The sequence below is a fragment of the Melozone crissalis genome, unplaced genomic scaffold (genome assembly GCF_028551555.1).
Source record: "Melozone crissalis strain CALT ecotype California unplaced genomic scaffold, PUWL_Pcris_2 ptg000039l_1, whole genome shotgun sequence".
Classification (NCBI taxonomy): Eukaryota; Metazoa; Chordata; class Aves; order Passeriformes; family Passerellidae; genus Melozone; species Melozone crissalis.
The window spans coordinates 2,443,086-2,515,174 of NW_026535817.1; the positions used below are offsets into that span (position 1 = coordinate 2,443,086).

Consider the following 72,089-nt stretch of genomic DNA (forward strand, 5'->3'; position numbering starts at 1 on the left):
AATCTGATCTGCCATTGAGTTCACATCCTTCCATAATTGTTTTGGAACCTGATGCTGTTGCTGGGGACTGCTAGAAAACAGTAATGGATTTTCTGGGGAAAATTTGGGATTAAGCATTTGAAAGCAAAGATGTTGACTTCTTCTGTTTCCCAATGACAAAATTTGAGTTCCTTTTAAAAAATGAAAAATAGCTTTCAAAACAATTGCAACTTCATTGGCTTCATTGTAACTTCCAAATATAACTATTAACCAAATTGATTTTAGTATAATGTTGATTATATATGTGTGCATGTGTATTCATGTACTCATGTTTACATATTTACAAAAAGGATAAAGAAGGATTATCTTCTTTTTAGCCATTCTTTAAAATTGCAGAAGCAAAAACTTAGTGTAGTTTAGGTGACAAAGAGTGTGCAATGTGTTCAGAAATAACTAATATATAAGCATCTGTATCAGGAGTTTGTATTAGTAAAATTAAAATTATCAGAATTATCAGGCCCCTTGATATAATGGTTTTTATACAATGAAACAATTTATGTGTTGTGGTTATTATTATTATTATTATTATTATTATTATTATTGACATTTGGGTTTGTTTTCCACAATAATAAATATAATGCAACATGAAATTTCACTGAGAAGTTGTGTCATAACACAAAACAAAGAGGTAAGATCCTACTTACTAATATATTGGAGAAAAAAATGCAACAATGTACCAACTGCAAATGCAATCTGTCCTAGCAATGCATTTTAAGTCCTACATTTTGTTTATATCTAGTATATTTTTAAAACTTTCTTATAAATGCTCTTTTTTTCCCCTAGAGTGTAGAAGATCTTCAAATCCAGAAGTTCTCCACTCCCTGTATATTTTTCTCAGAGGGAATGATTGCTTTTTAATCTGCCATTCTTCTCATCCACATAGGAGCAAAGTGGATTTTCAGGTTAGACACTTTTCTTTCGGATCAATAAGGGTCATTGGAAAGGTGAGTTTGAAAATTAGAGTAAAAAATATATGTATGTGACTCCTGTGTAAATGAGTCCTTAAATATGTATGAAATAGAGAGATGTTTGAATCCCTCTTCACCACCACATCCCAAGTGGGCTCTTGGTGCAGCTTTGCAAGTGAAGTCACATTTTGTCAAGGAGATGTGCAGGGTGTTTTTATTTCAGGCAACTTATTCCTTGAGGTTAAATACATGCCTGTATGTAGAAAAACTGGGTCATGTTCTATTAGGTTTTGCAAAAATAAAGGTAGGCAAAAAGTAGACTTTGTAAAAGGCCATGGAAGTGCCACTGTGAGGCTGTGAGTCCCTGGGCAGGCATGAACTGTCGTGGGGGTTAGTTTTGAATTAATAATGATCATGTTTCTTGGAATTGACCTGGAGTTTGAATGATAGATTTTTACAACACTAAAGGTTTATAAATGAAAGACAGGAATCTCTTTTTAAATTTTAGAAGGAATCAATTATTATAATTGAGGTACAAAGACTGAGCTGTATTTAAATAACAGGGTTTTCTCCAGTGGGTCAGTCCAAAGACAAACAGCAGGCTGGCCATGAAGGCTTCGGGCTGTTTGAGTTTTTTTTGTCTCTAAGCAATATAAGCTTTATGAAACAACTGCACATTATCAGTTTTAACCATTATGTGGACTAAAGAAATGGGAACTGGCTTCTGCTGCTAAGTGTGTAATGTCCCTCATTTCTTCTGATCATTTATAATTTTTTGGTTCAGTCAGATTTTGGGTAGTCTTGCCATTAAGGTTATTTCCACATTGTGGTGTTTGTTTCCATTTGGAACTTAACTTGCTCTAATTAAAACTTGTGTCTAGCTTTTCCATTGCTCTTAAATCCAGTGATTCAGGACTATTTTAATGATATATACTTTTTTAAAAAGCTGGCTTATCAAGGCTGGTTTTTTTAATGCCAATATGTTTGTTCTCACATTTTCTGAACAAAATTAACTCCTTACAAAACATTTAAGCCATGGTATTTCTGTCAGTATATTAACCTTATGACTTTACTCATCCTTTCTAAGGACCTGAAATGTCTCCCACTAGAAAGACATATTTTATTCATGTGTACACATATGTATACATATATGCACATACAGACACATCAAATGTAAGATGAATCTTGATGCATTCTACAGATAATTTATATGCCCCAGCAGACCCTGGTACAAGAAATATGACATTGTTCACATGTCCTATTAGATTGCACCTCCAAGTCATGTGGATTCTTTAATCTTCTGAAGAATTTCATACAGTTCTCAAAATACATTTAGACTGGATAAACTTTCTTTCCTCTTCACCTCCCCCTTCCCTTTCCATTTCCTTTTCTCTTGCTTTTCTCAGAAAGGAAAGCTTTCAATCAAAATATTTTCTTGATGTGTGGATTCTTCCTAAGTGTTTCACTGCTCAAATCCTGGTCTTTCCTGCTTAAAACCTTTGTAACTTGGATAGGAGTTAATGAGCCCCACCTGTCCTGGCTCCCAGCATATGGGCCTTGCATCAGCAGAACTGCCCTGCTCCTGTGTGCAAGGCCATGAAATTTGACATCCCTTTCTCAGTGTCTTTGTTATGTCTTGTGTGTTTTGTTTTGTTTTGTTCTGTGGACTATATCTGCCTGTAAACTGGCCCTGAAAAAGGAACTGAATTCATAACACCAAATTCTATGTGTAGCTATATAGACACAACAGCACTGCAGTTGCCCATTCTCTCTTCACTTCCCATGAAATATGGTGCCAAAATCTGAGTTTTAGACTTGATAAAGTCCTACATGGAAATCACTTATTTTTACAAAGGATCTACTCCTTCTACTAAAAAAAAATTTAAAGGGAGAAAGCTCCAAGTGTGGCACACACTTTAAATGAATATAGTTCTGTTGGCACAGTCAAGAATGTGCTTAATTTTAGAAAGACATATGCGCGTGCAAATATATGTATATCCACACATATATAAATTAATTTTCTGGCTCAGAAAACATGTCACAATGAGCAGTAGAGAAACAGCAAAAGCAATTTCTCTGATAAAAAGAAAAATAGCATAAGGCATCTAGATCAAATATATGTATTTTTCCTAGGGATTTTCCATTCAAGGTGGATGTTGATACTTAACTTTGTAGGTATTCTCTCTGTTACTGCTCACAGCACTTGTGTACCATAACAAACCTATAAGTCACATAATAGGTTGTCATTCACTGATGTAATTTAGCAAAAGAGATTGTGTAAAGGAATGGTCTGAATTTTTTTGTACTTAAATGGGTGTGGGAAAATTCACACTGAATGGAAAGAAAAGTCTAATTAATTGTGAAAGATATTCTTCTTAGGGCCTTTTTAGCCACAAACACTAAAACAAACAAATTTAATCCCATTTCTATATCAGTTTGATTAGTAACAGAAACGGATATTTTAAGAATATTCTTCTGTGATTGTTTGATGGTAACTAAGTCCATCAGGCTTCCCAGTATCAAGCTGATGAAGTTGAAAGAACTGACTCAACCATCAGTTCTGGGAGCTATCTCAGATCATACCCGCTTGCATTTATAGCAGACAGCATTCAGAAGCAAGGCCCCATCCAGAACCAGACTTAGGACTGAGGGAAGATTTTAGGGCTGCATGTTTGCAGGCTTCAATTTTTTCATAAATTCCTTACTATTGTAATAAATGGCAAGAATACTGAGAGAGCAATTTTGCATAATAACACATGGTCAACCACATCGTAAGGTAGACGTACCAACTGTGAGCCTGAGAACTGAAAACGGCTATAAAGCAGTAGTTTCTTCAGTTTTCAACAAAAAATAACTGATTGGGGGAATTTTTGTTGGGAAGAATAGGGCAAAGATAACATAATAGGACTCATCCGTTATCAAAGCCAGGCTGGCTTTTATTGGACTCATGTAAATTTATATTTATGTAATGCCTTTAGTTCAAGACTGATTTTTATTTTTTTTTCCTCTTGGGGTAATCATGATTCTTGCTTTAAATGTGCAGTGTGGGCATTTGATTGGAAGTACACCAGGCTTTCATGATAAAATTATTCAATTTTGCAAACTGATTTTACAGTAGGCTAGTTGCCCTACAAAATTCCAACGATGAGATGTCAGAGAAGAGCTCCTTCCCTCTCCATTCTCTCTCTCTCACTATTTGTGTATTCGTACAGTGATAAACCTAACAACCTCCAGGGCTCTCATCTCCATGAGACTCATTTCACAATTCTTCCATTGTGGAATATCTACTAAAAAAGAAGTAGCCCTTTCGCTGTTGTGTTTTTGATGCACCATAAATTAAACTCAGTGACAGAGATCAGGGCTAGCAATTTTTGAAGGGAAATGTCTCTGAACTGTCCTTCTCAGTTCATCAACATGTGAATCAGTAGACTATGGCTCACCCTCAGCTGATAACAGAGGTCAGACTGTTTGGTCTCTTTTCCATGGTAGCTCTTACATAGGTTCAAGGTTTCTTTTCTTTTTTATTTCTGTAAAAAGATATATTCTTTCAGGCATGTTATTGCTGCTACAGTGCCAATATTTCTTCTGTCTTTCAAGGAAATTAATTTATAAAAAATGGATACTTGTTCAGTTAAACTTTTATATGGCAAAAGAGAAATTGAATCTGGCCCACATCAGTAGTTATACAGTGGAAAATATTTTATCTCCTTCTTTTAATCCTGTCAAAAGAAGAGACCTTGCCTGCTCCCTGGTAGAATTTGGCCCAGTAGCAGATATTTGGGGAGGTGGACTTTAGAGACATTCAGGTACTCAGGTATTCAGATATTCTGTTAATATATACAATCCAGAAAAAACAGAAACACAGTACCTCCTTCTGCAGCCTCCAGGTATTTTATTTTACTCCCTGTAACTGAAGAGAGGACGTTTTACATCCAAAGTCAGACTAAAGTCAAAGAATGGGACTCACCTCCAGTGAGGTCCCTAATGTCAAAAGGAAGTCAAATCATCCCAAGCCATCAGGCACTAATAAACTGCAATGATGTTTAAGGAGCTCCTCTGAGAATAATGTCCTCTCAAGTACTAGGTAGGGATCATAACCTTGATGGATAACTACCAGATCAACTGTTCTTGTGCTTGAATGCTGCTTGACCCAGGAGGACATCAGAGCAGAACTTAGTTAAGAGGATATATAAACTAAAACTTCCAAAGCTATACTCTTGAAATGTTATTGGCTGCAGGTATGAGGCATCCATATGATCTAGGAGCCACCTTTAAATTTCATCAGGCTATGAAATGCATATCAGTGCATGCACTTTGGCTGAAATTATAATTCATCAGCACCTGTAAATATCTGAGTCAACAGATTCCACCCTTCTTGTGCTCAGATCAACAAAAACTTTGGAGTTTATCTTCATTAGTTGTAAATGAAAGCTGGCGTTATAACCATCTTAGGAAAAGGTTCTTTGACATTTCTAAATGAGCCAAGGTGATCCCTAATGAAAAATAATAACTGGTTAAGATAAAGGTTTGCACAGCTGAAAAAGAAAGCACCCAGGTTTACTTTTCAAACAGGCCTGAGGAAATACATGCTGATGGCTTATATGGCATGTATGGCAGGTTGCACATTACTTAACTGGTTTAAAATCAGTACAAATGTGTTGTCTAAAGTGTTCATAAACCAAAGTTAACAACAAACCCCCTCAAATGTGTCAAAAACACTGAGGTTTTCTTAATACATGCTTCTACAATTATCACTTGGTTTCGCAGCTTTTAGAATTCAAGTGAAAAATTTTGAGGGATTTTTATTGTTAAGTCGTGAACCATTTCTTTATTAAGGAACTAGAAAAAATAATATTTGAACTATGTTATAGAAGATATAAAAATATATTTTAAAAAATCAGTGCTAAAACAACACAGTTTTGCTGGAAGTTGCTGGATTGCTCTTAGCAACAATACTAATCTTTGTAGTGAAGCTAAACTTGTGTAGCACCTAATCCTGATAGCAATACAGCAAATCCACTTAGACTCTACAATTTATTTTACCAATTTTCCTTTTTTATGTATTTATTGAACTCCTTTAATGGAAATTCTCCATATGTCATACTGGGTGTGTTTAATTTATTTTCTTTGTAGCTTCATTTTGTGATAGAAGTCTACAAAAGGTCTAAATAAAACAGGAGACCAAAATCTTAAAAACATGGATGTCCTAAGGAAAAGTACCCAAGAACAACAACTATAAATACCTGAAAACTGTAAAGGCAGGTTTTCAAGATACATTTCTAGATTTTTTACTGCATTTATTTCTCAAAAAAATTTACATATACATAAATACATAGAAATATAAATAAATAAATAAATAAATAAATAAATCAGATTTATTTATTATATATATAAAAACCACAATTTATTTCAAGGAAAAGTCCACACAGCTATATTTGAAAAGCAAATATTTCAGTTTATGCTTAGTTCCAATAACCACAGTATTACTATTTATTGGTGTAGTGAATTTATGGAAAACAAATGCCAGCTGCCTCATTACATCATACTGAAGTGTTCCAAGATCTGATGTTTTGGACCATAGAATAGAGGGAAAAATTTGGGTGTACCCATATTTTTGCAGCCTGGTGAGAGAATGCATTCCAGTAAGTTAAGGTTATTTTGGAAGAGTCTTACATATTTATTCAATTGATGTTCAATTGAAACAAAAACCATTCTGATAGAGGAAAACTTTATTCAAATGGTTCCAGGAAAGCACATATTTTTGCTATGTTTTCTATACACTTTATATCTTTTTGCTGGCCATAAAGGTGTTAAACTTTATAGTGTGAAAGGAGCAGAGCTCTTTCATTTGAACTAACGGGCTCCTAATGAATTTTGTGAATGCTAGTATGTACACAGTACATTTCATACAGTTGATACATAATGCTCTACTTCTAAAATGGGTCTGTGTAAATTAACTTTGAAGGGTGTACATGCTGGTCTTTCACCCAGTAATTGCATGATGTGAACCCCCAGAGCAGCTGATTTCAGAGTTCACCCTGGCTGATTCTTGCTGGTGGAAATTTGCCACAACGATTACATCATCTTCCAACAAGCCACATGTGCACGACAACAGTCAGCAAACAATTACTTAAAACCCTATAATATAATTTGTAATTTGACATAATAGCCTTTTCTTTCAGGGTTCGTATTTCCATGACAAAGCCTGGGGAATTGGGGCACTTCTGCAAACAGGCAAAGGCTCTGGACATCATCGGTGGGGGAGATGGCCTTGTTCCTCCTCTCCTCAGTGCTCCAAGCTTGCACAATGTCTGTACTGCCTGGAACTTGGGATTAAACCTGTGACAGTCACCATTTTGGAAAACTTTTTAAAATGCTCCCATTTATTTCTTTTTAGCCCTGAGCGAAGCCAATGCCCATCTTATGTTTTCTCTAACAAGACAGCAAGGGGGGAGGAAAATAAACCTCTAGTCATGATTTATGGAAACAATAACACTTCCTTGAGTTTTAAAAACATCTGAAAGCAAATGTCATGCCCCTTCCTCCCCTCCAGCTCTCTGTGATGTTTTCCATTCTCCTGTGTTACAAAGACTAGTAAAGGCTGAGTCTCAGGAAAGATGTGTTGTGGTAAAAGTATTTCTGCTTTAATCTAATATTCTCTAGCAAGGTCACAAGTCACTAGCTATGCAACATTTGAAAACTACAAAATTATTGCAGATTCAGGCCTTGAAGCTCTTCTGTTTTCGTTGTTCATAGACAGAAATCCTTGATGTATATACAGGAGGTAGACTGGTTTAAGTTCTCCCCCTTTTCCTCCCTCCTTGCTGCTTTTAGACATGTGATTTATTTCAAAAATGTGTGACTTTTCTAATCATCCGTTTATGGGGTGAGGGTTTTTTGTAGCAATAAAAGGATTTAAGGCCAGCAAGGAGGAATTATGCAGCTTCTATTGTAAGGAAATGTAAAATAATTGCAGTTTTATGTGGGGTGAGGACTCTTAGAGGAATGTGAAGTCTTTATCTGCAGATGTGAGTTAACATTTTGTTTAGACTGTGGCTGCCAGAGGAAGATGTGAATAAACAGAAGGTCCTACTTTCCATAAGAGGCAAAAAATTTTACTTTTTAGTCTTGTTTCCAAATTAACTCAAAGGTGGGAAACATACTTTTTCTGCATATCTTTAAGGAGAAAAAAAAAGGGAAAAAATAATTTTTCAGAATTTAGCAAGTGGCTGGAAATATAGAAGGGCAATAGTGATGTTGTTACACACAATACTACTGAATCACAGAAAAATATTACAGACTACTTACACATTACCACAGATCCATAGAGTGTGATTTTCAGGAATTAAGCAACAGAAGGGAAAAGAGAAGCTACTATGAATATTGAAAGTGTTTCACCAGTGCTGTCTGCAAGGCTGTTGATTTTAGGCTGTTTGTAGCTATTATCTCAATTTGCTCCTCCTTGCCTGAGTGTTCCCCTGTGTGATTTGTTTTCACAGCCCCCTGCCCAGATTCAGAGGCAGAGGAGCCCATAGGTTCAAATGAATGATAATGAGCATTGTCAGAGAGGCAGGAAAATTGAGTCCTTGCTCTGGCTGCCTGGCCAAGAGCTGCAGGAGCGAATTGTGTCAATGGTAATGAGACCAAGCAGGCAGCAGATGCTCACGTGCCTTTACAATCCAAATCCCACCAACAAATTCCTCCCACAGAAACTTTGAGGGATGTCTTGGCACCCTGGAGATGGTGATAGACCCGGTCTCAGCCACATGCCACCTGCTAGAGCCATTGTTTAAAAAAGAAGGAGGGAAAAAAGTGCCTATTATGATAACAAAGTTGTTTGCCGTCTCTTGCAATGACTTTACGGCACTAGTTTTACCACATTGCAGCAACTGAACAAATAGAAAAAAAAGGAATATCTGATTTTTATAGAAATATTTTTACTGAGCACTGTTAATCACTGACTTGGGAAGCCAGATGTTCAGTATATGTTAAATATTCTGCTGAAAAACCGTGCTTGCCTTTTTCCCATTACAGCTCCCACTGTGTCTGCTTCCTCCAGCAGGTTTAAATTTTCACATATTTTCCCATTACACTGGAGCAAGGAGCATGTTTTCCTCTTTTTTTTCCCAGAAAAAGTCAAGAAGAAAAAAATGCAGATACCCATGTGGAGTACTGTATAAATATTTATTGTAAAATAAAATAAATAACATATTTGTTCCTTATTCACAAAGCAGGCTGGGTGGTGGATTGTGCCTGGGGTTTTGAAGAGAGAAAAGCAATTATGGGTTCGTTAAAGACAATAGTTTTTAATGCAAGCTTGCTAAATTCTGCAGTAGAGAGAGGTTTAGATCCTTCCAGGAAATATTTGCCCAATACTAGCTGTTTCTGGGGAAATCTGATGAAATCTCCTTTCTTGCCACAAAACTTTGTGTCCAGCTTTTCAGTCCTGTGGGACTCACGCTCTTCAAGATATTTTTAACTGACTCTGATGCTGTTCAAAATCTTTCGGGGCATTGGGCTGGTCCCCTGTCAGCCTTGGCATTAAAATCATAAAATCATTAAGGTTGGAAAGGGCCTCTAAGACCATAAAGTCGAACCATCAACCTGAAGCTGGCAGATCCACCAGCACCGTATCTACAAACAGCACAAAAGCATCTTAAAAACTCTGGAGCTGCCTCTGGCTCCAGGATGGCTGAACACGGCTGAACTTTGGCTGTGCTGAACATGATTGACTCCTTTCCTTCTTGAGAGACCTTGATGTCCTTGGAACATTTTAGTCAGTAGCAGCTGCTGGAGGTAGGTACATGAATGGATCTGGATCATTTGGCTTAGGCTGTCAGTGGAAGACTGAACAGATGCTTTTTCTGGTAAAAAGACACTTGAAACACCAGTTACACTCCTTTTTTAAACTCCCAGGGGTATTGGAGGATGTTACAGCTCCATGAAAAGCTTGGATTGAGCCAGTTATTTGACAGACTAGGTATTGCAGCCCTGACTAAATTCACATCTACACCAAACTTCAAATCTTTTCTTTCACAGAAACCCCACTCCTTCAAAGAAAATTATCTCAAATGCAGCTGCTTCTTTCTGCTCTTTATAAAGAGTGGCCTTGAAAGTATCATCACATCCTAGATAGTGTGTTGCAGGGAACAAGAGCAGCACATTTGTCAGAGCAGAGTAGCAGCAGTTTAAGACACAGAAAGCCTTTCAAATTTATTCATAAAAAGTATTTCAAATTCCAGAGCATGTGGTGTATGAGTTTGCTAACATCTGGAATAAAACCAGATGTTGGAAATCCAATGCCAGGACGCCACCTTGTAGAACTGATTACGATACCTCAGGCTGAGAGCACACATGCTGCTGCTGCTCTCCCTGTGGGGAAAAAAGAGGAAAAGCTTTTCCATGGGGAAAAGAGAGGTCTGGCTCTCTGCCTGCAGTGGTGACCACCTCAGCCCCATGGTGGCTGCACGACTGGGGCACAGGAGGTGGTGAAAAAACACCTTTGTTCCTTGCTTTGCATGAACCAAAGGTTTTGGCCAGTGTTCTCTGAAGCATCTGGCTCTCTGCATTTTACGTATTTCAGTTGCAGGGATAATAAGAAATCAAAAACGATGCCTTAGGAAATGGGAAGTTAAATCTGTTATACACAACAGAAGCTACAGCTCGGTTTGGGTGGCTTGGTAAGGAAGTGGAACAGGGCCACACAACATCACTTTTGTTGGCTTGGGTGCAGTGGGAAAGAGATGTGTTACAGTCCTGACTGGTGCCTTTTCTCCCAAAAATACAGAATGCTCAAACCCTCTTTTGGCTCTAGCACATGTATTGCTCTTAATAGGCAGTTCTGGGTAAACAGCTATCAATTAGAAACATTTTACTTCATACTTTACAAGGCAATAACTAAACAAAATGACAAATGCATTAAAATGATCAAACAATGGAATTTCCATTGTATACTCGGCTATATTAACTAATACTAAAAAAAAATTCAAAAGCATCTGCTGATATATTGCAGGCATTTGTTTACAATAGAGATTCAGTAAACTGTAAGATTTATGCATATTTCTCTCTTTTCACTTGGCAAATCTTTGAGAGATAAAAATTTTATTGGTGCAGAAAGAGACTGAATCTCTAGGTGCTTACCATGCATGGAACACAAATGGGTTTAACCCACGATTTATATACACAATGCTGCACTGCAAAACTGCCTTGGAAATTTACTCATGTAGCAGAAAACATGATCCCCTGCCCTTTGCTAGGATGATTGATGATAATGTAAAACCTAATTTTAAACTCACATTTCAAAAACTTTCTCTCCCATCAGCAGGTGTACAGAATTTGGTGGTTTGATGTATTTTAATGACCCATCACATCTTTTTTTAAGCAAGTTGAAAAAGTGAAAATTATAGGTCAGGGCTCTGAACTAAACTTCTCTGGTTACTGCTTCTTCTGAGTCTTGGATTTTGTTCCAGGGCTTTGACTGGCTGTTTGTTGGGTCAGGAAAATACTTTTTCCTGGTACAGCTATTACCTTTACCTAAAATCTTCTGTATGTCTGTGAGGTGACAGAATGGCCTTTGAGACAGCTTGTAGAGGACACTGCACAGTAGGGGCAGCATTCTGGCGGGAACAGATACTGTTAAAACACATTATCTTCAGCAGGAAGTACTGTAAGGCTGAGGTATAATCTATATAGTCAAGATACAGATTTTGTGGAGGTGAGGATTGATAATATTACGTGGACTTTTTGCTTTTCTGATTTTTCTGCCAGAATCCCTTACCCAATTTTTGACTGGCTTTTCATGGGAACTAGGTAACTGACGTCTAAGACATGTTGTTTAATATTCCACAGATCAAAAACATGTGCTCTGCCTGAGATATTTGGTTTTAACTAAGAAGACTGTGATCCAGAGGCCACATTTTTGATAGTTCAATGGTCTTTTCCACCTTTAATACCTCTTAAAGTAAGTCAGCCTCTGATGTTCCTCAGTTCTGAAAAAAAATATCAGGTATAAGAGTGACTGATGAGATAGTAAATTGGACAAATACAGCATTATTTTGTGATGAGTTCTGTTACATGGTTGTCTATGCAAATCAATGGAATGAAATGTCAGCTTCCTTCCACCCAGTCCAAAGAACAGCATCACATCTATCTTTGATCAGCTTTTTGGGCCCAAGAGTGAGTGTAAAATGGCAACACTCATTTGCCTACAAGAATACCCCTCACTCAGTCTGGACTCAGCCCACAACGGATGGAAATAATACTTTTACTTAGGGAAACAGGTTTGTTGAAGAGGGATGGAGGAAGAGAGAGGGAGAAAGGAAGAAAGACGCAGAGGGAGAGAAGCAAGAGGGAGAGATGAAGCTCCTCAGTTTTGCTGTTCATTGTGATGGAAATGTCTTTTAAAATACACTACTGACTTAGGAAGACTTGTCTTTCACATTCATTGCACAGGTGTCAAATCAAATTTTATCTTGCAATGTCTTGTGCACTGGAGCATAGCTCTTGTGACATTTTGTAACATAATGCAACATAAGGTAATAAATCATACAGAAGTGAATAAAATCTCATTTGGTGTATGTGTCTTGAGGATGGGAATGAACCAAATGGCACAGTGCTAATTTTACTGTGCTTCTATCATTGTTAGGAAAATGGATTTTTTCTCTCCTGTCCTTGCTGAGGGACTATTTATCAAAATTCTTCAAAGTAAAGTTATTTTTCACCTAATTTTTGCATATATATTTTGCAGCTAGGGGCTCATAAAATTTTAGGAGAAAGTATAGGTTTAAGAGCTCAGTAAAACTCCTCACAGTAACAAGACAGACTTTAAAGTGTATCGACCCCAGAAATAAACCTCCTTTCAGCTAAGTGAAAAATAATTAATCTGTTGTGCAGCTGTGGTTTCTGAAGCAGTACTGTAGGCAAATGAAAGTGCAATTTAGAGTCAGTTTGTTTTTCTTGAGTACAGCAGTTAAGAAATGGAGTGCAACTTTTGGGAAGAAGCTTGTGGTGAATAGGTCTTTTAGGTGGGGATAACTGAGATTAGTCTCCAGGAGGCCAGCAGCACTCTGGTCATGTGCCTGGGAGCACTCACAATGCCACGCTCACTAAGAGCATCTGCTGCCTGCACGTGGGACTCTCTCTTTTCTTTGTCAGGGAAGTCTGTCATGTCAAAGGTGCACTGGAGTTTAAGACACTTTCAGACAAAACTCTTTCACTGGATGTTGGAGATGGCGACCTTGGGAGTGCTCTGAGCACCCTAGAGAAGCATCACTTCCAGAAGGGCTAGACGCTTCAATATTGCTTCATCTAAGCAAACAATCTGAAGATATGATCTTTCCCACGTGCAGCTTATCAAATGAAAAAAAAAAAAAAAAATTTTTCCTTTGGTTCAGAATTTAGGTAAGGACTATTGTGACAATGACATTTTATCATAAGTGCCAGTGGTCAGCTGCAAGACAGTGTGGACTTAAGTGATAATATGGCATGTAATATGATAAAGTTGTAAAATAAAAAATAATTTCCAAATTCAAAAAGGGGGAAAAAGAAAAGAGGTGCTGTAATTCCTGTTGGGAGGTATCCTGCTCTCTATTATTATACAGAGTGTGTCTCTGAGAAAGACCAATGTGACAAAGTGGAATTACTACTTGGAAAGTGATAAAAATTGCATAAAGCAAGCTCTGCATATCTAAGTCTACTAAACAGCTCCTTGGAAGAACATGTAATCATTTAAAAATACACATAATAGTTTTAAAGCAGTGGAATTATTTTTACTATGAATTATTCATCTCCTGTACTCATCATATAAAGGGGTGGTGACTTCTTTTATCAACAAAATACTTTTTATTGACACTAAGAACAGCATTTAATTGAACCTCTTTCCCCAATTATCGTCAGAAAAGAGTTTACATTTGTACTTTGGAAAAATGTTTTAGGAAGATTTATCAAAGCTGCAAAAAAGCTGTCCATGAACTAATGGAATTATACTATCTTTGAATTCTCTCCACCAGAACTTAGAATGGTCACTAATTCCTTTCTTTGCTCTTTTGGTGTTTGCAAAGGGGTTCACTAAAGCCTGAATTGATATAATTATTGGCTTGGATTGTTAGAGATTTAGGCCAGATGGCTATGGGTTTCTAAAGTCCCAGTTGCTTGTGTTAGCTTTTCTAGTTTGCCTATAGGGTTTTGGGGATCAGCAATTTGAAAGGGCTGCAAACTTGTAAAACAGTATTATTCATGGGGGCAGAATGTTCATCAGCGTGACCCAGTACTAAATACATTCATTATGGGCATTTCTATTCTGCACAATTTGCCACACGGTGCTAGTTTGTGGAAGAAAAAAAAAGAGACAATGGCTTATAAAATGCTTTTGAATGCTTAAAAAGAAGGAGAGTTCACACTGAGCCTCCTCTGCTTTCTTTTTCGGCAAAAACCTTCCTAGTGACTTTGGCTGAGCTCTGCTGAGAGCAAGTAAATTGGGCAAATAAGAGATTTACTCTTTACATTTTTGGGATATGCCAAAAATGGGGGGGACCATAAGAGAGGGAGAAGAGCAATAAAAGAGTGATGGTATCCTTATGGGAAACGCTAAAAATCAAATGGACAAAGTTAGCAGAAAAACAAAGAGAAACATAGCAAGCCTATGGATAAAATGGTAAAAGCCTATGGAAAAAGGAAGTAGAAGTCACATAAATAGATACATTTGAAGTGAGAAGAATGCATCAGCTTCCATGTCCTGAATGCAGCCTGAAGCTCACACATCGATCTGTAACATTCCTGGTTTGCACAAAATGCATGCTCGACTCAGACACAAGATTATATTTTTGTGTGCAAATGTGTGGGAGTGTAAATAGTTTTCTGCGACATCAGAGAGGGGAGGAATTTGTCGTTTTCTAAACAATCTGTCTTGTGGCTCCTTTTCCTTTAAAATACTTGGCATGTAGAAGGTGTTCTTAGCACAGGCTGTCACGGTGGAGCATGAAGTGCTATTTCGAACAGGATGAAAAAGATCATCTGAAGTAGCACTGGAACAGCAAATAAAAAGCTCTGAGACAATCGCACACATGAACACACAGAGGAACGGGGCTCAGGCAGAGGCAGCTGCGCTGAGGGCAGAGACGCTGCGAGAGGCAGCCAGAGAATGCGAAATGTTCCTGACTTGGGGAGAAGGAGAAGGACAGGTTTCGTGGAGCGGAGGAGCTCTCGAAGGGCTCCGAGCAGGAGCACAAATACTGAGGACACGCAGGTTGTAGGCAAACAAGCAGCACGAAGACGCTCTTGCGGCACGGACAGCGAGACGTCAGCCCCGGCTCTTTTACTAAGCAAAGCCACTTAAAAGCTCGCAGCGAGTTAAACAAGGGGTAACCTAAAGTATGTAAATCGGGAGTGCGATCGCATTTCTCCTGGCAGGAAGGGGAGGAATTAAAATCACAAAACCCCGCTTGAAATTGCCATGAAAATTCGGGGGGTGGGGAGCAGAGACGTTGATTTAAAGTTGCCCATTAGTCATTTGCACCCCCCAGCCCCCATCCTTGGCGGGCGCTGACCGAGGGGCCCCCTCCCCAGCGCTTCCCCTCCCTTCCCTCCCCTTCTCTCCCCTCCCCTCCCCGGCTGATTGGCTGCACGGGGCTCAGCACAGGCCGGGCAAAAGCTTTGTCTGGGGACTTGGAGTGAAGTTGCGGAGGAATTTAGGCTGGAGCCAGCGAGGGAGGGCGCTCAGTGCGGCGGCGATCGCGGAGCAGGCGGGAGGACGGGCTGCGCATCCATCCCCATCCCGCCCGCGGTCCCTGGATGCCGAGGGTGGGAGAGGAGCACGCTGCCCCCCGCAGCATCTCAGCCTGGAAGAGGAGCGCCGAGTCAAATGAGAAAGCGTGGATTGCTTACAGACTGTATCTGGATGTCCCGGAACGGTGTGTATAGAAAAAGCCAAAAGTTTTCTGATCTGTAAGTTATTAATACTTGGCTGACTAGAAAAGGCGTTTTCAAGCTGGAAAGGACCAGATGTGCTTTGGATTTAAGGTACCGAAGGAAGGCAAAATAATTGCTTTTTAACTTATTGGGAGAATCTAATTGCAAAAACTTACAAATGTATCGAATCGACGGTAAAATGCACTTTTTATTCCTTTTTGCACTGATCGTAATATCTTGCAATAATGCTGTGCTGGGCAAGAATTTGAAATACAGGATTTATGAGGAGCAGAGGGTTGGATCAGTAATAGCAAGACTATCGGAGGATGTTGCTGATGTTTTATTAAAAATGCCTAACCCTTCCTCAGTTCGGTTTCGAGCCATGCAGAGGGGAAATTCTCCCTTGCTTGTAGTCCGTGAGGATAATGGAGAAATCAGCATAGGAGCTAAAATTGATCGGGAACAACTGTGCCAGAAAAACTTAAACTGCTCCATAGAGTTTGATGTGATCACTCTGCCCACTGAGCATCTGCAGCTTTTCCATGTTGAGGTTGAAGTGCTGGATATTAATGACAACTCTCCACAGTTTTCCAGAGCTCTTATCCCTATTGAGATATCAGAGAGTGCAGCTGTAGGAACTCGGATCCCTTTGGACAGTGCTTTTGATCCAGATGTGGGAGACAACTCCCTTCACACTTATTCCCTTTCTGCAAACGATTTCTTTAGCATTGATGTGAGAACCAGGACTGATGGTGCTAAGTATGCAGAGCTGATTGTGGTCAGAGAGCTGGATCGTGAGCTGAAGTCGACTTACGAACTCCAACTCACTGCCTCTGACAAAGGGGTGCCTCAGAGATCTGGGTCATCCCTCCTGAAAATCAGCATTTCTGATTCCAATGACAACAGCCCTGTGTTTGAGCAGCAGTCATATATTATCCAGCTCTTGGAAAACTCTCCTATTGGGACTTTGCTCATAGACCTCAATGCTACTGATCCAGATGAGGGCGCCAATGGGAAGGTCGTGTATTCCTTTAGCAGTCATGTGTCTGCCAAAATTATAGAAACTTTTAGGATAGACCCAGAAAAAGGTCACCTGACCCTGCTGAAGCAAGTGGACTATGAAGTAACCAAATCCTATGAAATTGACGCTCAGGCTCAGGATATGGGGCCAAATTCTATTCCAGCTCACTGCAAAATTATAATTAAAGTTGTGGATGTGAATGACAACAAGCCAGAAATCAACTTAAATCTGATGTCCACAGAGAGAGAAGAGGTAGCTTGCATTTCTGAGGGGTCACCCCTGGACACCTTTGTTGCCCTGGTCAGAGTGCAAGATAAGGACTCTGGTGTGAATGGAGAGATCGCTTGTAAGCTCCACGGGCACGGCCACTTTAAACTTCAAAAGACTTATGAAAATAACTATTTAATCTTAACTAATGCCACTCTAGATAGGGAAAAGAGATCTGAATACATCTTGACTGTAATAGCAGAGGACAAGGGAACGCCAAGTCTCTCCACAGTGAAACACTTTACTGTCCAAATCAGTGATGAAAATGACAACCCACCCCGCTTCCAGACAAACAGATATGAAGTTGTTATCTTGGAAAATAACTCTCCTGGAGCATACATCACATCAGTCACAGCCACAGACCCAGATCTAGGTGACAATGGGCAGGTGACATACACTATTTTGGAGAACTCTGTTTTGGGAAGTTCTATAACCACCTACGTGACCATTGATCCCTCCAACGGGGCGATCTATGCCCTGCGAACCTTCGATCATGAAGAAGTAAATCAAATTGCCTTCATGGTCCAAGCTAGGGATGGAGGGAGCCAGCAGCTCATTAGCAATGCCACGGTTGTACTCACCATCATTGATGAGAATGACAACGCTCCCATCATCGTGGGGCCGGCGCTACGCAACAGCACAGCAGAAATCTCAATCCCTAAAAATGCTGAAATTGGCTTTCTTGTCACCAGGATAAGGGCTACAGACAGAGACTCTGGTATGAACTCTGAGCTCAGCTGCTCCATAGCAGCTGACAAGGAAAACAACATCTTTGTGATGGATCCCCAGACTTGTGACATCTCTATCAATGTGAGTGTTGAATCAGTTCCAGCAAAACAATGGGAGTTTTTGGTGATAGTCCAGGATAAAGGCAGTCCTCAGCTTAGTACTAAAGCTCTTCTGAAATGTACCATTTTGGAGCATGTTTATTCATTTTCAAGCACTGAAGCAACTTTGATAAGCCAGCCCTCCCTGGACATCTCCATGATAACGATTATATCCTTAGGATCTATATGTGCCGTGCTGTTGGTTATTATGGTTATCTTTGCCACGAGGTGCAATCGAGAGAAAAAGGACACCAGGTCTTACAACTGTCGCGTGGCCGAGTCGACCTACCAGCACCACCCAAAACGTCCCTCCAGGCAGATCCACAAAGGGGACATCACATTGGTGCCAACGGTTAATGGCACTCTGCCCATCAGGTCCCACCACAGAGCATCACCATCATCCTCCCCGGCCCTGGAGAGGGGTCAGATGAGCAGCCGGCAGAGCCACCACAGCCACCAGTCCCTGAACAGCCTGGTGACCATCTCCTCCAACCATGTGCCTGAAAACTTCTCCCTGGAACTCACCCATGCTACACCAGCTGTCGAGGTAAGGTCCAGACCTTGCTTTCGCACATCCATTTATGCAGACACTCATTTGGAAGCCTACACACTCCAGTTCCCTCATGGGAATGTGTAATGGATTTCTCTTCGATGTCACGGCTTTTCGGTTTTACTCCAATATCAACAGATTCCACTGCCCTGAGGAACAGGGTTAAATCTATTGGCAATAGCATTATTCCTTGGTTCTTCCCTGTAAGGTCAAAACAGTGGAGTGGAACATAGTGCTCTGCACTGGTTAACTGTTCACTCTTCCTTGCCTTCCCTCTCCCTCCTCTCTGTGCAGCTCCATCTGAGAAAGGGGGCCTGAATATTTATATTCAGAAACAATCCAGGAAACTCTTTGATTAATGGGGGTGCAGAACTAAAGCATTCTGACACAGTTTGAGTACAGCTGCAGTGACATACAGCTGCACTGTATCCCAAACTTTGAGACTCTCTGTCTTATTTTTTACTGCAAATGCTGGGTCATAGCTTGAATAAATAAGAGCTGTGTCCTGGTAACTCTTCACATGTAAAGTAAGACTGTTTTGTTTTGAATTAGGATCCTGGAATATTAAAGGCTTGATTCTAATATATTAAACCAAAACAAAACTCCACCTCTGTTTAATTGCTTGTTTTACTTGTTAAAGAATAAATTATTAGGAATTCAGAGGCTAATGAACAGCATTGAACTTCCTCATTTTACAGAGTCTTCAGATGTTTTCTGTGTCAAACACTACACTATCAAATAGTCTATTATACTGCATTATGTATGTGCAGGAATTTTATTTAATTAAATCTTAAAGGAGAAAAAAAGAAAACTCAAACAAACCTGAGAAACAAATTAGTGGTTTTACACCTAGGAGCTTGAGCTTTCATTTCAAGGAATCAGTCTTTTCACCTTTTCTTTAGCAGGTTTCTCAGCTTCTCTCAATGCTTCATCAGGGCCAGTATCAACCAAGGCCAAGTTTTCGAGGAAACAAATATTCCCGAAGCTACAGGTAAGAATCCAGTTTGTTCTGCTACATATCAGTGTAGGATCAGAAATATAGAGACATCTATTTTTAAAGAAAAAGTGGATTATAACGCACTTGAGATAATGTAGTTCTCCACAATTCTCTTTACAGATATGCCCTACAAGATATGGATAAATTCAGCTTGAAAGACAGTGGCCGGGGTGATAGTGAAGCTGGAGACAGTGATTATGATTTGGGGAGAGAGTCTCCAATTGACAGACTTCTTGGGGAAGGATTCAGTGACCTTTTCCTTACAGATGGAAGAATTCCTGCAGGTAAGAGCAGAATGGAAGCTGAGCAGTTTATTTACAGTTCTGCCTGGCTGTCACTTTGATAAACCTACTACTGAGAAAGCAAAAATTCTTTAGCTTTTAAGTCCTGTATTTCCTTCCTTTTTTACTTTGCTTCATGATAAATACTGAGTTGAAGCCTTGATGTATCTACTAAAATGAAACCTCAGATACAACTGCAAATCTACCCAGAGCAATGCCTACTGTATTTTTTGTTACTCACATCATGAGCTGGCTCCAGATTCCTCCTAAAAGTATGATCTGCTCCAAGCCCTTAGACTTTTAATGACTGGGTGGATGTTTTTGCAAAGCCAGGCAGTTGTGGTTTGTTAAAAATACAGTGACCTATAATTTGGGAGATAGGTTTTCCACAGTGGATTTGATCCACATGACAAAAACCTTTACTATTTAGAAATTGAGTATGAAAGTGAACTAGAAATATGGATGGAGAAGAAAGAAAAGTGTTTTTCCCACTGAAAAATGAACTTGAGTGGAAAGGGAAAGTTCTAAATATTGCCCATATTTTAAATCTTGCAAATGCTAATTTCTGGAAGCAAGAGCTTAAGAGGTACAATTCAAGGGCAGAGGGCAGAAAGGAAAAAAAATTAGAAAAGGGTGAGTGGCAGTAGGATAAACACACATACACATATTCATGCATATGAAGTATTGCTTTTAAATTTATGCCCAAATAAAAGTTGAATGAAAGGTCATGGGAATTCATGCTTAGTATAGATAGAAGAATTTTGTAATTACTTTAATAATTATACAGCCTCTGGTTGTACCCTAGATCTTGTTCTTACTTCAGATCATATTTAGTTTTCTCTGTATAACCAGAGGGCCAGATAATTTCAATAGGGTTCACTGAACCAAGTTTATAAATTGAACAAGTTTAGTAAAGTAATTTTATAAATGGAGGCCCTTTGCTTTGAGAGGTGGTGCAGCACATGGCCTTCCTAAAGTGAGCCCCATGTATTAACCAGGGTTGTTATGCTAGACAAGGCAGAACACCAGAAGTTCAGATTGTTTTTCATATACAATTTAACTTTAAAATTTTCTGTGCATATTTTGCTCCAGTCTAGGTCTTGTATCACATACCCAGCCATTCACCTGCCTCCTCAAATGTGCTCAAAATCAGCAGCCTTGAAGAGTTTGTTTTCAGAATCTTTTACCTAAATCTGGACTTCTAATATATTTTTATCCTCATCCTCCCTAACTCCTACTTATTCCTCTGCCAGCTAGCATGAGGCATGTCTCATTCTCTCCTGTGCTCTAGGAAGGAGGCAGGGAGGGATATCCTGGAGCTCTGAGTGGGCCTGGGGAACTTGAAGTGCAATGGTGTTTGCACTGGCACCCTGCCCTGCTGCTGCCAAGGAAGTGAGTGATCCCTTTACAGTGGGCAAATGGGAATGGTTGTCCTCTTAGCTGGCTGAAGTGCCCATGACCCATTTTCAGCTCTTACAATTCCCTCTCGAAACAGTAAGCCTAAGGATAGGATTTCCAAAAATGCCAGGCTAATTAAATTCAAAGTAAGGGAAACTCCTCTCAGTGCAGACAGAACTGGGTTGGGCTATCAAGATTGGTATTTAGTCTCACCCAGATGTCCATTTATTGCTATGCCTGGCCTTAATCCTTCAGATAAGTCTGTTGAACCTGTTCAGATGAGACCTGAATTGATCTACAATCCCAATATATGAAAAGGAAAAGAAAAATTCCTGAAGGTTTCCTGTTCTCCATTCTGAAAGGTTTCTGCATTGTCAGTCTAGACACAGGCAAAAATGCTGTGGGAAGGTCCTTTCAGTTTGTCTATTTAAGGTGGAACAAGAAAGGAATGGAGCCAGTCCCCCAAAACTCCACAAATTACATGATTGGAAAGTTCCATAGCTGTCCTGAAAGACTTGTTTCTTTTTCTTTTTAAATCTTAACCAGCAAGTTTAAGTTCTGGAAAAAAATAAAAAGAGGAAAAAAAAAAGCCGCTGTTGATCTGGCCATTTTTAAATTTATTGCTGATTTAAGGACAGATTGTGTCACCATTCAGTTACTTCAGAGTATCTTTTGATCTTATGTTCAGGAATGTCAGAATTTATTATTTTAAACTAAAACCATTCCTGATAACAATGGCTGCAAAACTGTCATTAAGACAAACTTCACTACTAATGAAATGCCAGAGCACTGAAAGTATCTAATGAATTTAAAGGAGTCTTAAAGGAATCTTCTTAATTAGGAGTATAATCCTCACCTTCTGGGATGACTTGAGAACTGGTCATGGATCACTTATATGTCTTTTGACAGTTCTAACTCTTGGGCATTTTCAGGAAAATGTCATATATGGGAACAAATACTTGCAGGCATTTCAGTCACTTGTATCAAAACTTCAGCCACTGATATATTCTAGTTTGCTTTTTTTGTTTGAAACTTCCAGGATCAGCAGTTATTTTGCAATAGATTGAGCAATATCCAGGCTGCAGTCTGAGCTTGTAATCTTGAAGAAATTCGTACTGTTGCAGGCATGACATGGAGAAAGTTTATACTCATAGGAATGGAAAGGCCATTAGAAAAGAAAACAATATGATAGGCTGTGTATAGTGCAAAAATATAGTGCTGACAGTATGAGAGTAGGGCTTTATAAATCACTAGTACATCCAAAACTGAAATACTCTGTTCCGTTCTGCTTACACCACTACAAAAAGATTTTTTGATAAATGGAGTGGATCCAGAGCCAGATGGGAAATGTGTTGAGGGAGCAAGGAAAACTTCCAGGGCATGACTGCAAACATTTCTTTTGCAGTCAGTATATGCTGAGAAAGAACAAGAAACTCTATTCTGTGCGGGATAATCTAACCATTAAGTGATATGGGCAGGAGTTTCTTATGGTCGAAATATGCATAATGCAAAGAGTCTGTCACTTCTGAAAGCTGTCTTGAAGTTGGTGACTCGGACCCATTAGGGCCCCAGCAGCACCCAGATCTTCTCCAGCGTATCTGGCAGGCACACAGACACACAGCCTGAGGCGAGGCTTTGTGTTCTACCATCAGTTCCCTTTGGGCTGGAAAATTAAGCATCTTTCCTGGCACATCCCTCCCTGCAGGTCTGTCAGATTGGGCTTTGCCTGTCTCTGCCTCCAGGAGCCATTCCCAGGCCTCTTGGAATATTTGCAAAGGACCCTCGCAGTGCCCCTTTGCGGGCCAGTCTGGACCAGTGGAGCACTCAGAGTTCAGTCATTTGCCCCACATTATTGTTTCTACCTGAGAGAAAGAGGGAGAGAGTTTGAGAGAGCAGCTCCTCCATCTTCTGCTCTTCAGCCCTCATGGCTGGACTGGGTTCCCATCCAGTGGGTTAGAACTCTCCTTATGCCAAGGCCTGAGCCAGGATGGGCCAGTAACCTGAGCTACAGAGCTGCAAGTGCTCCTGAGAGTACAAATCCAGTATGAACACCAGAGTCACACAGGCTGGGAATTAGACCCTCGAATTCTGATAGTGGATTAAAACTTAACTGATTTAGTTTAAAAGGTAATATGGCAGTGGATCACCTTGAGTTCTACATACACTTCATTGTGAGAACAAAGGAGTTGTTTAATGGAAAAGGAGATCCCTCTGCATGTTATTATTCTTTGCTCTTAATTTCCCCTTGATTGCTCTCATATGCCTCAGTTGTTGCATGTGGAAGACTTCTCTAAAACTCAAGTGAGTGCTTGGAGGTGGAAATTTCTTCCTTTCATTTTATATTTTTTAATGAGCTAGAACTGTACAAAGGGCTCATGTGGCTTCAAGCCACAAGTGCTTGTTTTTCCACCTGCAATTCACATGTTTATCTTCATCTTAGCTAAGAGACTGCATTACTCTCTAACATGAACTGCACTGGTTGTTCTCGTTCTTGGCAATGGAGGTACCAGACTGTTTGTATTTGCCATGTTCCTGCACAGAACAGAGAGGGGAAATTGTGGGAACCCATAAAATCAGAGGGTTTTGGGAAAGCTGCAAAAGGCAGGCCCCAGAGGCAGTAGAACTGTGATTAGAGCTAAGCAGCGGCCATGAGATTGGTCAGCAGAAAAATTATTTAAATTGTAGAAAAGCAAGGACAAATAGAACAATGATTTGTGTATTAACACTTGTCTAGAACAACTCTCTAAGCTACAGAAAAATTTATCTAGCAAGATATTAGGAAGGTTGAAGCTTAATAATGGAGCTCTGTGCATTGGGTTTAAGGCTTACAAGCAGGTATTGTCTTTGAAATAAGCAAGCATTGTTTTAACCAAAGGTACCTGTGCTTATAGTGGTTGGATGGAACTACTGTCAGTGTGCTTTTGCTTTGTGTGATTGGGCAAAAAACTTATAAAGTGAGTTGTGACATTGAGTTCTTGGTCTGCTGCCTGGGATGTGAGCTGGTGGCATCTTCCCATTGTTATAACCATGTAATGAGAGTGATGCTGGAAAATGAAACAGCTCAAGGCCCGTTCCACAGCAGCCCCGTCCCGTCTGTGATTTGTACACAGCCTCCTGCCAGCGTCAAACAGCTCTGGGGGATTGCAGTGCTGGTGGCAGGAACCCCTGTGAGTGCAGGACCCGAGTGCAGCAGGAGAGGAGGCGTGCTCACTCTCCCGTGTCTCTCTTGCAGCCATGCGCCTGTGCACGGAGGAGTGCAGGGTCCTGGGCCACTCGGACCAGTGCTGGATGCCCCCGCTGCCCTCTCCTTCTTCCGACTACAGAAGCAACATGTTCATCCCTGGCGAGGAGTTCCAGGCACCCCAGCAGCAGCACCACCTGCAGCAGCAGCAGCACCACCAGGGCCTCGAGGAGGATGCCCAGGCAGCTGACGCCAGTGAGAAGAAGAAGAGCTTTTCAACATTTGGGAAGGACTGCCAGAGCGAGGAGGAACCAGGGGACTCCTGCACCTCCTCGCTCCTCTCGGAAATGAGCAGCGTCTTCCAGCGCCTGCTGCCGCCCTCGCTGGACGCCTACACGGAGTGCAATGAGACGGATCGCTCCAACTCGCTGGAGCGCAGGAAGGGACATTTGCCAGCCAAGAATGTGAATTATCCACCGGGGGTGGCAGCCTGGGCAGCCAGCACGCATTTCCAAAACCCTGCCAGCAACGGGCCCGCTCTGGGGACTCACTCGGGCGCGCAGCCTTCGTCCAAATGGCTGCCGGCCATGGAGGAGATCCCGGAGAATTATGAAGAGGATGATTTTGACAATGTGCTCAACCACCTCAGCGATGGCAAACATGAACTCATGGATGCCAGTGAGCTGGTGGCAGAAATTAACAAGCTGCTGCAAGATGTCCGGCAGAACTAGTTGTTTCAAAGGCCTATTTTTCCATATTTATGGAAAACTGGAAGGGGAAAAAAAAAAAGAACAAAAAATAGACTGAGGAGAACTGGCATTGCCAACTAGTTGCATTTATCATAAATGTGTCTGTGTATGTTGAATATTAAAATACTGTATTTTCATATGTACACAATGCAAGTGTGATTATCTTTATCTGTATTTTAAAAATACATTTGTACCTTATATTTATGTGTAATTTAACAAATAAATTTTATTTTTGTACACCCACAGGAAGCATGTTTTCCTAAATGTATATAGATGGTACCACCCTTGTCAAACTTAGAGCATTCTTGCCACACAGGCATGTTTTAAATAAAAGAAAGAAAAAACAAGAAGAAGGATTTGTTTTCCATTATCATTTCTTTCAAATGTTTCAAATACAATTCAAAACACTGAAAAATTTATGCAAATGTTAGTTTCAGTAAATGATCCAACACCTTTTATGCAATGTTTTATTCTTATAATAAATAATTGTAACCCCCATGAAACCTAAAATGTCCTTTTTTATTTTGATGCTTTTGGTCTATAGAATAATTTTCTAATTTAAGTCATGGATTATTGCAGGCTGAAGTTTTCCTGTCTTTGGCACATAAGTGTTTTCCCCAGTGAACAAATAATGGAATTCTGTGATGGGTCTTCCACTGTGATCTCTGCAAAAAAAATGTAAATTTGTTGTGCTGTTGTTACACTGCAAAGCCAGTTGAAGTCAGCAGTGTATACTTGAAAGACAGCAATAAAATCAGCTTTTCCGACCTCAAGCTGAATTCTGAATTTATGTAAATACAAAAATTGCAATGAACTGCTTTATCTTTGTAAATGACACCAAAATAAAAGCAATGTTGCATCTTCCAGAAAAACAGCTATATTTTGCCTCTGCACAGCAGCAACATTTTATATTAGCTATATTCTCTGTTGTAAGTGTGCCTGTCTTTTGTTTGCAAAGCAGTAGAAAAATGTTTGAACTTCCCAGCAAAGGGCAAGCCAGCAGGTACATTTGCTCTGGCTGCATCCCATCTTTCCATAGTGGGGCTTTTCTCTGTCCTGAAGCTCGGTGAAAAGTCATTTATATTATGGTGCCATTGCTGCAGTGGGGGTGATGTAACTAATATTGCTCAGATAAAAGTCAATGTCATCCTTGACATGTCTCCATGTCTCTCAAATCCTCCCTTGCCCTAACTTTTTGATGTGTAATTTTAATTGCAATGTAATTGTGAGCTCCTCTGAGTTCCTGAATTCCTCTACACCCAATGCCTTTTTGGGTGCCTGTACAACATGGAAAGGGCTGACTTGCATGGCTGAGCCTCTCCACTGCTGACTTTTCGCAGAAGTCGGAGAGTCAGGAAAGCAATTCTGAAGACAAAACTCATGCCTGCCTGGTTATTTGATTCCACCCTGGGCATACAGAGTGTGTGAGGTGTACAGGGTGACTGGTGGTTATGTTAAAATGTACAAGGTGGTAGTTTGAAAACAGTTCTTAAACTTGTAGATTATTTTTCTGTTGACTTGATAAAACATTGCCGTCTGCTACAAAATCAGCAGCAGAATATGAAGCTCCCCTCCATAAATAGTGGTGTAGATTCCTCCATAAATAAATGCAGATAGCTGTTTCTCCTCATTTCTAGAAGAGGAAATATTAGACATTCAGGCTCAGACTGCTTTTTGTCTACAAGCTTGCAGGACAGCCTGATAAGCTTCATTTTCACAGTCATATCATCCACTAGGGATTACCAACCTGTTTTAAATTTAAAACCCTTAAATCAGTTTATGCCTACTGGCCTATGTCACATGGATAGTCTCAATGATTTAAAGAGCCATTGTTTGTAGAGAGAACTTTCTAGAAAAAAGTAGATGGCACTGAATTTCTCTGGTAGCACTAGGCATCCAAATGTCATAAAACACGTAAGGTTTTCCTAGAGGGGATTTCTGTACCAACACACAGTAATAAGTATTTGGTATGTGCACTGCTGCAAGAATTTTCTCATATAAAGAGAGCAGTCTCCAGGAGCAGGAAAGTTTACTTAGATTGTATCTGAAATGCACTGGAGTTTGAGTCGTATTTATTATTGATAGGAAGCTTATTAAAAGATCAGTGGATAGCAGTAAATGAGAGAAAGATCTGTCTTATTCCTGCTTGGTTTAGAGTTCCTCTTTTTTCCATTATAAATGAGAGAAACTATATAATATTCGTATAGGTGTATGTGCACTTATATAAAAACCCTAGCACCAAATCTTTTCTGTGTAAAGAACAGGGAAAACTGATAGTGTGTAGATTAAACAAAATATGTAATAAATCTGGATTTGCTGCATTTTGACAACTAACAGAGAGTTAGGGGTTGCTGGTGTGGTTTAAGCACCAAACATGACAATGATTGCTCTGCCCAGAACACAAGTTCCTAGCACTTCTTTAAGTGCTGACTAGTTTTTTCATTCTCGGTGGTATAATGACAGAAAAGGTTGTGAAAACTGGCAAATGGTAATTACCAAAATACTGATTACCTATGTACGTGTTCAAGGCCTGGTATGGTGGGGCTTTGGGTTGAGTGGTCTAGTGGAAGGTGTCCTTGAACAGGGCAAGGGTTTGGAACAAGATCTTTAAAGCCAAACCCAAACAATTCCATGGGGTAGTGATTCTGGCATTCCTTCTATATATGGAATTACTGAGACTTTTGAGCAAATACAAAGTTAATGGATGCTCAACAAGTACTTTTCTCCATGCTCAGGTAAGTTTTTTATATTCACTTCTGAAATGGTTACATTAAAAAATGTACTGAAATAATGATCAGAGTTTTTGGACCACTTATTTAAATTGTGTTTAAGCATTTATGTCCCTGCTACATCACACTTTCCTATTAAGTTCCCATTAGGATAAACACCTTGAGAGAATGTGGCTGCCAATAATGTCTTGGCTGCATTCTTTACCCTGCAATGGAAGAGCAAATCAAACAAAAGCTTCCACAAAACATTTAGCCCGTACAGTTTCCTTACTTTTTTTTAAATGCAATATTGGAATTCATAGAAAATGCCAAGAAATTTAATTTCTTTCTTTGCAACCTGTAGAGGATTTCTGTTTTCCAGGATTAGGACTCGGAAACCTCCATTTTTAGCATTAGGTTAACATAGCATCTGACCTAGCAGACTACAGTATACATGTGGGTATTTTTCAAAAATGCAGGCTGTTAACATTTTTAGGCACAATTTCTCTCCTTTCTGTATCCCAGGGTAAAACTCTGCCTGCACACAAAACTTGGCTTGCAACATTTTCCACAATGAGTTAATATAAATAAATAATAATAATAATAAAGAGTTATAAGTACTTCAATCAGTAAAAATATTAATAATTAACAACTGTGCTGTGTTGTGCATCCTCAGAGCTGTAAATCATAAATTACTGAGCACTTGTAAAAAGTAATATTCTGGGATCAAGTAACCTGCTACTGAAAAAAGCCTCTCTGAAGAGACACACAGGAACAGTTTAAACCATACTGTAAAAACTATTTTACAAGAGAAATTGGTAAATAATACTTTGTTTAATTAAAACTCAGTGGAGACTCTGGAAAAACTGGGTAATAATTGAAGCTGAATTTAACAGAAAGAAGGCACTTATTGGCTGGCTGAGCCGCCATACTGCTGTCCATGCATCCTACCATCCAATCAGCTCCTTCCACACATCCATGTGTTATGAATTCAAACGAGGCCAGATTTTGGGAAGGAAAGAGGCTCTTGTTTATTAAAACAAACTACAGAGGACGGGGAGTTTGAGATAAGCCCAAACTCCCATGCAACAACCCAAAGATAACAACGTGTCCCAAACACGCACGGTTCTCCCACAAAAAGTAGGCCCCGCAGAAGAAGAAAAACCTCAATCCACCTGAAACACTCATTTTATAACCCCCTCAGGTCCAGGATTGGTGGGTTTTGGATCCGCACATTGATTGGTTGGTTTCCGGCATTCTCATTGGTCCTTATTGATATTCATTCTGGACCAATCATTTTCTCGGGGCGTCGAATGATTGGTCAAGCCCCCTGTCCAATCACCTCCCGCCCCCCTTCGACCATTGCCCCCACCAAACCCTGGACCTCCTCTCCCCAGGACCCACAACAAACACCCAACAATTCACCCCAAAACGACAATTCCCAACCCAGCCCCAAGCCAACACAAATTGAACACCATTTATAACACGCGTTCCTTCAGCCAGTCAGCTTCCTGCTCATACACTGTCCACGCATTCCTTCAGCCAATCACAATCTCACTTATGATTTTCTCCTCACTCAGAACTGCCTCTCTCATGTCTCAAATGACTTCCAGCCATGTGGCCTTCAGCTGTGCCATTCCGTGGGCCTTCTGGGGAGCGTAACCCATGTGCTGCATTCAGCCAGCAGCCATCCGGCACCCCCAGGTCCCTTTGTGCCTGGGCACTGTCCAGCCACTCTGTCCCAGCCTGGAGCACTTCAGGGGCTTGTTGTGGCCAAGCTGCAGGATCCAGCACTTGGACTTGTTAAACTTCATGTTGTTTGATTGAGCTCATCCATCCAGCCAGTCCAGAGCCCTCCTATGCAGAGCCCTCTTACCCTCCAGCAGATTAACACTCACTCCCAGCTTGGTGCCGTCAGCAAATCTACTCATGGTGGACTCAATCCCCTCATCCAGACCATCAATGAAGATATTAAACAGCACTGTTCCCTAAGGTCCCAGCACAGAGCCCTGAGGGACACCACTGGTGACTGGCCCCAGCTGGATGCAGCACCATTCACTGTCGCAGACATCGTTTATGGAAAATCCTTTCCTTAGGATTTTTCCTCCTGAGTAGTTGAGAGGCCTCAGGAACAAAATGTAAACATTGATTATCTGCTGCTGTGGAATGCAACAGGTGCATCTGTGATTGGCCCATGTTGGATGTTTGTAATTAATGGCTAATCGCAGCCCAGCTAGCTCAGACAGAGATTCTGAGCCACAAGCCTTTGTTATCATTCTTTGCTATTCTATTCTTAGCTAGCCTTGTCATGAAATCCTTTCTTCTATTCTTTTAGTATAGTTTTAATGTAATATATATCATGAAATAATAAATCAAGCCTTCTGAAACATGGAGTCAGGTCCACATCTCTTCCCTCCACCTGAGACCCCTGTGAACACCGTCCCAGTTCACCAACACACTCTGGCCAGGCCATCCAGCCAGTTCTGAACCTAGCAAAAAGTGCTGCTGTCCCAGCCATGGGCTGACAGTTTTTCCAGGAGAGTGATTAGCAGTGGGAATTATGCTTAAAAAGGAAGTATTCTTTCTGCAGTATATGTAAAATGAAAGGCTCTCGTATATGGTACATGGGTTATAATAACTTGTCTTACCTTTTACACGGTAAAATTTCAGTAGTGATTGTATTTAGATCTCAGGAGAATTCAGGCTTTCCAGTTATTATTATATACAGCTAAAAAGCTAAGTCAAGGAAAATAGGCAAAGTTTAGATGAGAGGAGATTGTGTTTGTGTCTCATTTTCACAGGCTTCAGCTGATCTTGAAATAAAATAGTTTCTCTGTTTACACATATGACACATTTGTGACATGTTTAAAGGTGCATTGCCATGAAACATAGGTGAAATGGAGGCATGTATTACCTGCAAGGACTCTTTCTATTTATTCCTGGGTGGGGTAGTAAGAGAAACTTTTGCCCTGGAAAAAGGCTAATTGTAAGAGCTGAAGGTGCTGCCTGTGTGTGAGAGATATGTGGGAAAAAAATCCATATTCAAATTAATATAGTACTGTGCAAGAAGAAAAAGAGAGGAATAGGTTAAAAAAAATTGAATTTTCTTGTTAATCAGGCCTGTGTTGCTTCAAGTAAGCCCATTATCTATAATATTTGCAAACTGGGAGGTAATGTGGTTGGCTTGTATAAAAATGGTGACAAGCAACCACAGCAGCTTACCTCTGGCAAGAAATAAGGGACATTTTTTTATTCAAATATAACAGAAGCATAAGCTTTGCAATTTGGCAGGCTTGAGACCACTTGAGCTTGTTTTGACCCATCTGGCTTTCCTAAATTCTTGCAATATTAGGTCACCTAACCAGAAAGGACATGCTGATTTGTATCCAGGCTGGAAAAATGTTTGTGGTGAAATGATTTATTTATAATCTTTTCAAAATATCAGAGACTGATATTATAATCCTCATGTTTGGATTTTTTTTTTTTTTTTGTGGTGGTGTCTGATCTGACTCTGGAAAGTCCTGTAATTTAAACTTTTAAATACTGTTAGGAAGAGGATATAATTTGGGCATCTAGAGTTTCAGTGGTGCAATGTGTGAATGGGGTTTGCACTGGTTTAAAGAACCAAGTCATGCTATTACAACTATGCCTTATGATCCTAAAAACCTGTGTAACAAAACCCCAAATATAGATGTGTTTGTTGAAGGGCAACCAAAATTCAGGTATGTCTGATGGTTCTTGTCTCAGCTACTGTAGCACTTAGAGCAGCACATGTTGGAGCACATAGCTTTATATGGGAAATAGCAGAGCTTTATCACTGAAAACATCTATAAACTGAAAACTCAGTGGCTTCCTTCCATCGTGGGTGGACAGAAGTAGCACATTCTGATGCCCTGTATTACTCAATGCAGATTTTTTCAACACTGTGAAAGTCTACAACAAAACACTCTCAGAGAATATGCAGCAGTTCAAGTTAACTGTGCAGAGACACAATTTCTAGATTATGTAGTTCTGTACTTTTGCATGTATAAAATTACCTCATTCCTTCATATCACAGTGAAACTGCTTTCTGGAAAAGGTGTGCACGTGTCATTAAATGCAGTCTTAAAATGCAAGTTTTAGACACAAAGAAGCATGTATATAATGTGTCAGCAAATAGCCAACAGGATTATTTCACAATTACACTAAAATGTAAATTCAAGTGTTTAAATATGAAGCATAATCACTGGTATCCATGAAAATTTTACTCAATTGAAAATCAGGAAAAAAAAATCATGTTCTTGTGAAGGCCTGCATGCTACGGAGTTCTTAATGGCATAATTTCTGAGAAGTATATAAATTCAAATGTAAAATAAGAATCTGTATGTGGAACACAGTACTGTGTTGCAAGTAAATATAGTGGGTTTTTTAGATTGAAGCATAGATACTGAAAGAGAAAATATTCACAGAATTCACAGAATGACTAAGTTGGAAGACACTTTGAAGATCATCAAGCCCAACACAGTCCTAACACCTCAACTCAACCATGGCATCCAGTGCCCCATCCAGTCTTTTTTAAACACATCCAGGGATGGTGACTCCACCACCTCCCTGGGCAGACCATTCCAGAAATTTATGACTCTTTCCATGAAAAACATTTCCCTAATATCCAACCTGTATCTCCCTTGAGACAGCTTGAGACTGTGTCCTCTGGTTCTGTCAGTTGCTGCCTGATGAAAGAGACCAACCCCACCTGACTACAGGCACCTTTCAGGGAGGTGTACAGAGTGATAAGGTCACCCCTGAGTTTCCTTTTCTCCAGGCTGAACACCCCCAGCTCCCTCAGTCATTCCTCATAAGTCCCTGCTTTATTAAAAGATTAAAAGTTAGAAATTATGCCAAAAAAAAAGTGTAGGTTTTTGAGTGTGGTTATTTCATCTACTTACAACCCATCTTTGGCATCATTGCCATGACTAAAAATTTTTTAAAGACTGGTGTTAAGAGTAAGATTTTAATGGTAGTGCATCATTGAAAACAAAGAATAAGGTTTTAGTGGTAGTGCATCTTTGAAAACGAAGCTGAAGTAGAATGGCAAACCATGTATCATCAGTACCCACTTTAATTAGCATGTGGTAGAAGAATTAGAATAGACACCATTTCCCTGAAACTCTACAAGAACCTCGCAAAAGGCACTGTTGGTTTTCAAACAACTTATTTTACAACTGAGTGATAAAAAACATAGTCTTCTTTAATTCCTATTCTGCTGGTTATCCTAGATTTCCAAGGAAAAATGAAGAGCAGGGAAAAGACCTGGCCAACTGTGCTCTGCAGTTTAAATACCTCACTGAAGGTACTGAGCCTGTTTGGATATGGAACAGGGTTTTCTGGCTAAATCCCCTGAAGCCAGGCGCTGTGCTGGAGTTGGGAATGGAGACTGGTGAATCTTTTCTGGGGTCTGTTGTCTCCAGGGTACAATTTGTCTGAGGCTGATGGGAACAGGGGTGGATTCTGTCACTGCAGAGCCGGTTCAGTGAGCCCAGTGGTGCCAGCTCAGTCTGTTTACAGCTTGGCTGAGGCCTGAAAGGGCTGGGTGTCCATCACCACTAGCAGGAGGAATCCAAATGGATTTGGTGCCTCCAGCCAAGGCTGTTGGCTGCATGGGTGGCAGCCAAACATATGGTGATGCTTTGGGCTGGCTCCTGTGGGGAGCTGCCACTGGAGGCTTGTGCTCAGTCTCTCATTTCCTCTCTGCTTGATGTCCAAAAATATTCACATCCTCCTTACACCCTGGGGCTCTTACTGAGCTGGCCAGGTAGATAACAGATTCTGGAAAAAGCTCAGCTTGTAAATTGGGGAGTGAAGGGTGAGATCTGGCATCTTTTTTGACTGAGTGCATTGTCCTCAGTAATGGGCTTTTTCACTGAAAGCAGCAACACTATTATTATCCCTCCATGGAGGCAATAGGAAATAAATGAAAGCCCATCTGACTTTAGAAATGAAAATTGATTCCTTCAATTTGGAGACAGCTTATGTTCTTTCCATTCCTCTTGGAACCTGAACACACAGAAACTGCTGCCAGAATTGGGATGATGCTACAAGGGTGTCAGAAGCAGCTCTCATAAGTATCAACAGGAGGGGAAGCACAAACAAACATGGGTACAAGGATTGTGTCTGTTTGGTTGTGCTGGGGGTAAACCCTGAACAAGAGAGAGGAATGTCACCCAGCTAGAGGGTGCATGGGAAAATATTTCAGCTCTGGTTCTTGTCTTAAGAGTTGTTCTGCAGTATGTTCCCAGACAATTTACAGAAGAGTTACTTATATGCATGTTTTTGGGCAATTTAGTTCAATATTGAGCCTGGGACGCATTGTACAAGATGAGTGAAATTAGCTAAGATATGATAGATTGCTGCTATTGTTTTTTTAGAAGTAATATTATATATTTAATAGCATTACACAGTTCAGTGATATCTTCTCATGAAGCATAATTTGAAAGAATGATACCTAAAAGCAGAAATAGAGAGGAGACAGAAATATCTCTCCAGGAATTTGTAAATGTGAGGGAGTTTGGAGACAGCATAGCTATCCTTTCTGTTTTACCTCAGGCTTTAAAATACTTGTTTCAGAAGAGATTATTGATGAGATAGAGATTCCATTTGCAATGCAGTTATAATTTTTTTTCTCCAGTCTTATTCCAACCTTCTTGGGGATGGTGGTCTAGTCATGGCTCTCTGGAAGGGCTCTGTGCACGTCTCAGTGTTTCTCTCCAGAGCTTTAGTAAATTCATCTGTGACCCATGAGGAGTTTTAATCACTTTGAAAAAGTCTCAGTAATTTAAGTATCTAGAAAAATTGCATTTATTAGGTTATTTTAGCAAGCTTAGTCACACACAATTTTCTGGGGTGTCCTAAAGCTCCAGGATCAGTTAACATGGAAGTCACTCCTAGCCAGCACTGGAGTGCTGCTAGTTGAATCACTCAATATTCATGGCTGTTTAATTTACTGGGCAAATAACCTAGAAAATATATATATATATATATATATATATATATATAGCTAGAGCTCAAATTTATTTTATAACACAACATGAAATTCAAGAAAATGTTCAATCTGTTTAGGTAAGAAGAGTATTCTCTCTAGATTATTTTTGATCTGCTTTTCTGATAGGGAACTGGGGCGTTTTGTTTGTTTTCGTGGTGTTTTAAGAAGATTGATGCAGAGTATGTTAACGACCAAAAATAAAATCAGAAGAACTTATGTTCCAGGCAAATTGAATTGGCTGCAGGACAAGCAAATTATGACTGAATACAAAAATGTTTAGAGTGGTTTTCATAAAGGGAACATCAATACTGTGGGCTACTCTGGATGTTTTTTTAATTTTACAAAAATGATTTTTTTTCAAATGTGCTTACTTTGAGAGATTCAGTGAGGGAATACACTGGTTATTTAAACATACGAGTTACTCTGATTTAAAATAGTACAACAAACTCAGTCCCTGACAAAAACTGCTTTGCAAAGAAAGCTACAGCCAATTACATCAGAAAATAGCATGGGTTAATTGTTTATGATGATGCTAACACCAGAAGACAAGCAGATTTCTTACTTACCCTTTCAGAATGGTATATATTTATGTGTGTATATGTATATATATATGTATTATGTGGATATACGTATATATATTAATGTGTCGTTCAATCACTTCAAGTGGCAGGTGAGAAAATAACATCCCAACTGGACATAAAATTAGAATATTTTTAATATAATTCATTTAACAGAAAAGCTAATAAAATTCCCATATTTCTAGAGAGATTTTTAAGTAATCCAGTTTTTACAGGTAAGAGCTGATACATAGGGAAGTTCAAATAACTGGAAACCATTCATGTATGAACAGGTTACTTTCTACTCCAAACCATGCTGGAAACAGGGTGAGAAGCACTTTCAACAGAGTTGTCTGGGAGATTAAGCAGTTCTGCAATATTAATGGCAAAGACACAACAAAATTTAAGACAGTTTAGGCTAAGCAGCGTCACTGGTAGTGGAAACTGCAGTGTATTATTTCTTACATCTTTTTGGGAAAAACACAATTTTCACTCAGACTTGTGTTATTAATGAAGTAATTTGATATTTTTGGACTGGAATTTACCAGCAAAACCTTGCCAAATGCAATATATCTCAGCACTTTAAACTCCAGGGTGGACAAATGTCTCCTTTTTAAAGTATTTTGTGAAATAGGGCAGAGACTGCTATAGCTTAAAGAAAGCCACACATTGATATCTGTGAGGGTTTAGGGCTGTAAGACTCTGTCTTGGCTGGTTTGATGGTAGAATATTTTTTTTCTGTTGGATATTGAAAGTGCTTAATAATTTTGAACAATGAGCATATGCTTAACATAACTTCACTTATCTGGGCTTTAGTTCCCTCCTTTTCTCTTTTGTCTAATCAAGTGCAGTTTATAAAAAGCTTTGTGGTTCCCTAACCCAAAACCCTCAAATGTCTTGTCTCCCCTTTACAATATTAAAAGCAAAGGTTGAGAGACAATGAGGGAGATGTGTCCTTGGTCAAATTCAGGAACAACTTTAACAAGGAAAATAGTACCTAGTTTACCGAACATGAAACTTGATCTCCAGAATACTACAAATGGAAAATCCACGTCTTCATCTTGCTTCCACATCTGAATTTGTTTTTAAACAAGTATGTTCCTTGATGTGGAGCATGATTCAGGGAATATTGGACTGTCAGCAGCTGGCTGTCCAAGAGAGGTCCTCAGGACCACTTTGACCAGCTAGAGAGCAGAGAACAACAGGGGACCAGCATCATGGGACAGCATCACAGCTAAGAGCCTTAGCAACCATGGATTATGAGAACTTGTTAGGAGACAGGGGCAACATTAGGAAAAATATACTATCCTCGTGGTATGTCCTGTACTACTCAGAGTGAAGGTAATTTTGTGTTCTCTGTATGTGTTTGTTTAGCTGGAGGCAGTTGGGAACTGAAGTGATGAGTAACAGAGATGCATGTTTAAATTTAAATGAAGGCTTCGGTTTAAATTAGGATTCCAGCACTTGCAAGAAAGTTCTGCAAGAATTAGGAGGTTGGAGGAATTGCAAGACTGCAAAAAAGCAGTAAAATAAATGGCAGTCATTAAAAAATAAGAAAAAAAAATAAAATAGCAGAAATGAAAGAGCAGAACACTGGTTTTAGTCCAGAAATTGGCAAGGAGCTCTGCATAAGCAGCTCATCCAGTTTCTGCAAAGCATAACAAGATGGAAATTATAGGCAGAAAATACTTATTACGTTATGCAGGCCATTTTCCAGTGCTAGCAGAGAAGGAAAGAAGTGGAAAGTACATCCCGTGTCACTCTCATGTCCCCTCTGGCTATATTCGGAAACGGCAGGAATAAACTCTGGAAGGAGCCGCACCCAGGCACTTCTGGCCAGGGGCAGTTTAACAGTGCCTGAATGCTGGGAACTGAGAGGGGAAATCAGGGGCATGCTCACACAGATGGCAAACCCCTTTACTTTGTGACTTGGAGTGCTTCTATTGAATCCATTGGCATAGGAAGTGACCAAATGGCTGCGATGATAATCTGGTTTGCTGCAAGAGCTGCTCTCTCTTTGTGCTCATGCACCAAACCCTTCCCTTCTGCCTTCCTCCCTGGGGCTGTGCTTCTCCCATGCTAGAGGTGTGCCTGCGAGGCCCTGGATAATTTCTGATGGCCAGAATATACCCCAGCAGGACACTTGTCAGCAATCTGGAAGTTTTGCAAATAAATTAAAACAAAACAAAACAAAACATAACAACAACAACAAACCATAAAAAAAACCAAACAAGCAGACAAAAAATCATGAGACTTGAGCTCTTCTGACCTAGTAGTCAGAAAATTGTGAAAGAGATATGAAAGCTTCATTGAAGAGGGGAAAAGTCCATTTGACTCACCTCAAGCAGCTGACAGCTAAAAATAATAGAATTTTAAACTAAATGAGGTCTGCCTCTCTCTGTCCCACTTTATTTGCTGTTCAGCTCAGTGCTCTTTTTTTATTCTGGTTTTGAAGTTCAATTCCAGTAACCACTACCACCAAAGCCAGGTCACATGTGTAGCAATTCAAGACTGAGTAATTTTGGGAGCCTTTTTCAATCACTCAACTACAGGCATAACTACGGCTTCCAGAAAAGAAGTGTTTTCTTCTTTTTTTTTTTGTTTTTTTTTTGTTTTGTTTCCCTGTTGAATTTTGTTCAAGTAATGTTTTCTTTAAAATGCATGTTTTTAGGTATTTTTGCAAATTACTCTGAAACCACCAGATTTGTTTAATTTTTTGCAAGCACAGTTATACTTACACTCCCCCTCAGTTTGCTGAAGGTGGTTGCTGATGTGACAATTTAAATTGCAGTCCCAAGCAGCCAGAGTCAGACAGTTACTGAAAATGACATGGGGTATGCATGTTTGAGTAGGACAAAGAAACAGACATAAAAAATATTTTAAAATGTAAATTATTCATACTAGGATGTGAAAGGCATGAAGTGAACTAATTACCAACTTAGAAGATTAAGGAAATATTTTTAGATAAGTTTTTTTTTTTAAAAGAAATACTCTGACATCTTGAAATGTGAAGTAGTGGGTGTTAAGGAAGCCAAACTGTGCTGGAGTCTTCTTTTAATGGCAAAAATGTTCTACTCTTCTTCTCCAAGACTCCAGTCAGTAAATGTTTTTTAATTGTTACCATATGATGTCTGCGAGATCTGAGAGTCACCAGTTTATGAGGAAGTGTGGGTGTGATCTTTGTGGTGTCAAAATGCCCATGTCCTTTGAAGTCATGATCCCTGAGCAGATTTATATCAGCTGCAATATCTTGCCAAACTGATGAACTGGTTATTGCTGTGTTTTGGAGAAGGCTGGCCTTTGATCTCAGGTAATTTTGAATGAAAGGACAGCTCAGTGTGTTACTCAGAGTTCTATACTCTACCAGGGCTTTCCTGTGTAATGTGAGGGGAGCTGGAATGAGAGGATCTTTAAGGTCCCTTCCAAGCCAAGCCATTCTATGGTCTCAGAGGAGATTTGTACTGGTGCCTGAAGCAGCTTGCTGCCCACAGTCTGATGGGGATATTCTTGGTTCCCTGTTGGGGAAGATGAAACAGTAAAGCCTTATAAATATGATTGCCTGGCAAAAGATTTTGAGAATATAGAAACTATAAGTGAGATTGAAATGAAAGCAAGCTTTGAGATCCCTCAGTTACCGAACAGCTGGAAAACAATGGTATGGCTGGCTGAAGGCAATCCCCTTTTGATGAAACAATTCCCTCTGCTTGCAGACAGGCCCAAGGGTCAGAGCAGACCCTACTAGCTCAGCAGAAGGGGTCCAAAGAGTAGTTTTTAGGGTATAAAATATAACACAGTATGGTAATCTAGTGATTCTTATAGGCTGTATGTAAATGCTATAGGATGTGTATATTGTACTAGATTGGTGAGTGAGAATCAGAATATTCAACACAGAAGAAGATTTATTGTATTGTAACGAGAACCTCGCTCTCTTACCCCTTTTAGTCTCTTATGCTTTTGCTCTCTTGCCTCTCTTACTCTCCTACCCTCTCATCCTGTCTACCCCTCTCTTCTCTCAGGCCTGCTCTGAGCTTTGCAATAAACCCCAAATCCCAAAAGGCCCCTCCACCCAGGCCCTTTGCAATAATAAACCCCCAAATCCCAAAAAGCCCCTGCACCTAGGCCCTTTGCCATAATAAACCCCCAAACCCAAAAGGTCCCTGCACCCAGGCCCTTTGCAATAAATCCCAAATTCCAGCAGGGCCCTGCACCCAGGCCCTTTGCAATAAACCCCAAATCCCAAAAGGCCCCTGCACCCAGGCCCTTTGCAATAAACCCCAGACTCCAAAAGGCCCCTGCACCCAGGCCCTTTGCAATAAACCCCAAATCCCAAAAGGCCCCTGCACCCAGGCCCTTTGCAATAAACCCCAGACTCCAAAAGGCCCCTGCACCCAGGCCCTTTGCAATAAACCCCAAATCCCAGCAGGGCCCTGCGCCCAGGCCCTTTGCAATAATAAACCCCAAATCCCAAAAGGCCCCTGCACCCAGGCCCTTTGCAATAATAAACCCCAAATCCCAAAAGGCCCCTGCACCCAGGCCCTTTGCAATAAACCCCAGATTCCATGGCCTGGCTGCAGAGATCTCTCGTCTCCATCCATCCCGACTGCCCTACCCCCCGATGCTCCTACAGTTTCCTTCTTGACCTCAGGAGATGAGTAATAAATTTCTAATGTAACTATTATATTAGAAATGAAACCAAGTAAGTATTGTGGTTTCAATCTAGTTAAGCTCTCTGTAGATATTCAGCTCCAAGGCACCAAATTTGATTTAGTTATTTACTAGCAGATTATGGCAGGTTTTTGTAGCTATTCATTTCTCTCCCAAAAGATTATCAATTGGTTTATTACAAAGAGGTAGATAAAGGCCAAGCAAAATAAAAATGAGATGGACTGTATGGCAGAGAATGCATAGATATGAATCAGACTAATAAGAATGGTGTTGGACTTATACTGCTAGAAAGACTGATACTCACCATCATACAAATTGGATAATATTTTAAGTAAATGCAATGTTAGCAGAAACTGGCAAACAAGTTGGGGAATAATATACATGGTAAAAAATTTTTATGCTTATTTTCATAGGCAGTTACACAACATACCAGTTTCTCTTAGTGAGAATGTGTCCTGATAGAAGTGAAAGTAGAATGTGAGAGAGAGATAAGTGGTCCACATATACATTTTTTGTCATTTAGTGTTTGTGTTCCAAAGCATCTAAGTATGTAATAAAATTCAGTGACATACTGAAGTATTTTTCCAGTGAAAAAACTAATATTCACTATGTCAAACCACTTTGAATGACAAAACTGGTTGAAATTGTATTATATTTTCATTATTTTTATAAGTAACAAATTGTATTATTGACATATTTTTCTGAGAAAAAATGGAAATGTGCATATTATTTTCATATTTTGAAACAAAATAGAATAGCAGAATAGCCAAAGATTTTTATTTGATGCCTTCTAATATATACCCAAAAATACCTTATTTTTTATAATTAAAATCATTCTATTGTGCCCTCTTCCATTATAATCTAAATGAGGCTTCAATATATAATATTTTTAAAAATAAAATTATTGTGGTGGCTGTCTGCTATCTTCTTACTTTTCACATTAATGGCTGAACTCAAAGATCTTTGAGCTCTTTTCCAAGCTAGACAAATATTTCTAGAAAAGTCACTGTACATTCTGACATAATGGCAGCATGTTTGTGACAGTAAGTCCAACTGCTTAACTGTATTACTCTTAAGAGAAATAATTTTATTAATTTTTTGAGAGGCATAATAGCATTTGAAGGAAAACAAACCACTTGAATTGCATTATCTCTTTCAAATTTTTTATTTTAATTGGAAGGTCAGCATTCTCTGCCAAGTGTGAATATAAATGAAAGAAAATTCATGTACAAATCATTATGCACTACTGATTGAATTATGGGAAATTATTGCTTTTAGCTTCTGTTTAAGGAAACTGTTGTTGCTACCTGATGGGAGGAGGAGATAAAGTTCTGTCCATTTGAGGGTGTCAATGGGCTATTGACATTGTCCATAAGTCTTACATGCTCTTGCAAGCTTAATCCTGTTCAAACTAAAGCTTAAACACAACCAAAGAACATCTGCAAACTCTCTGCTACCCCTTGCATATTCATCAGCCTGTAAACCCATGAAATGATGGTAAAGGAATGTGAACTATAATTAATCTGTCTTCACAAAGTCCATTTATAAAATTATTGTTGCTAATCCTCCCTCTGTTTTCAGACAGGGAAGGAAAAGCTGGCCTTGCAACATATCTAGACATTCAACAGCTACGAGGGCCCCAGTGGGGGAAGAAAAAATCCAAAAACCCAAGAGTTCTGGAAAACTTGAGGGAGATGCTGCTCATCACTGTTTTCATTCTAGATCTTCACAAATTTGTGCTCGATGCAGCAAGTTCCATGTGAATATTAGACTGAAAGTCAAGACCAGAGCTTCTGGCCTTGTATACCTATGCATGTGGTTTCCTGATTCCACAAGGCAGTAAAAACCAGACTAATGGAGGTATTGGTTTGCATTAGAAGCAGGGAGATGATCATGGTCATGACAACTATATTATGTGCTAATTATCAGCTGAGGCAGAGACTCTTAAAAGTAGGTTGCCCGTCCACTTAAATATGTTTAAATCAAACCTAGCATTTACAATCCTTTCAGAAACCAATGAACATTTGAATTGGTCTGTGAGGCTTAAATAGATTTTAAAAAATCCGAAACAACCACATACTATCACAGAATCACAGAATATGCTGTGCACAGCACCATCCCCAGGAGTCACACCATGTGCCCCAGAGTATTGTCCAAATGTTTCTTGAGCTCTCTCCTCCTATTTTCAATTTTTAGTGATTCTGAGAATATGTGGGGACTAAATCTTCAGCACTATTGTTAGTAGTTTTTTGTGTTTCAGCAGTGTCTAGATGTCCCAGTGTGAAATAGGCAATACAAACACATAATCAAAACAAGCTCTTGCCACATCATGCTGCTGGGGAGGAAATAGGTGGAAACAGGAAATCTTTGGAGCAAGGGTGGTGTGGGCAAAAGACAGCTCTATCTGATGAGGAAGGCTGTAACCTGTCTTTGCATATCGATGAAAGTCTTCAAGACTGAGTTATGCAGATTTATACTGATGTATTCCGTAGTTTATTTACAATTTTGCAATATATTGACCTTCACTTCACCCCAGTAGTGCCCATATTTTCAGTATTTTAGCTTATATGAGTCAGGTTTTATCTCTGCATTCTAAGTCATACTTGAATTTATTGGAGATAAATGATGGAAAGATTTGCCATTTCGATACAAGGTAGATAAGAATCTATCAATACCAGAATTACCTGTGAGTAAGATGAAATTTTGACAGAAAGCAGAAATCTGAGGCAGGCTAATAAGAAAAAAAATTGATCTGAAATTTAAAAGAAGAATGTTTCATTCTACTATTATAAGTGGTGTTTGGAGCTAAAGCATTTGCTAACAGTGCATTTCAAAATGTTTAGTGGTTCAAACTTTTTCTTATGCCAAAAGAATCTTCTCTACTCAGGACAATGTAGACGTTGTAGGTTTCTCTGCAAACTGGATCCTGATAATGCACCTCATTAGGAAAATCACTGCAATGCTGTGGAAGATGAATAAAAATAAATATTGTTGTATTACTTATTAATTACTCTTTATTATATTATGCTTAGACTAACGGCCAGTGGACTCACAAGAATGATCACACAACAGGTGATCATGAACAGGGACTTGGCAAATTTGAATTAGACTTTTAACTCTAATTAAATTTTCTTGAGCTTTTCTGAAGAGCCTCTTAATCAAAATGCTGTAATCACCTTATGATCTAAACATCCAAAATATTATTCAATGAAACAACTCTTCCAGAGAGAAAAGTTAATGAATTTTCAGACAACATCACCAAGAACCTAAATATTTGCCATGATTAGTGACTGGTATCATCCTTCTCCAAGCAAACTATTGGAAGCTGTTTTCAAAGCTTGCATTAACTGTGGCACTGAAATATTTGAGAAAATTAGGATTTCAAGGCTCAATTCCGCAAGCACAGATGGAATTTTATTGGCATGGAATAACTTAATTGGCATGAGAAATTATACTGAAATTAAGTTTGGTAGGAAGGCAACATGAATGTCAGTCCTAATGTGCAATACCTACAATTTAAGTAGAAAGTATATATTTTATAAGTAAAAAAATCCTACTATTTTAGATTAAATTATTATTGGAATAAATATAATGTATGTTTGGAAAATCAAAGTCTAAATTACTTGCAAGATGCCCACAAATGCTATTTTTTGATGAAAGTAGGTTAACTTTAATGCAATAGTTAAAATTCCTCTGGAATTCATGGAGTAGTTTAGAGGGTCAAAACCCAAAGGTGCATAAAGTTTTATGGAGCCTGAAGGCTTCAGCATACCTTTAAAATGGCAATGTGATCTCATTTCCTATGCAACTAAGCCATAAGATGCATCCATTATGTTTTCATTTAAACAAGGATGCAAAGTTTTCTGGCTAGAAGCAGCAGTATGGATCAAGCATAGTGAATTTCTTAATTTACACGTAATCAATATAACGTTTTTCAAAAGTTACTCTCAGTTATCAGTTCTAAGGATGTACATCCCAAGATTGATGTTACTTTTATAAATACATTTTTTAATTTCTATGGAAGGATAAAGGAATCAATTTTTTAGTAAAACTGCTGAAATACTGTCATCTATGAGTGGTGAGGCGTGAATAACTGTGTGGAACTACAGGAGGGAAGCATTTGCCTTTTTTTTTTTTTCTCTCTTGCCTGCTTTATGGTTTGTAAATGATAAATGAAATTTACTGGCAATACCCTGCAGTAATATTTCAAGTTATGTTACAGAATACACTCAGAAAAGTATTGAGTTATAGCAGAACCAAAGAAGAAGGTCCTGATTTTTTCTTTTCTGGCAAAGTGTGCCGTGTTAGAACATTCGTCACCTAGTTTCAATGTTATGGGATGCCACAATGTGTCAACTACCATGGACTGGAATATTTTATTTACTTTAAATAACTTTAAAATTATGCCCACTATTAAAATTGAGACTTAGGAATTAAGTGAAGTTGAATGTCAGTTTTACAGTGTGACACTGGGTGGTGGTGGGTGCCCCACCAGCCCCCAAAGCAAGGCAGGAGAGAGGAGCTGGAGTGGTGCATCCCTTTCGCATTCCTGCCTAGACCTCCCTCCTAACAGCAACCCCCCTTGGCCCCTCCCGTGACAGAAGATTTTCATGGGCACGTTTTTATGATGTTTCATTTGTTAATGTCTTTGAATGATGAAAACCAAGATGAAAAAGACATTACCCTAAACCAGGGCCGTGGGTAGTGTCTGCAGTGTCCTTTCAGCCCTTTGAAGCGGGATCCCTTTGTTGGCTCGGGTGACTGGCGGCTCTTTAACATTCCGAACCTGCTGTGGCTGCTGGGGCAGTTCATCACCAAAGAATAGAAAAGGGCCCCTGGCATATCAAAAAAAAAAAAAAAAAAAAAAAAAGGGGAGGAAAGGAGGACAGAGAAAGGCAAGTGTCCAGCACACAGACGGTGCATTGTGCTTGCAGGGTTTCAAGAGTCTGCCGTTAGGTATATTTCATAATGTGAAAAGACAGACCAATTTTGGCCCCCTCGCCTGGTGGGATCAGTGCTGTCACTGCCATTTATTTTCAATCCCCCATGATTTCTGTATTGCCAACAACCCTTTTTGCATAAAAATGAACCATAAAGGCAGTCAAAACACCTGCTTTACTGACAGCCCCGATTAAAGCTTTGATTTATGCTTCAAAGTGTGAGCTGATCTGCTGTTCCTGGGGCCTGGCACTGGTGTGTAATTCATCGGGGGCTGAAGGTCTCCTTTCTGTCTCCCCAGCTTCAGCTGTGGGCGCCTTTTGTACCTGCTTGAGAGCTGGGCCAACTCTGAGAACACCCATCCCAGCTGGAGGCTGGGATTTTTCCATCCCTGCTTGGTCCGTTTTATTCAGTGACAGTAAATTACAGGACTAATTGGAGAGGCCCCCAAACACAGGACTGTGTGGCTCTGAGGAGGCAGCCCCACTCCCACTGTGGGCTCTGGGGAGCAGCTATTCCAGATGGATAGGAATGGTGTTGGTTACTCCCACTTCATGCTTTCCCATCACTAAAAAGATTGACATTTGACGTGGAAATTTTAGGTCATGTGGGAACCCCTTCTTTATAGTCAAGTTTTGTTCTGCGATCTTAAACCTTCATTTCAGGGACTGCAGTGGCAGGGCTGTGCACAGTGAACTCCCCAGGCTGAAAAACAGCACAGCATGTGGGAATGAGCCTTTCAAGCTCTTCTGGGGCAATTGGGTGAGAAAATTAAAAAGCTTTATCACTGTAAGTGTGAAAATAGGTATTTCTTAAAACCATTGCAAGGTTAAATTGGGTCAGAGTTTTTTTTAAAAGCTAGCTTGTAACCTGTACATTAATCCCTCCCTGCCCCCCCTGCCCAAAATAAAAGCAAACAAAAAACCAAACTTCAGCCTTTAAAATACTTAAGACAAAATTGTCTTGTGAGTATATTTGACTTATGCACCATCATTGATCCATTAAACCACTAAGCTGTTATAGACACAGGGCATGGTATAAAAGAAGGCTGAGCAAATCATCCCGTGTGGATCAATGCACAGAAATTTCCCAAAGTGTGATTTCTTTTATTTGAGATGCACTTTTTCACTGAAATGAAAACTTCTGGAGGAAAAAATATCTGTGTATTATTATTTATAATTTAAACAAGAGCAAACAGCATGATTTACATTCCAACTTTGTTCTGAAACAAGACTCTATTTTGAAATGTTGATTGAGTCAACACATAATCTAACATGATACCTGTGCAATTTGATGTTTCGTTAGGATCAAAACAGTTTCACCTTTAAATCTTAAAGAAACTTCATTTGGTGGCAGTGGGAAGGAAAGGCACTAAAACATCTGTTTTTTCTTTGTCTATCACTGCCTTTCTCAGTCTTCACTTACTCACCCCACACTATTTCCCTGTTTAGGCTAGCATGTGTTTTACAACCCTACAAACAATAAATGTAATTCTTAATTTTAAGGATGGAAAATCTCTTGCATCTGATATTCTTTTAAATAGAGCAAAACCTCTTTGAGAAAATCTGAAACAATTCATGACAAAAATGAAATTCCTGAATAATTTTGCTGGCATAAATACTGCTTTTTGTTGGAAGAAAAAAAAAGAGGCAAAGGTCAGAAATAGTGACAGCCAAACTAATTTTGCTTTGTTTGTACAACGGAGGAGACATTTTGCATGAAAATGGTCAGTCCTGATTTTTGCCTAGTGCATGTGATCTTATCAGTCTTGACATTGGTTTTAGTTCCTGTTGGAGGGAAAAATTTCAGTCAGCTATGACTAGCTAATGCAGATTTGAAGAAATGACACACATAATATGAAATGCTGACTTTTTTTCATTTGTACAGATCATGTAAGAATTTTTTCATGTCTCCCTCATCCATACATGTGCCTGTTCCATACAACCCTTTACACTGACCGTTCTTTGCTCTCTTCAGCATATTTTATTTTTGTAAATAAGAATTAAGTGCTTTTCTCCTAAACTTTCATTCCATGTATTTTCTCTCTTGTATTGAGTGTATAAGCTATATATATACACACCATATAAATGTATATACATATACATTTTATTGTGTAATACAATTAAGATTAGACTGAAAACATGTCTCAAAAAGCATGTAAAACTCCAATACACATGGGAACAAACCTGTCTTAAGAAATTCAGAGATGTTTAAGATATTGCAATACCATGCCTGTGAGAATGCCAGTTCCTGTTTTGCTCATCATATATCTCAAATTCAGTGCTGCACCAGAAAAAACAACATTGTATCCTAAAGTATTCCTAATGGAGATAAAGATTAATTATACAAATTAAAGCCTGAGTCCACCACCCCTGTGTTGCTCTGCACTGGTGTTGACGCATAATGGCATGTCCTGATGGAGTCTTGAGGGAGCAGTTGAGATGGAGCAGTGGATGTTGTGAGACAGATAAAACACACTGGGAAACAGCTCAGGCAGAAATTCTTGCTCCATAGTCCCAGTAAAAAAGTAGAGAGATTATTTAAAGCAACTTTATCCACAGCCAAAATTATCTCTAACTTTTGAATTTTCAGCATTAGAGGTGCAACAGCTGAACAGCTTTAAATATCTTCTAAAGAGAAGGCATGGATGGTGTTTTGGTAATGTTACTGTCCTCTACATGTGTTTGTTGATGCACACATCCTCTCATAACCTACTCCCTTCACCCTACTCATAACCCAAAATAACTTTTAAAAATGTCAGCCTTGGATTTAGATATGTTTATTCTGCCTGGCCCTAATTACCATCTCCCAAATGGATCCAGCCTCAACTTAATCCTTATCTTGTGTACAGTTTCTCCAGCCAGGGCATGAACATTGCTCACTGCTGTACCTAAAAGTTAGAAGGAAACAACCAGCACCTGACTGTAGTTTAACTGCACAACATTTAAACACTGTGTAACATAACAGGTCCTCAATTACTTGACTGCCTCCTAAGGGATGTTGGAAAACTAGGCAAAATACTTATCTGAATTCTAGTGTGTCAGCAGAAAGAAATATTTTGGAGGTACAGGACCAATGGTTCTGTAGCTTTTCCTTGCTATGCTTTATCAAGCCTTCTTTCAGAATCTTTTAAAGACTGCTTTCGTTACTCGTGTTATACCATGAAGGTTCTCACAATGTGTTCTTTATAAAGACATAGTAATGATTGTTATTAACTGTACATAAATAATAGAAGTAGGTCTTAGTAAACTCTGTAAAACAAAATGAAGGAAAATTTTCAGAGGTAAATCTTCAAGCAGAGAGATTGGCACCCCTGAAAAAGATTTGCAGCCAAATGTCTTTAGACTGAGGCAAGCACAGGAAAAGGTGCTTGACGAAATTCTGGCAAATATTCACAACTTAGCAGTGATTGAAAAAAAAATACAAAAGAAAATAGAGAAGAAACCCTTACCTGTTGTTACAGATATGTAAATACAGATTTTATGATATTACAGATCAGTTTTAAGGTATTTTTCTGGAAAAAATTATTAGTTTTACTTTTTGGAGTAAGTTCCTTGTTATGAAACAAATTTGCTTTCTTCTACAAACCAGAGCAGCTTTATGAATTTTAAATCACCCATTGCACATATAGCAAACGTTGGATGTTCACAACTGGTTTGTATAAAAAATTTACTTCTCTTTTTTGCCTTTAAAATGTTACTTAGCCAAAAAGATATTTTAATAAATGCATAAAACATGTTCATTAAAATGCAAAATTAATAGAGTGCATATTTCCTTGCAGATACTTTTGTAATTGGTTTTGCCAAGGGTAGTTTGGTTCAGATGTGATCCCTGTTTGTTCACTGAGGGCCTACTCATTATATTTTATATAATTTCACTGTATTTTTTTATATCATGTATTATTCATACATAATGTAAAATTTTAATTTTAGTCTTATTACAGAATGGTTTTATTTATTACTATATGCAATCTAGCTTCATATGTAAAAGGACAAGAGTGACTTGCAGTAACAAAAAACATTAACTTGACCTCGCAGAGGTGGGATCATTCTCCAGCTGCTTGAGCTGGGCCAGGATAAAAAACTTTGTATACAAATATTGTGCTGCTCATAAACACTCAGCACCAAACTGTGGGTACCACCCTGGGGTTGTGTTGCTCAAGGCTTTACCTCAAAACAATTGGCTTGGTTTGTTCATGCTGGGATAGTGTGCACAACTCCAGCTCTGCAGTGGGACCTAGGGGAGTCAGTGAGATTCTCATGAAGCACTCATGAGGAGCAACATCTTCTGGGAATAGAATCCAGGCTTAATGTAGGCATTTAGGGATGTTCAGAAAGCCAGCCCTGGGAGTCCAACATGCCAAAGAAATGATTGCTTATCAAGCATGGGGTGGTCTAGAAACAAAGGGAAAAAGAGACCAGTGTTGTACAGCACTAGAGGTGTATCTCCTTGTCTAAATGAAATAGATTTTTTTTTTTTTTTCTTAAGGAAGAAATAGCTAAAAAACCTAGAGAGGACTGTCTTCAGTATAAACAGAAAGCTTAACAGCCTGGTAAGATTAATTTTCTCTTTTCTTATTTGAAATACTCTCACGTTTCACAACTGTACCACATAATCTGTGCAACAATAACCCAGAGATGTGTTATAAAAAGGTTCAAATATATGGTCAGAGCAGACTACTTTCTGTCTAGGGATTCTGATAGCTGCCAGTCAGTTACCTCAGGCAATGCTTGGCTGGGCTCAGTGAGTTCCCACTTGACAAAACCTTTCCTAGGATAGACATAGAGAAAAATGTATTCAAATTGTGGGTATGGAAGTCTCCTTCTACTGACTAATGGGCACTTATATTAAAATTACAGAATCAAAGAATGATGAACCATAGAATCATTAAGTTGGAAGGGACCTTAAAGATCATTTATTTCCAACCCCTTGCTGTGGGTAGGGGCAGCCTACACAGACCAGGTTGCTCAAAAATCTGAAATTCTCTAGGATCAGATGGACCCTGTAACTGCAAGCAAAGGAACTGGTGAAATTTAAAGTAACTGTAACAAGGCTTGAATTTATAAGGGTTAACTGTTTAGCTTTGGTTAGTTTGAAATTATTTCCCTGCATATACCTAAGGAGATTCACATTTAATATTTTTGCTTTTAGAATCTCCCATTGATTTTACTGCCAAAAGCAGAAAAAGAACCTTATAAAAAATGTTTCAGAACAACATGACCTGTCACACCATGATCTGGTGTTTTAAAGCTTGAAGGGAACAGCAGGACATCAATACTTCCTGCTCTCTAATTAAACACTGATGACTCTGCCTAGAATTTTATTTTAAATGAAAATGTCTCCTTAATGTTGGCTGTAACAACACATTGACAACAAAGAAATTGTGTTTGTTTTCCCAGTTGGTTCAGGATAGGCCAATGAATTCAGTACAGTAAACCTTTGATGGTTTTGTTGAGTCTCTCTTAAGAGACTTGCCACCAAAATCTGACTTTATATTCATAGATCCTCAGTAAGCTGCTATATCAGGGAACCAGGTATTGTGTGTTCCCTCTGCCTACAAATAGCTCATCTTCCTCTACTAAGAACAGAAATGTAACTTGAGTTAAGTCAAAAGATGTTTTGAAAAATAAGTGCCTTTAGGTTCGCAATACTTATATTTTGACACTTTATCTTCCTTACTACATAAATCTGCTTTTAAATATGTATAAATAAGCCACCTATCAATGCTTCAGGGTAGTTCATTTATCCTATTCTATCTCATTGCCTGCAGTTATTTTACATTTTGCTGAAGACCAATCAAGACTCATAAGCAACATCAGGCTTGTTCATCTTTTAGATAGGTGATGTTTAATGAGTGCTTATAATTAATTACACTGTTGATTACATGGGAGGGAATTGTCTGCCTCTTGTGAAGGTTGTATTAAAGGGGAAGTAATTCCTTGTCCCTCCCAAAATACAAAATAGAATACAGATCTAGGGGATGTGCTGTTGATCTTATGCAGGAATGTGACAGCTGTATGTAGTGTTTAATGGACAGCAGGTTTGCTCTTATATCCGATCACAGCATTCTCCTGCAGCTGTATTTGGATATTGGGCATCCTTCTGTTCCTCTCAAGGGTTAGGGACCATGACTAACTTGAGAGCACTCTAGTGTTAAGGAGGGAAGGGTGTCTGTGGGAACACCTAGGAGCGCAGCTTCCTGGGAGAATCACAGCTCAGTTTGATATTTTTCTCTGCTCAGCTGGTTTGGGGTAACATTAGAGGTAAATGTTTGTCGTAGACATCTTTTATGGAAAATCCTTTCCTTAGGATTTTTCCTCCTGAGAAGCTGGGAGGCCTCAGGAACAAAATGCAAACATTGATTATCTGCTGCTGTGGAATGCAACAGATGCATCTGTGATTGGCCCATGTTGGATGTTTGTAATTGATGGCCAATCACAGCCCAGCTTGTTCGGACAGAAAGCCGAGCCACAAACCTTTGTTATCATTCTTTGCTATTCTATTCTTAGCTAGCCTTGCCATGAAATCCTTTCTTCTATTGTTTTAGTATAGTTTTAATGTAGTATATATAATAAAATAATAAATCAAGCCTTGTGAAACATGCAGTCAGATCCTTGTCTCTCCCCTCAACCAAAAACCCCTGCGAACACCGTCACAGATGTTTAAGTTAGCTGATCAGATACCATAGAAAAATGGTAATATTACAAGTGTAAGAATAGAAGTCTTGGCATCACATAGCAAAAGACTGGAATACCAATTAACTTCTTTGTGCATGTCCAAATGTTATTTTGCCAATTATACCCCAAACCAACCAGAATTTCTATACCTTAAATTTAAAACAGGATTGTTGAAGTCAATGGAAAACTGTAGCGTGTCTCAGGGGGTTACTTTATAAGGTAGAACTTGTTTAAGAATGTTTATTCTGGCCATGTAATAGAGGATAAAAATGTTCGAGATACTTTCCCCTATTCCTTAAAGATAATAACATTTTTTAAAAAAAGCTACAAAGGAAAACATTTCTTATAACAAACATTTACTTAGAAATCTAAGACTCTCTGGAGAGATGAATGCTGTTCTGTGACACTCTCTTTAATGTTATCAAGTCAAAATCAAGCAATTTTTCAGCATTTGTACTTAGCTTTGAATAACAACTACTGCTGCTTCTTATGTGAAAAAATCTGATGTGTTTGAGAGTGTCTCTTTTGCTCTAAGTTTCTCAGTTGGCCAAAAATAGATATCTACTCCATAACACTAAAATTGCATTTACCAACAAGAAATACACTCTCCCCATTGTAAGAATTTCTCATGACAATCTTTATTGCAACTTCTGTCCAAATTTTTAAGGCCTAACATTAAATTTCTTTTTGTGTACTTGGCTGCATCTTGCAAACAGGTAATATAATCAGTGTTACACAACAAAATTATTGAGTGGCAAGGCATAGAATTCACTGGCACAAATTCTTGGATGTCAGAACACTTTGATAAGATGCCCATAAGAGACATCTAGGCCTTACCATGAATATGAGATAGGTGACATTAATTCGGCAGGGCCCTGTGCTATCCTGCACAAATTTCTTGAATAATTTTGGGACACTTTGAAATATGTATTTAATATATTGTTTTCCTGGAAAAAATCAATAGCGCTTGATTCAAGGAACAGAGATAAAAAATAAAAAATTCACCTTCCGTGTGCTTTTATGTGCTGGTGTTATTAGAATCATAATATACTTATGAAAATAAAGTATTAATTTCTTTTTTTTTATTTTTTTTTAAAGAGCAGTACTTTTATTTGACATTGTCAACTTCTGTCTGTACAATGATTTGTGGATATGTGTCAGCCCAGAGGATATTTTTCTGGTAACACAGTGTTCTGAATAAGTTATTCATGAACAGATGAGCAAGTTTCATTATCTTCCTGTTTGATTGAGAAAACAAATTCAGCAACTTACATTCTCCTTTAACTTTGTATTCCAAACATTGTTAGATTAACCAGAGATTTGAATGAGTTTTCTGTCTGTGCTAAATCCTAAACCAAATCTGACATGACTTAAACATGTTTAGTGAGCAAACATTACTGAGGAAATGAACAAAAGAAAGAGAGAAGAAGAGCTCATGCTGCATGTTTTGCAAGAAAATCCTGAGGCATTGGGACCATGTAATTTCTTTTTTCCCTTTTCCATTTAGTAGGGCTGGCATTTGCTGAATTGCTCAAGAGATGTGTTTCAAAGGATGAGGAAAGTAAAAAATGGGAATGGTTAGTAGGTGACAGAAAGTATCAAAACCAGAGGATTGTAGAAAGCTGAATTAGAGTCCCAAGGATGGGCATTCATACCCCTCAGACTCCCTCTGTTTCCACTCTTTAATGCTGCTCTAAGGACGGAATACCAAACTAAATCCTCCAATATAAGTTTTCATAGCCAGCAGGTGAGTTTCATATGCCCACTTTGAGTGATGTTTCTGGTCTTTTTTTCTGTCCACTAGTGATGGAAAATAAATTTCACCGGTGGAAGCCCTTCTGTTTTATTTCAGGAAAGGGAATTTTGTTCCTTGGCACAGCTAAGTCTACAGATCATCTTGAACAACAAATATATGTTCAGTTGTTGTTTTTTTTTTCTCTCTCTGTATTCATTATTTTAAACAGAATGAGGCTTGATTTTAACAGGCCTAAATAGAATAAAACTTCAGCTTTCAAAAACTATTTGTTTTCCCCATCTCTTCCCCTGCACAGGAAACTCTTATTATGTGGCTTAATCAGAAACATATTTCTGGCATGGGAATGCACAAGAGATAATTTTAGCCAGCTGAGGAACAGAGACAGACTTCTTTGGAAATCTACTATCTGATGAAACAACAAAGGTTTGGGTATGAATTATTCAAGACCATAGTCAAACTATTCAGGAACTTTGATATGGGGCTTGAAGAAAACAAGCCTGGAATCTGTTTAGTGAATTTCTCCAACTTGGGTCTCTTGAGGTTTGTTGAGTTGCCCACATGGGAGTAAGAGAGATACACATTTTTGTGATCTTGGGAATGGGATGAGAGGCAATATTATCATTAATGATGTGCCAGCATTTTCACCAATAATTCATATCTACAGGGAAGGTTGTATCACAGTTACATTGATTCTACATGGTTGCATCTACCATGAAAATTAAATTTGATTGATACACTGTCTATACTTCAAGTCAAGCATATAAAAAAGTAATGGACATCCTGACATCCTTTGTGATGAGAAAAATACTCTTGTGGGGGTGTGTGTGTGCACGTGTGCCCATATCATATTTTTCAGTGCAAACTCCAAGTTTCTAAGGAAAGCAAACACTTTCTGTGCAAAAGATTTTTTTCCAAAAATATATTTTTAATGGTATAGAAATTAGGAAATATCTCACTATAAAGATTAAACTATTAGATTCATAACTAATCCATGAAACTGTATACCTTTCAGAGTTCTGGGATCAGCAGCTGAACTCACTCTGTTTCCATAGAGAGCTACATGAAATCAGATATCTTTGCATGGTCTAGGTTAGAGTGAATAGGTATAACTCAGTTATAAATCCATTATTTGTATTAATATCTAGTAATACTTTTTTCACAAAATAAATAGCCATTTTATGAACATGTAATATAGAAATTGTATTATCACATGTTAGAAACTCAGTCATTTGAACTAGGACTATGTCAACATGCCAGAAAGAGGAAAAATTAAAGTCATAGTAGATTTAGTTGCTACCTAAACTTTAAAAACAGTCCTTAAGTCATGTCAAGATTATCACAATCTCCCCTGTAATAAGTAACTCAGCCTTCATCTCAAAATGAGTAACTTTGCTGCATACAAAGATGTTGTCCATCTGCAGTGATATTAACAATTCACAAATCATTTGCTAACAAATCTTTCAACCTTTCAAACAGTCCTGGTTTTTTTTGCTTTTGGTTTTTGGGACTTTTTTTCATTTTTACAGCTATTCCAAATCTCTACTTCTTCTATTAGTCTGAGTTTATTGGGCCAATAGCAAGAGAGAATCATCAGTACATAAAACTGGGACATGAAAACTTAAAACAGGACTGAGACCTGTCTGATCTGAAGAAAAGTAGGTTTAAGCCAATTTAAATCACTTCAGGCAAAGAAGGTAAGAGCAATATTTCCTCAAGATCTGAAGCAGTGAGGTTCTTATTTTTTTCTGTCTTGGCAGGATACAAGAATAAAATTATTGCTAAAATAGCTATGTCAGAATGTTAACAGCCAAATTGTTTTGGGTCATGATAAGCTCAGAAGTGGCTGAAAGAGGCAATTGTGGCAATATTTCTCTGAACAGACTCCACCTGTTTGTCCTTTGAGTGGTTTCAGTTGCATTGCTGGAACTCCTGCCTTACCCTCATGGTACTGCTTACATATGTCCACATTCAGTTTGATCTCAGATTTTCTCTTGAGCTTTTCATGAGCATGTAAACATTTAGATAACCTGAAATGTAATTTTTAGCAGTAATATATGCTATTTATTAAGTGTATTTCTAAATGCTAAACATTAAGTGTCAACAAGAGTGGTCAGAGCACTTATAAATGTGTTGTTTTAACACATGGATGAGCCTAATCTAATCCTAAATGGCATAAAGTAACTTCTTCAGAAACAGGAACAAGGCTATGCTACGGACAGATTTTGACATTTCATGATGTTTTGTGTGCTGAATCAGCTTCTGTTGACAGCAATTCCTAGGTGACTTAAAAGTCATTGTCCTCCAGAAAGTCAGTATGATTTGACTTCTGTTTCTTCTGTCTCTTCTGAAAATTAAACATATTCTTCCAAGACACTCAGGCACTGGAGAAAGTATTCTACGCCTACTAATTCTACAGACAGTTTCATGGAAAATATAATTATATAGTGAAAAATTAATTACAACAACTGTGCTTTCATGTTAAAAAAAGATACTGTATTAAGACTGTTACTGGAAAATAGTACAGAATTTCATTAGAATATTTTGGCTTTGAATTAAAGGAGAGGATCGACAGTGTTCCAACTTTTGGCATTTAAAGCACACATGAACATTTACTCAGCTACTAATGCATATAGCAGCATTTTGATTTGAGTACTTGATTGTGTCATAGTTGTAATTGTTGTACAGAGCACGGAAAAAAAGCTTTTCTCAGTTTCACAATTCACAAACTCATTTTCATTTGTAAAAACAATATGGTAAACATTGCCTGGGCTGATGTCTCTGTGTTCTAGGGGGACTTTATGATGCTTTGTCATGGTTTCTAGAGGGCCCTCATTTGGAGGTTTCCTCCCAAATTTGCCCTAAATCTGGACACCCTGTTAGTTAAAACCTTTTGTTTTCCTTTTTCCCAAGGGTGTATCACATCAGCAAACAAAAAATAGTTTGCTTATCTAAAGGAAAATTTTGTTATGAAATGTGTTTTGAAATGGTTTATCATCTGTCTTTTTAACTTTAAATTTTCAAAGCTAGAAACATAGTTAATTACCCATGGTTTTCCTTTTTTGGGGTTGTTTTGGTGCTTTGGTGGTTTTGTTTTTTTTGTTAGATTCTGTCTTTTTTTTTTTTTTTTTTTGGTCTGGAGATGAGGAAATTAGAATTTCTGCTTGTTTGTTATTCTGATTTTGAAACTCCAATAGTCATGATAGTTTCATAGCCTCTGGAAAATGTTAGTAGTTTTTCCATGAAATTTTTGTTAGAACAGATTTAGCCTGAGGGAAGTTTTGAATATTGTAGCTAGTTTAAGTACCTTGGGAACAGCTCCTTTATGGAATGTGTGCAAAACAGGTGTAGAGTTACAGAAATGAGTCATGAATCCTTGAGTGGGGAAGTTCATATTGTGAAGATATCTGCATTGAAAAACAAGCTGGAAATGCCAAGGAAGAAATTATCTGTGTAAGAGAAGCACAATTAAAGAAACAAACCTCATGAACCCAAATTAGCAAAGATTCATTTTAAAAACAGAATCTTGAGTAATCATAGACTGAGCAGACAAAGTATGTTGAAACCCTATTTCCCCCCTTTTTGCTCATGTTCTCATCACAGCTTTTGTAATAACCTGCCTCAGACTATGGAAACTCAAGTTCAAAATAAGTTTTCCAATTTATACCATGCATTTATACTCCACTACTATAAAGCACAGTGCATTCACAGTGGCCATACTCATGAAGACTAAGTTTTGAGGGCACTGTGTCAAACCTTGAATGAAACCATGCCGTGTCTTGATACATATAAAAAGTATTTTTTCTTTCATCACCACGTTCCCCACCTGCTCTTCCATGGTGCTGAGCACAGAGAATGATAAGCCAAATATTACAGGAGAATGATGAACACAATAAGAATTATATTAAGGCTCAACATTCTTGGCAATGGATAAATTTCTGCTTTAATTTTTCTGTTGTACTGAATTGTCGTATTTTTGGGGTCCCCTGTGGCAGGAAGGAAATTATGAATCTGACTCCATGTTCTTAGAAGGCTAATTTATTATGTACTTATATTATATTATAGATACTATACTAAAACTATACTAAAGGATGCTTACAGAAGGCTTAACAAGAATGATAATGAAAAACTCATGGCTGCTTTCAGAGTCCCAACACAGCGGGACAGTGATTGGTCTTTAAGTCAAAACAATTCACATGAAACCAATCAAACAGCCACCTGTTGGATAAACAATCTCCAAACCACATTCCAAAGCAGCAAAACACAGGAGAATCAAAATGAGATAATTACTGTTTTCATTTTTCTCTGAGGCTTCTCAGCTTCCCAGGAGATGAAATTCTGGCGAAGGGATTTTTCAGAAAATATGACAGTGACACTGAATAGTGCCTTGATGTAAATGTTCAGGAACTGTACGCTCCAGAGCTGCCCTGGCTATGAACACCTTCACATACATCTGCCAGTGCGAGCAAGTCACAAAGTTTACTACAGACCAAACAAGGATGTCAGGAAGCAGGAAAATCTGCCATCAGCTTTTCCCTACATATTATCCTTTAAGCTATTTTAAATGGCATCCCCCATCTGTATAATTAGAACCAAAGCAGCCTGAATTATTTCATGTCCAGCTGAAATTCAGCCTTTCTGTATTGCATCAAGAGGTGATTAATGCATTCTCTTTCCAAATTTGAGGTAGTCATAGGCTTCAGTGCTTTACCTTGTTTCTCACCCTGAGTCCCAAGGACTTTGTACAGTAAAAGGAAGGGTTACTCTTTATGGTTTATGCTTCCCACATCTTAAATACTACATGAGCTTCAACCAAATGAGTTTTACTATCTTTATTTTAATTATGTGCAATTAAATGTTCTATCAAAATTCCCTGCAGTATTTCTTCAAATTATTCTCCCCAGTTAGTGTGATAACTTTACTGACTTTCTGGAGAGCAAACCTTAGAATAAAGAACCTAAGCAAAAGAACAAATAAATAAATAAGGCTAGTCTGAGATGTAACCTTTTCTTGATGCATGTCAAAAATAGGAATAATTTTAAAATTATTTTTTAATAATTAATTAATTAAAATTATTAAAATTTATTGAATTTTCCTTCTTTTTGTGAATAAATTATTGGTGTAGTCACCAGGGATAATCTCTGGACTCCATGTTGTTTTACTGAATGCAGAAATATTGCAACAAATAATGAAGGGAAGTTGATGTATTCATAGGTTGTCATTTGAAGTTGCATCTCTGTGAATATCCTCAAGTATCCTGACGCAATATAATAAGACTGAACTGAAGGAATTCCCTAAAACAGGAATTTAATTTTAACTAGGATCTCTGGAATTGACGAGGAAGTCATCACTTACTGCATGTCAACAGAATGAGATTACAGGAGAGATGTAAAATATGAACTAACCTGTAGGAAATATCTGTAATCTAGATGAAAAATAAGGCATCAGTTTTAACCAAATTCCTGTGACAAAACAAGAACAAAGCATCTCCAGCATTTGGCACTTGCCCGTCTGTCCTTGACAGTGTAGGGAGAGAGAAAGCAGAGCTGTCACCTTTTCACCAAGGCACTTTACCTGCGTTCTCTGTGCCCCAAATCAACACACCAAAACTTTCCTGTTTGTTCAAGGAATGAAACTCAAGCAGACTGCTATGGCAGTGCCATCAAAGAGTTCCCACATCCTCCCTCCAAGCAACTTTATGCAAATCTGAGCCCAGGGTTCTATAATTTAGCCTAATTTCTAAGCTCTTTTTACATGCTGAACCTGGTGGCATTTGGGAAAAATGCAATGTCATATTCATCCACTGTGCATTGATAGAAACTGATAGGCATGCATTAGTCTTGACAGCAAGCTGTGAATAACTGAGAGCTGTGTACAAAAAAGTTGGATCCTTGCCATAGATTAAATAGATACTGTGCATAGATTGATAGGTACAGATTTTTTTTTCGAGGAACAAAAGAGAACAACAAAAAGGTGGCTTACCCCAGAACCACAAGTGGGATGAATTGGTGACAGAAGCCAGCTTAAAGAAAAAAGATAAAACCCCAACACACAACTTTGAAAGTTCCCATGTTTGTACATGCCAAATCCTGACATCTTTCCCTTGAAAGGTTGATTCATTTTATAATACATCTCTTCACAATGTCTCTGCACTTTTAGGAGTACTGATGAGGTGTCTGAGAGTTAAAACAAAAGCAGTAGAGCTGCAAATAATTTTCAGATTATTTTTACTTGTGAGAGGGATTGATGGGATAATACTATTAAATAAAAACCCAAGAAAACCAACAGCTAAATCAGGTATAGAAACAAACTGCAATTTTGATTTTATAAAGACAAATTCCAAAATGAATAAATGAGAAAACGTGATGTTTTTGAAACACAGGCTTTCTCTCTGGGTACAGTGGAACCAACAGAGAGAGAGGACAGTCCTCCCCTGGCAGTGCTGAGCAACAACTGAGCAAATATTTGATCCTGTTCAGCCATCCATCTTCTACTGAAGAGTGATGTACAAGGCACTCTGCCCTCAAATTTGAAGGCTTCTTGTCTTCCAAAATGACCAGAAACTACTTTATCTTGCTCCAGTTCTGTAAGTTAACTCAATGACACAAGATTTTTCTCACTTTTCATATATTTATGTTTGATTTGTGGCAGACACCTTACCCCCACTACAAACCACTGCAAAGTCACACTGAAGTGAAATCAAGGCAAGCACTAATGATGCCTCAGGTTTTAGCTTTTATATTTTTCAGATTCTGTGCTGCTTTAGTGTGTGGGTCTGGGCTTCATATCAGGGGATGGTGAGCTCTCTGCACAGAGCAGGGAGACAAACCAATTCCTTCTCCAGCTGGGGACCAAGGACAAATCATCCAGATCTCAGGTCCACAAACACAAAAAATGGTGGAATGAAGAGAAAGAAAGCTATAATTGGACAATTAACTTCAATATGCTAATGGACTAGAACTTACAAAAGTGAGAGACCTTGTGACCAGTCGTCCATTTTGTGACCATTGTGGGTTCATCTTAGGTGCAGCCCTGGCTGGGCTCTTGTGCTGCCCAAGGTGGATCCATTGAGGCCTTTTAATAAATCCCTACTTTATTCTTAAACTCTGTCTAGCCACTGTTGTAGGCTAGCCTTCACAAGGCATCAGTAACAACATCACCCTGTATTCTTTAATGTAGCTGATGGTGTAAGGGCACAAGCCAGCTGGGAGATGAAAACGGGACATGGTATTCTTGGCAGTGTATCCTCACAGGAAATGTGCCAAGTCAGCTTCTGTGCCAATTGATGCCCCCATAAGTGAAATAAAATGGAAGCACATGACAAGGGTGCAGGGAACAAGTACAAGGGGCTCACAGGAGGGTTATGTCTGTTTATGCTCTGGTTGCAGGGTGGTTCTCTCCCTGCATCCACTGCATTTTCCACCTCTTGTATTCCAAGAGGGGATGGAGCTGCAAGTGCCAGGGCAAACACATTGTGTTCATTGTTGTGTTTGTGGCACAGTGAACATGCCACATTGAAACAACACCCCTGGAGGCTCCCTGGGAGCTCTGCGTGTGCCGAGGAAGGCTGCAGCTCTGAGCTGTGGAGGGGAAGGAACTGAACCTACAGTGACTGCTCTGCAAACCGTCTGTGGGACGTTCTCTCATGATCCTCAAGGAGCTAATTGATTGCATGACATTACTTGCCTTTGTTTCTAACTGGGGGAAATGGAAGGAATGGAAAGAATAAATAATGTAAGGCTTTAAAGTGGGTTGACATCCAGAAAACATAAACACATGTGGCACTACAACACTGGGAAACATCCTCATTAAATTTATTGCAATGTATTTTTATGCATTGTGCATTTGACCCATTATATTTATACCAGAAAGTGTGATAATTTTATTTCCCAGATTTGGGATTGCTGCAACTGCTCTGACATCATCCTGCTGTTAGAGTTCCCAAGAGTTTTAAATAGTGACTGTAGCTTTGACTTTTGAATACATCTAGTGGGCTAACACCAGAAACAGGCCTGTGGCTTGCCTGCAGCAACAGCCATGTTCCCCCAGGAAGGTTGGGATTTTGGGAAGGACTCTTTTTCTTTGGAAAGATCTCTTGGGTTGGAAATAGTCTGGATTAAATCTATTAAGGATTTTGTCTTCCAGTTATAGCTGAGATAAAGTGTTAGTCATATCTAAGCAACATCCATCAATAAGTTTGGGCTATGGGATGCACAGTTTGAATTTAGTTGTACATTCTTTATCAAGTTTGCAGTTACAGCTCTAAATCTTAACAGACGTAATTTTGGTAACAAACTATTTTCTTTCCTGAAGAAAGTTCTCTAAGATATGCAAAAATAAGCACCATTATTAATTTGAAAATTAAGGATGTATATCTTGGAGAAAACCATACTTGTAGAAGTGAAATTAAACCCACTGGTAGAAGCAATGAACAACCAGCGCTGGTGGAGAGTAACCACTACACTTCCTTTCCTAGACAAGAACCAGAGCCACGGAACAAGCCCTTTGTTCCTCGTTGCTGTGAGCAGCCTTCCTCCAGTGGCGTTCCCAGCCCCAGCTGCTTCCTGTCGGATGCTGGCAGTGGGAACCAAGTGCCTTTGATCCCACCAGCCCATGTGCTGGCCTCCCACCAGCTCTGCTTCTCTGTATTCCCTCCTTTCCTACACCACCCACCAGGGCTGGGGTTCCTCCCACTTCCTCACAAACCCGATACTTTAAGCCTTTCATGGCAGCACATCATCCACCTACAATCCTATAATTACTTTACCTGTTTTCTGTTCTTTCGTATTATCATTCAGTTCTTATTAGATGATAATTAAATAATCTTTCTTGCAATCCAAATGTCCAGTGAAACAGTAGCCAGCCACAGCTCACAGAAACTGGCAAAGGGATATCCTTCCTAAGTGAGCTGGCTGAAGAAAACCTTGGATTAACGAGAACAGTCTTCTATATCAAACAGGCATCATGTCAGTTTGCAAAAAGCCTAGAAATAGTTTATTTCTGCTGGTGTTGATATATAGTTGATCAGCCCATGAAGCACAGCAAATAATTAAATTTTCTGATCTGCAGAGACTGGAATAAAAGGTAAAATCCCATCAACATAGCTTATGTTATTACAGCTGGGAAACCCATGGTGGTCACTTCTGAATGACTTGTAGATCCTAGATATTTGGGATGACATTTTATTTTTGGTGACGGCTTGTGACCCTTCGCCCCTAGGGAAAAAATATTGGATATGGATATGATAAGAAATGCATATGGACCTCTTGGCCTTTATAAGAATAAAATACCAATTGCATATCAAGATAAAAATTTTATTGGCTATATTAAAACATTTGAGAAGTAAAACATGCCTTCCAGATATTTTCACATCAGGGATCTCAGCTCTGCTCAATTTTTGATATGTGAAATAAAATATCCACGCAATGTAGTAATAATTCCACATTGCTATTTTCCCCCTTGGCATGCCTAACAATTAGTGTCTGATTTAACATTTTGTGTCTATAAAGGTGTTGATGTCAACTGAGCTTGATCTTTTTCAAGTACTGCTTCTTGTTCCACTTTATATAAAACTCCAAAACACATTCATCTCTTAAGCAGGATCCTTGAATGATAAATATTTAGTGTTAAAAACCCAATGGACTGAAGTTGAATCTTTCCGATAGAAAAAGATTATTTTTTTGTATCAGCTTCAGTATTGGACACATCTTGATTATGCACCCGTAGCCATATGGCCATTCCCAAGCACTTTGGATTCTAATTATTGTGGCACTATTTTTGGGTATTTTGTTATCGGAAAATTTTATTATATAATAAAAGTGGAAATTTTATTATAAATAGGATATATTTTTTTCTGCACAGAAGGTGTATTTCTCCTTGGAATTGTGCTGGAGTATCCCAGGAATCTCCAAGATGAGCTACATGGAAAAAGGGATGTATTTGAAGGTTATGATTAGTTCTTGTGGAAGACATGACAAAATTCTTTTGCTGTGTCTGTCTTTATAGGAATGGGAACGCTGGTTTAAGGACACTGTCTGTACACAAACACAGCATTTGGGACAACTCCTAGCAAAACATCCAAGAGAGATTCAGATTTCATAACTTGCAATCTATCTCTCAAACTCACTGAGAAATCAAGATAAAAAGTATTACCAGGAAGCATTTTTTGGGACAGAGTTATTCATTTATGCATGTCTTTTCCCCTGTTAACACTCTCCTTGCCCACTTGCCAAAGAGGGAATTTAACAGCAACCAGCAGGCTCTTCTGTGGCCTTGCCTTGTGCTTTGGTCTTCTGAGAGCCAGTGGGGGAAACCTGGTAAGCTTGAGCTAATTCTGCTGAAGAATTCACCTGATTCTCTGTGACAGCTTACAAGATACAGGGGTCAGATTCCTCAATTGTTCAGTGAGGGAGAGGAGTTGAAAATAACTTTGTCCAGCTGTCAGCCTCACTGGAACCATCTGAGAAACCTCGCAGATTGCTTCCCCTTTGTCCTTCTCTCACAGGGTTTCCCATGGGAAAAGGAAAATCTAGCCCAAAATCCACGGATAACTTTTTTCCATTAACTTTGCTGGTTTTCATTATCTGGTAATTGATAATAAACACCTAATAAAAGTTTTTCACATTCTTTCACAATTTCTCTGCCAAAGCAGAAAAGAGCAGAAAACTTAATAGTGAAGGGATAGGACATTGCAAGGGAATTTTTTAATATATATAAACAAAGACTTCTTCCATATAAGGATAAGAAGATTAAATTTCTTTAATAGCTAGGGAAAGGCTTGCTTGCTTTAAATAACTATAGAAACTTCCTTTGTGGTGCAGCATTCCAGAGTGAGGCCACATAATCTCTTGGTGCATGTAAATTGCTGTGTGAATTATGTTCCAGTTATGAATTTAGAACTTAACTGTGACTGACTCTAAAGGGAGGAAAAAATCTCACTTCACACAGCTATGGAAGAATTACCAGGACCTTTAGCACTGGAAATTGACATGAATGTTGGCAATGTCAAATACTTGGATTGTTCTCAAAACAAAATGCCGGAGAAGTGGAGTTTGTTCTGCCTTTCCATGTATCAGCCCATGTACATGGAAATTTGTGCATGGATTCCAAAGAGCAGTACCCCAAAAAACATTTCTGATTTTCTCCTGCTGCTCCTTCCTAAGCATGATGGGGGTCTCAGGGATATGTGCCTGGTTCATTAAGCTTTTGGCTGCTGTGTCTCTTTTTCCCCCAGGACACTGTGCACATATCCCACATCCTTCCAAAGGCCATGCCTGGAGGGATGGTTTATTACCCTGCAATCGGCAATTCATTAAAGTAATATCATAATAGCTGAGATGAATATTTTCATAGTCACTTCATTTTACATTTTTCAGCTTCGTTTCTCATCTGAGTGATCAGAAAGTTTGATTGGCTCTTGTTTCTTTAGTTATGTATATGCAAACAATTAATGTAGTTTTGGTGTGATACAGCCTTCAGCAGTGTGGAGTTAGTCTATGAAAGCACAGGTGCTGCAGCTTCTGAACGCACACTTTCTAATACAACTTTGGAAAATAACTAAATTTTGAAATATGGAACGCAGTACTTCAAATTCAGCAAAAAATAGTTCTGAAGAAAATACCTCAGTCAAATCTATATCAGAAGCACATCTGTGTTTTATTGTCGTTTGAAAATAATCATTCGTTGCTGATGATGGGAAGAAATTTACTGTCTCTTCCCACTTAGAAGCACTGTGTTCTAAACCATCTGCTGTGCCCTCTATGCAGATCTATGAAACTCTTGGAAAATGAAAAAACTGGGAAAATTGTACATGGACAGAGAAATCAGTAAGATTTTCAACTGGAGCTGAAAAATGTAAAGTCTTTTTCGAAATGTGACCTAAAATGAAAAAAAATAAAGAAATTACTGAAGCTCACTTAATCTTTATTACGGTGAGATTTGTGGCCTTACTATTTATGGTAGTTAATTTTCTCACTTTAATATCTAAAATTATATTCTGTTGTATCATTAAGGCTAATTTAACCCCTGTCTCAGTCCACTTGTACAGCAGCTGACCGGGAGATTGTTATATCCATTTTTGGTGTCCATTAAAAGATCCATTTGGACACCCATAGTTGTGCTTATGACCATTTTTGTAAGACTTACCTAAAGTGGGTTTTACTGTTGCATGTTCTAGGGGGCAGTGTATTGTGATTTCACATAATTTAAGCTATAAAGAGAGGAAAAATGTGTATCATTAAGATTGCAGCTACTTTGTAACTCTTACTCCTTGTCCCTGCAAATGGGAAATAATATTTTTTATTAACTGTATCTCATACAGTTTCAGTGCACTATATAAACTTGGCTGAATTCTGACTGTAAACTCCAGATATCAATGGGATGGAATGCTATTCTAGATTCCTTTATCTCTGCCAACTGTTTGCCCCAAGTATAATTTCTCCCTAGAGTTTCTCTGTGTGTCTGGCTGCATACCATAAGCAATTTTACTGGATGTTTTTGGGGCCTGTCCTGCTGAGTCAATCAAAGTTCTGCTTTGTCTTCAATGGAAGAAGGAACTAGTCCTAAATTGAAAGGCTTTCCCCTGTTTGGAGACTTTTGCACGATTACATTACCATTTTGTTCAGCTAAACTCTAGCAGGTCACTTCAGGATATTTTCATGCCTGGGACCAGATGGAAAATGTCTTTTGCAATCAACAAAAAGATTCCATTGTTGACATTTCAAATTTTTTTCTACAACTGTAACTGATTTGCTTTCTACAAAATTTAACAGTGTCCAGAAATGATTACAAATACTTTGCAATGAGATTACTTTCATGGCTCAGAGGGTATGCAGTATCGTAGAAATTCACTTTATTTTGGTATGTTTAGATTCAGCTTGAATAGAATCTGTTCTGATACATTATTTGACTTTCATGTGGAATAACTTTCTGGTTGTTTAGTCCACTAATGAATCTATCTGAAAAACCTAATCATATCCTGGTAATTGGATTTCTCTCACAAACTCTTCCCTTCTTCACAAAATAATTAAGTTATGTGACAGAAGGCTCTCATCCATGCAGGCAAAGAATAGAGGAACAAAGATGGGTGGGGGGAGCTCCCCTATTCTTGGCAGATTGTCCTGGGTTGACTATATGATGCTTTTATCCCCAATCGTCATGTTCTGTTTATGCTGAATAATAAGTTTTGCACCTTTAAGCCTTGTTCCAGAGAGTGAAGGTGGGAGAGAAGCAGCAGCAGTTTGTTTTCAGACACTGCACTCACTCCTCCACATTCCTGCTCCTGGGCTGTGCTGTCTGTGGATGGACAGACAGCGGGACAGAGCTCTCCTTTGCTTTTAGTTAGTTTAGCTAGCTGAGGCAAAGGAGTTCCCTGGACTGTGTTTTTTCCCTTTTCTTTGGAGCTGTTTAACCTGCTCTGGCCCGAGCACCCAGGGGAGCACCGGCAGCTGCACCTGAGGCCCACCGGGCCGGGCCTGGCCTGCGACATTGCCAGCACTGAGGGACTGACCAGAGACTGAGTGAGCTCAGCTGCAACCCGGGGTGGGACTTTCTCAGTTTTTCATCTCTTTTGGAGCGGCAAGGGGTTTTATTGTTTAATATTGTTTAGGTTTTATTGTTTAATAAACAGCTTTTTTCCACCTTTCTCCAAGGAGCTATTTTCTCCCGGACTAGTTGGGGGGAGGGCCCGATTGAATCTGCTTTCCTAGAGGAGCCCCTTTGGGGATTCTCTCCCAGATTTGCTCTGAACCAGGACACAGATGGATGAGCACCTTGATCTGCCTCTTCCAGAGGCTGTGCCAGGAGGGTAGCTGGCCCCACAGTCTGGGGGCAAGGCCCATCCCCATGGTTCAAAGGAAAGGCTTTCCCACACCACTTTGGGATGCTGCCTTAAAAGGGCTGTGAACGGGATGCAAGGGAAAACATAGGGAGAGATCATGAGGCACGAGTGTTTGGTGCGTCAGCACCTAGAGCAGCTGAGGGGCTGCATGCCAATGTGATTCCCAAAGTTACAGAAGCTCCAATCTATCCTTATAGAAAGAAAAATCCTTCACAAACCCAAGGAAAATATCTGCTTGCTTTGCTGGACATCTCACCATCTACTTGAATAGACATTAGGCTAAGAAACATGGGCCCAGGTAATAGAATTGACTTATGGATTTATTAAAAAAGGTGTGGTGGGAGATTGGAGTGAAGTACAAACTTATACAATATTTTAAGGTTTGAATATGATAATCTTTCTGAATTGTCAGCTTCTAAATATTGAAAACCACACAGAGATTCTTGTAAAGAGACATATTTCAGAAATCTTCCTCCAGAAACAGGCAAAACAGTTTTGACTCTGCTATTTTTTTTTTTTTCTGACTGAGGCAGGAAAGTACCACTGGCTTCACCATTCTGCTCAAATTGGTTGTCTCATTTCCAGAGTGAAACAAATGTCATCTGTTTATCAGAATTGGTTGTCTTCAGTTTGTAAAAAATAGCTAGTGTTTAGGTCTAAAATCAACAACAGTTTAAGATCCTTGTTAATCAAAATCTGGATGTAAAGATAGACACTGTGTCAGGATTTTTTTTACTTTAAAGTGTAGATAAAAATTTGAAGCAGATGCTCTCACTTGAGGGATCAGGATATTAGTTTACATGTAAGAGACCTCCTGTTCTGTAACCCAGATATTTATGTTTGAGCTTTTTCAAGAGGAGTCCCATGCCTTCCACTGTCAGTGTACAGAAGAAATGAATACAGGACCTCCTTACATTCTTCTGCTTCCCAGAAGACAAATGAATCCAACAGAACAAAGCCATCTTCATGCTCACAGTACATAACTCATCTGTCCATAATTATCTAAACTCTGTAGTAGTGGCATAGTGTTTACTGAAACTGAAAAAAAACCACCAAAACCACCCTCCAAAATCCTCTAAAGTTTTATTTTTAAAAGTTAGCTTTTGAAAATGCAGCACATTGAAGAGTTGCAAGAAGCAGATTGCAGTTACTGCTGCAGAGGTAATTTTGCCTTACAGCACAGAGCAAGGCTCAGCCATCAGGGCCAGGACTGCAAAAAGGTTCCTCAAAAATTCCTCAAAAGTGTTTTTCCCCACATGAAAAAGAGCTCACTAAAACGTTGTCTAATGATTTGAAAACAACTGGAAGCAATGAAATTACTGTAGTACATTACTACATAAAAGGGTTTAAGGACTTTTTTGTTATTGCTCAAGTTTCCAAGAATTTCCATGAGAATCTTGCACAGCCACGTGCCTCAGATGGGAGATATTTCACAACAGGCTGCAAGTGAGGGGTGGCTCTTCTCTGAAAGATGGGTAAGAGAGGGTGAGGAGCACAGAGCTGGTTTTTGGAAAAGTATGATGTGGCCAATTCATTCCAGAAAACAGTGTATTTGGAGCTTAATAAAGGATTGGTAATTTTATTCTTTCTGGAGAGAAAGTGTCAGGGTTTCTTTGGTGATCACGGACCTAAAGTTTGTTTCTTGACTTGCTTTTGGAGCATTGTGATGCTTCTCTTTGAAACTGGGCACGTGACACTGGCACAGTAGTTCTGTGACTTATCATGTGTGACTCAGCTTGTTATGAAGAGATAAATATATCTACTTATATTGTCTGGTGATTTATATGGCCTAAGACGTTTTTATGTTGTCTTTTAAAGTTTGATTGCTCTTGAGTTTTATTTATACTTACCACAAAGGAAACGTTTGAGTGCTACATATTCAGTTGTGTTATTTTCCTGCTTATATTCTATGATGAAAGAACCAAGGAAGTTGGAAGCTTGATTTTAATGTCAGTGAGATGTTTGTTCTGAATCAGTGAGTTACACACCTGTAGTAATGTATTTAGTGTTGATCCTTGGTGTGGATTTATAATCCTGAGATTAATTTTGCTGAGGAAAAACAGATTAGGCAGTGACTGGGCATTTGGTTATATGGTTGAAAATAAATTTTAATTATTTATATTCGTTTTTTTTAAAGTGTGTTTATTCCTCAGGTTTTTCATTCCAGTGACCCTCATGCATGACTGAGCACAACTCTGGCAACAGGCTGTGGCCAACAGCCACAGAGGTAATAATGCTGCCTCTTTTTTTTGTTGCGTGAGTTTTGATCCACTCAGAGGAGAGTGCCTTATGTTCTTGAGGATTTGGAGTCCCTAATGAAGGAAAAATCTGTTTTAGCTGTCCTCAGAAATTTAGTTTAGAAGACAAAAGGAGTAACAGAGTCTTAATTTGTAGTCAAGATTATTTTATGCCTCCCTAGATAAGCTGTAAAATATTTATGTAGCAGATTTCTTCTTTCTGTGGCAATAAGTTTTCCATAAATATATGAATGTGTACAGTTGTACGGCACCTTGTCAGTAGTGATCCCCCAGCTAGGACTAACCTGAGCTGGCACATCCAGGGGACGCAGTGCTATGCCAAGAAGATATGAGCCTGATTTCTCAAAGCTGTGCAAAGCCTGAAGTGGCAATTACAAATTTCGAATAGCAATAAACAGCTTGGGTGTTGTACAGCTCGGTGTGAGTGTGCCCAGATTCTGGCTGGAGGGATAGAGCATCAGTCTTTTTAGAATATAACACCATGTGCAACAGCCTAGAGCTGGTGTGTCCATCTCCTCTGATCATCTGCTGCAAACTAATCCCTGAGATGAAAAGCAGTCGACAGAACAGACAGGGATGCAGCCTAAAAAGTTTCATGATAAGTTGAAAAAGAAAAAACCAACCCTTTTCCATGAAGGGGGGGGTGAAATAATTTAAATGCACAAATACATTTTTTGGGTTTAAAAAACCCCACTATTATAATAGTATTTTTTAATTGTAATATAATAATAATAATAATAATAATAATAATAGTAGTAATATAATTTTGGTTTGGTTTTTTTTTTTTAAACCCCAATTTTGGGGGGATTTTTAATTTGAAATTTTTTAGAGCTCAGTGCATTTGTATTTATTTACTCCTCCATTTCTTTCCAAGATATGCCTCTCTTCTGGAAGCTTCTATTCCATTCCAGTCCTCCAAAAAGTAGAAAAATGTCAACAATTTAAGCATCATAATCTGTTGCTTGAGGCAGATGAAAAAGTAGAGCCAGGGGCTTACCGTCCACTCTCTACAACATATTAACAAAAAATTGTAGGATGAAGATACTTGAAGTTCCTTACATGTATCTGGGTTAAAATGGCGCAGATATCTAATTCTATCAAATTGGATTTTTTTAATCTCAAATAAGAATATTTTTGTAAAGGATAGAAAAGGGTATATTGTAAATTTATATACAGCACGTAAACAACATAACACTTTCACCATTACTAATTAGATTTGCTTGTTTGGCAATGAGTATTTAATTCACAAACGTATACCTAATACTGGATTTGAAATATTTTCCTTAAATCCTTTTTTTGTTTTGACCCAGATATGTGTAATGGAATAAAAGATTACTTAATGTATATCTTTTTCAGACACTATTGCAGCAACCTTTATAGGTTTCACTTATGTAAGTTCTTATACTGTGCTGTGTAATAACATTGGAATTTCCAAGCTTAAAAATGAGATTTTGCAATAGTTTGTTCTTCCCTCTGGAAAAAAAAAAAAAAAGTGGGACTAGAAATTTGGACAAAATGTAATTAAAACTCATACTTTTTATTTTTTTCTTTTATTATCTAGGTAAAGGTTTTTATTAATCCTGATGCAATAGCACATACAAGTGTGTGTATGTTTTGGGATGGTAAAGCTCTCTCCATAATGAATTACTGAGAGTAATTTCAGTTATTAGTTTTCACTAATTAGTTGAAAGGCATACTTTTTACTTTTTCCTTTATTATCTAGGTAAAGGTTTTTCTTAATCCTGATGCAATAACATATACAAGAGTGTGTATGTTTGCAGCCTGCCTCCATGTTCTGACGTTGCTCTCAAATGATGTTGGATCCCTTCCAGGAGCAGAACAGTGCAGCAGCTGGTTCCAATTACCCTAACTACAGTGTGTCTACAAGCACAAATGGCCAGTTTTCTAATTTGGCTCTCTGGTTTAATGAATTAGTTATTTAATAATTTGACAGGAGTCCTAGTGTTGTGTTTAGCTGCTTGCTTCTGTTTAATCTCCTCGTCGTGGCTGAGTTCATACAGTCCTGCTGCAATCACTGGCTGCTATTGTAAGTTATGTAGATGAGAGAGCAAAATACATTGCAACACATGGCATACAGTTGTTGTTATTTTACCTCAAAAGGCCTACAAGCGGAAAATCTGTTACTTGATAAGTTTTTTACTAACAAGATCTATCACTTAATACAGGTCGGGGTACAGAATTTTGATCATCTTTTTCTTGTCTTAGAAATTTTAAATAAAAAATTAACATTTGAAAGACACACATTCTCCTTCCTCTTATACATTTATTTACTTCATGGGATGTATTTTCAGAGGCTTCTAGAGAGCTGCAGAAAAATGTACCTGTGTGAGCACAGATAGGAGCTTGCTCATGCAGGGGGTGTGGAATGATGCACAGCTCTCACAGTGGCATTAGGAAGCATCAGTGTCTGCACAAATGAGAGAAGGTGCACATGCTACGGGCACACAACATAAACCTGCAAAGGAATGGTCCCAAATATATTGAAAATTAGAATATTCACCTATTTTCTCTCAACACTTTGCTTATATTAAATCA

The 72,089-nt window shown here is 38.8% G+C and overlaps 1 protein-coding gene across 2 annotated transcripts; it reads left to right on the forward strand.

Moving 5' to 3' along the window:
- The first annotated feature begins 15,583 nt into the window (after window positions 1–15,583).
- On the forward strand, window positions 15,584–25,957 carry PCDH18 (protocadherin 18). Of its 2 annotated transcripts, none has more exons than XM_054283778.1 (4): window positions 15,584–18,513; window positions 19,419–19,507; window positions 19,634–19,797; window positions 24,425–25,957. In XM_054283778.1, the coding sequence occupies exons 1-4, from the start codon at window positions 16,030–16,032 to the stop codon at window positions 25,102–25,104; spliced, it is 3,417 nt and encodes a 1,138-aa protein (XP_054139753.1). In that variant the 5' UTR covers window positions 15,584–16,029; the 3' UTR covers window positions 25,105–25,957. The 2 variants fall into 2 exon arrangements, with proteins under 2 accessions (XP_054139753.1, XP_054139754.1); XM_054283779.1 differs by having other exon boundaries at window positions 15,585–18,513; window positions 19,422–19,507.
- Window positions 25,958–72,089: the final 46,132 nt, after the last annotated feature.

Bases quoted from the DNA above. Each gene is read 5' to 3' on its own strand.
- PCDH18 (XM_054283778.1), top strand. From the start codon at position 16,030: ATGTATCGAATCGACGGTAAAATGCACTTTTTATTCCTTTTTGCACTG. The intron at 18,514-19,418 runs GTAAGGTCCAGA...CCTTTTCTTTAG, and splicing joins ATGCTACACCAGCTGTCGAG to CAGGTTTCTCAGCTTCTCTC. The intron at 19,508-19,633 runs GTAAGAATCCAG...TTCTCTTTACAG, and splicing joins AAATATTCCCGAAGCTACAG to ATATGCCCTACAAGATATGG.